The sequence below is a fragment of the Crinia signifera genome, chromosome 1, assembly GCF_055691185.1.
Source record: "Crinia signifera chromosome 1, ASM5569118v1, whole genome shotgun sequence".
In the NCBI taxonomy this organism is placed as follows: domain Eukaryota; kingdom Metazoa; phylum Chordata; class Amphibia; order Anura; family Myobatrachidae; genus Crinia; species Crinia signifera.
In genome coordinates, this window is record NC_139217.1 from 333,715,411 (window position 1) to 333,787,499 (window position 72,089).

Here is a 72,089-nt window from a genome sequence, read left to right on the forward strand (position 1 = left end):
CAAACAGTCCTGAATAACTGCCAACATTCCCAAACCATGGCCAGAACCGCCTATTTGTGTGAGACATCACCTCTTTCGGATGCTGGAATTTGTGGCTGTTGGCAGGTATCCTTTTTTGTAGCAAAAGGGCGGAAGTGATTCATCTGGCAGGCTAGCAAATAGGCTTTAGAATACTGGGGTGTGGCTTAAAATGTCCAGATTTTCATTATTAATATAAATGTGTAAGCATGAATTTATACTTTACAAACAATTAGATAAATTGGAGTGGGTGAGAAGTGCGAAATATAAGGTAACATCCCACCCTCCTTGTAGGTGTGAAACATATTCCTGGCATCATCACACTTTGGGGGTGATTCTAACTGACACAGAAAACTGCGAAGATGGCAGAAATGGTGTGGTACGGGACTCCGACAGTCGGGATCCCGACAGTCATTAGCCCGACGTCGGGATCCCGACTGCCCGGAGTCAGACAGCATGGCGAGCGCAAAAAAAGCTCCTTGCGGGCACCTATTCTATTTTCCCTCTATGGGGGTCGTGCACCCCCATGAGGGAAAATAGCGGGTGGCCGTCGGGCACCCGGCTGTCAGCGTTTTAACAGTCAGGATCCCGACATCGGGTAAACGACTGTCGGGGTCCCGCCTGTCGGGAACCCGTCCGGCACCCGGCAGCTTATGGAGTCCGCAGCAAACACCCATCCCTCCCGCCGCCGTTTCCCTTCCCAAGCATGCGAGGGCATGTGTTATGAAGACACATCCCCTGGCATGTGCCAGCAGCAGAAGAAATCCTTCAATGGTCGCTGACCATCCAATGATTTCTCCTGCCTTCGCTAAATATAAGTCGGCATTCCCATTTGGACGCCCAGCGTTTTCATTGTGACGTCCATGAAAACACTGGGTGTACCCATAGCCCAGCACCGCCACCGCCCACGTCCTTCCCTCCCCACTGCAAAAAGTCCGGCGAGGCCGTTTGCAGTCGTGGTTTGCACATGTGCAGAAATGAGCATGTGCAAACCCCGAGCATCGGGGTAGGGGTCGAACTCACAGAATCGTCCCCTTTATCTGCTGCAGGGATCAACTTGAAGATGGACTTTATATTTGTGTCTTGGCAAGTAATCCACTGTGATAGAGTGCATGCTTGTGAGCTCTACTAACAGGTAACAAAGTGAAAAGTAATGGAATGGCTGAGGTGATGAGACATTGGCCCTTATTCTGGTTCACTCGCAAAGGCAAATTCCTTCCTCAAATGGACAAAACCATGTGCACTGCAGGTGGGGCAGATGTAAATTGTGCAGAGAGAATTAGATTTGGGGGGGGGGGGGGGGTTACCTCAAAGTGAGCTCTATATTGCAGTGTAAAAATAAAGCAGTCAGTGTTTTCCCTGCACAGAAACAAAATAACTCACCCAAAACTAATTCTCTCTGCACATAATGAGGAAAATGACATAAAATATTAGATATGTTCAGGTTAGAATGTCACTATGAGAATTTGACAACATGATCAATGATTAATGTAATTTTACATGGAAACTGTACTGGGTAGCTCCTGCAGAGCAATTCCCGATGGTGGGGAAACTTTGCACAAGCATAGCGATTGCAGTGCAAAATTGCAATTGTCTCTGTCTGATTGACAGGCAGATGCACTCGTGGAGAGGGACAAGGCGGGGACAGATGGAATTTCCGGACATGGCTGGAGTAAGGTCAGACTTAAGGTGCCCACAGACGCTACAATTGTACTGTGCTATGCGTTTTTGACTGTACAATGGTTCTATACAATTTTTCTTCCAGCTTGCTATGAGATGTACACTTGGATGCATGTGATGAACCCATGTTTGTAATGTTAAATTTCAGATGTAGTCTAAAAAGTACGTGCAGCACGTACTTTTTTAGACATACAATATCGGGCTCCCGGGAACATAAACACCATCCAATAATTGTACATAAGATGCAATTTGTGCTTAAAAAGTACAAAACGCATTCGATAATTGATGCGTCTGTAGGCACCTTTACTCAGGCTGCAAGTCGCAGAGGAACAACGTGACCAATGGTTATGTTGTTCCTCTTAATCTGCGTTTTCAAATGCAGGCATGTGGTGGTATGCAACTCCTCCTGCATTTGCATTGCTTAAGGATTGCATGTTAAACTGCTGCAAGCAGCTGATCATATGCGATCATTACTGGATTAGGCCCTTAGTTGTTCCACAAGTTCTCAATGATGGCTAACTATAGATCCCACTGTATGCTATAGCTCTACTATGCACACACAGCAGGCAGCAAACCTACACTGTGTGCCTCACTCATATGGCTGCATTTATGATGTCTCCACTGGCAGCTTGCACTACATATAGGTCTATTTGGGGCACACTGGTGGTGTAGGCTTTGGTGGTATCCAGCCTTCAGCACAGATGGTTAAATCAGAATAATTGAGGAACTGATTGGGTCACCTGTCCTGGGCATGGATGTTACTGGGGCCTGGGCTGCGGGGTTCTTTGGGCACTGGGTCTGGAAATGCCTGATACAGACTATATATCACATTGCACAAGTGTGACATTTTTCCCATCATATATGGTCCTTGTATGGCTTACAGTATCTCCCAGTGTAACCTTTGTAGTGTGCCCACCATGGCTGCCTCACCCTGTACGCTTGTGGAATGGATGGAAATACAGGGGCCTGATTGTCTTAGGACTCTACTGTAAGCTTTAGGATGCTGCAACCACCTCATTTTCAGTAATCCATTCTAGGCATGACCTATTCTACCCAAGGTAATCCTACGGAGTGCACCCAATATGGCTGCCTCACCTGGTACCTTTCATGTATGGCATAACAGAATACTGAAGCTGCTCTCCCTACCTACAACTTTATGTTCCGGCCAACCTTGCCATACTCACTTCTTGTCTTTGGGCCTCCTTTCCTGCACCGCATGTCGCCTGTCTGTCTCTCCCTCCGTCTAGACCAGGTATTCCCAACCACGGTCCTCAAGGCACACCAACAGTGCAGGTTTTGTAGATATCCAGGCTTGAGCACAGGTGACTTAATAAGTATCTGAGGGATTCTGATTAAACCATCTGTGCTGAAGCCTGGATATCACTAAAACCTGCACTGTTGGTATGCCTTGAGGACCGTGGTTGGGAATGCCTGGTCTAGACTGTAAGCTCCTTAGCGCAGGGCCCTCTTCCCTCATGTTATCTCAGCCCTCTTCTTGCATTTCAATTACAGCTCTCTTACTCACCTACCATCTATACCTGCATCTCTTCTCAATTGTTTTCATTAATTTCTACCATGAAGAACCTGCGCCTGGGCAGAAGGGGTGTGGTATAGGGTTCCGACAGTTGGGATCCCGACTGCCCGGACTCAGACAGCATGGTGAGTGCAACAAAGCCCCTTGCGGGCTAACTGCGCTCGCCACGCTGCGGGCACGTTGGCTCGCTACCTGTTCTATTCTCCCTCTATGGGGGTCGTGGACCCGGCGGGCACCTGTCTGTCAGCGTTTTGACAGTCGGGATCCCGACGTCGGGTAAATGACTGTCGGGATCCCGACTGTCGGGACCGCATCCGGCACCTGGCAGAAGCAGACATCTCCTCTGCTTCCCTACATCTCACTTGTATTGTGTACTAAGATGTGCTGGCAATTGTTACCTGTGTTCTGTTTTTATTCTTCAGTTAATGTTATAATTAGTTCTGTTTATCCTATATTTTTATAAGAATGTGCCCTATGTGCAGAACTGCGTACCATTTGAGGCACTTAATAAATAAAATCTAATAATAATAATAATCCCATTTTTATAATAGAAGAATTAAGAAGAAGATATCAGTCTATTTTTATGATATGATACAGATGAAGCACCGCTCAGCCAGTGCTGGGACTCGCCAGAATGCCCCTGTTGGCAAGCCGGGTCGCCATCTGACTGAGACAACCAGTTTTCTGGAGGTGGGTGACGCGAACCCTGCCCATCTCCGCTTCAGGGAGATGGGCAGGGTTAGGGGAGCGGGGAGGTTGGATGGGTTGGTGGGGACCGGTAGCAAATTAGTGGGGACCGGCGGGGAGCTCCGTAGTAAGGGGACGTGCACCCGTGTCCCTTTCCGGCAGCTGCCGGGGGCTAGCGAATCTACCGCCAGCCCCTGCAAGAATGGCGAGCGATCCATCTGTTTGCAGTGATGTGATAATTCCTATACGTGACCACTGGGGACATGCATAACTGGCATGGTTGGCTCACAGTCCCTCCAAGGTCTGCGTCATGTAGTAGCTCTTGCCCATCCCTGCCCACCAAACCTCGGGTGCATTCCCTTTTCTATCGTTGTTGCACAGAGTAGCTTGCTTGTCCATTGTTTTCTGTCGAGATTGGAAACAGCTGTTTGCGCAGCACTGATGAGTTCCTGTATAGACTAACAAGTATCCAAAAGTATTCCTAATAAGAAAGTCTGAAGTGATTACATCAGAGATGTTTATACAGATACTATTTATAGCCATTTATGTTTGCATGTATGCCTTATAATACAATTCTGGGTACTCTACCTAGAACGGCACCCATGATTTTGATCTTAGGCATCGCAAGGTAAAAAATCGCGTCGGTCGCATCGCATGCGCCCAAAAAATCGCATGCGATGCGACCGACGCGATTACCGCGATTTTACATAGGGAACAATGTTAAATGGCCCAATTGACCCGATTTTACATAGGGAACAATGTTAAATGGCCCACAGACCACAAATAGCCACCCTGAAGTGGCTATTTGTGGTCTGTGGGCCATTTAACATTGTTTCCTATGTAAAATCGCGGTAATCGCATCTGTCGCATCGCATGCGATTTTTTGGTCGCATGCGATGCCATTAGAATGGCATGCGATGTACATGCGATGCCCGCGATGGGAGCCGTTCTAGGTAAAGAGTACCCAATTCTGTAATACCTGTACTTTACAGACATAAAATATAGCAGAATAACATGACAAGTATATTTATTTACAGTTTCTTATATAGCACAGTATATTCCGTTGCGCTTTACAATTAGAACGACAGTGATTAAACAAACTGGGTAGATACAAACCGATATGGAGGTAGGAGGGCCCTGCTCGCATGGTTACAATCTATAGTTTTCTTATACACTCTCTATGTAGAATACTAGTGCTACTACATTTATTTTACCACAACCAGGGCTATTTTTGTACAGGCTTCAGCAGGAACTGAGGCCCTTATTCTAGTTCACTCTTTCTGAAAAAATATTACTTAGATGGACAAAACCATGTGCACTGCAGGTGAGGCAGGTGTAAAACCCCACCCAAATCTAATTATCTCTGCACAAGTAACACCTGCCTCACTTGCAGTGCACATGGTTTTGTCCATCTAAGAAATATTTTGTCTGAAAGAGTGAACTAGAATAAGGGCCTCAGTTCCTGCTGGAGCCTGCACAAAAATAGCCCTGACCACAACCAAGATCAAAATAGTTACACTGCACTACACATGCATAGGACACAACACCTAACTATAATGGCCTTTTCATGGAGTTTATTTTATAAAGCGTGGCGAGCCCCACGCATAACTTCACAGGTATACGCGTCCCCTCGCCACGCTTCGGGCTCGGTGGCTCGCCACACTTTATAAAATCAACTCCACGCCGACGTGGATAGTGGGGGTATGAAAAGGTCGGAGGACGCGTACCGCTGCGCTCACCATGCTTCGGGTTCACGTCAATAGTGGGGTGGCGTTAACAATGGGGGGGGGGGGGCATTTAACATAGTTCAAAAGCAATAGGGGGCATATACAATGAGAAATTGGGCACATTGGCCCATTTCCCATTGTTCCCTATGTAAAATCGCATTGATCGCGTCGGTCATATCGGTCACATCGCATGCCATTATAATGGCATGCGATGGATGCGATCAACGCGATTTTTTTATTGCCGGTAATTAAAAGAAAATCGCGTCCATCGCATTGATCGCATACCTTAAGTTACCTTAACTTAAGGTATGCAATCAAGTACGACGGGCGCCGTGCTAGGAAACAAGTACCAAATGTTTATTTTTCTTTATTTAACAAGTGAGCACCTAAAACATCCAAAATAAGATGAAGTACATATGTGAATGATAGGACAATAGTATTATTTATTTATAGTTTTTCATATAGCGCAGCATATTCCGTTGCACTTTAAAATACATATATGACATTGGTGTCACATAGAGACAGTAATGCAAATAAAAAAACATTATCCATGTGATAATAACAAAATGCCGTTTTTAAAATTAATTTTAGTATACTTTAAACCAGTAGAGAGCATTGGATAAAACACAACTACCATGAAGCTCATATAGCATCAAAACGGGTGTGGATTACTTGATCAACCATGTCTAGATAGACCAGTGGTTCTCAACCTCGGCCCTCAGGACCCCCTAATAGTTCAAGTTTTCCAGGTCACCCCCCTGCAGGTGCACAGGTGCACTCATTATTTACTGACACATTTTAAAAGATCCACAGGTGGGGCTAATTACTTCACTTGTGATTCTGTGTGGAGACCTGGAAAACGTGAACTGTTGGGAGGTCCTGAGAACCGAGGTTGAGAACCAGGAGATAGACAGTCAATAGGTTCGACAGGGTCAGAAGGTTGACAGTTACATTTTCAACATGGATATAGGTCAACAGTGTCAAAAGGTCTACCTCCAGTGACTAACCCTAACCCTCCGACTGTTGCTCAGCCAAGACCTACCCAACTCCTGCACCACACACAGCGGTTCACAACCCCAACCATGCCATGTGCTCACGTTTCAATCAATAACATGGGGTGTTGCATTGCACTTTGCCAAGAGGCCAGTATTGAAAACCAAGTATACTGCCAAGGCAAACAAATAAAAACATGAGGTACTTGTTTCCTATCACGGCCACAATTGCGGGCATCGTGTGCCTTAACTTTAAGGCACACGATGCCCGCAATTTCCTTAGAACAAAGCAGTACTCGGGTACATCGCGTCGGTCGTGTGCCTTAAGAAGGCACACGACGCGACCGACGCGATGCCCACGATTTCCCCATAGGCTTCAGTGTTAAAATATTTTAACATTAAAGCCTATGCGCACCCGACGCGATGCCCCCGATTTCTCCATAGGCTTTAATGTTAAAATATTTAACATTGAAGCCTATGCGATGGACCCGATTTGTCCATAGGCTTCAATGTTAAATTATTTTAACATTGAAACTGAGTCCATTTAACATAGGAAAAAATGGGAAAAGGCCGAATAAGGGCCATTTCTCATTGGGTATGGCCCCGTCATGTGTGTAAAAAATAATGGTCCCCCATTGTGGCCGCCACCCCCACGATCGACGCGAACCCGAAGCGTGGCGAGGGCAGCGAGCCCGCGAGGGGCGGCGGTGCGCGTCCTCCGACCTTTTCATTCCCCTACTATCCACGTCGGCGTGGAGTTGAGAATAGATTAGTGTGGCGAGCGCAGCGAGCCACCGAGCCCGAAGCGTGGCGAGCCCCGCGAGGGGACGCTGATACCTGTGAAGCCCGCGAGGGGACGCAGGGATCTGTGAAGGTATCAGCTCGGTGGCTCGCTGCGCTCGCCACACTAATCTATTCTCAACTCCACGCCGACGTGGATAGTAGGGGAATGAAAAGGTCGGAGGACGCGCACCGCCGCCCCTCGCGGGCTCGCTGCGCTCGCCACGCTTCGGGTTCGCGTCGATCGTGGGGGTGGCGCCCACAATGGGGGGACATTATTTTTTACACACATGACGGGGCCATACCCAATGAGAAATGGCCCATATTGGCCCTTTTACCATTTTTTCCTATGTTAAATGGACTCAGCTTCAATGTTAAAATAATTTAACATTGAAGCCTATGGACACGATGGACCCGATTTCTCCATAGGCTTCAATGTTAAAATGATTTAACATTGAAGCCTATGGACACGATGGACCCGATTTCTCCATAGGCTTCAATGTTAAATTATTTTAACATTGAAGCCTATGGAGAAATCGGGTACATTGCGTCGGTCGCGTCGTGTGCGTTTTGGTATGCACCCGACACGATTTTTTCCGACACGACCACCACAATAGAAATCGTGGTGGCCGTGCTAGGAAACAAGTACCAAAAATGACAATGGATTGATGTATAAAACCTGTGAGGAATCCTGGAAAACAGCAATAGTTGTTAAGTAATGTTATTAATGCACTTTATCCCCCTTTCTGGCTCCAAAAGACTCATATTTCATCATAGGTGTAGTATTTCTCCCATTTTGGCTTCAATAAACAATGGGCACTCTCCTTTGAAAGACAGAGTGCTGTCTTTCTAAAGATGTGACTCCTTGATGATTTTTGTCTGGTTAACAGCAGACAATTACAATTTACTGTATAAAATGTTAAAACTCCCAGAGGTTGAGGGTTTCTATTTCCCAGATCCTCCCATCATGGCACCAATAAATGTAGAGCTCTTCTAATTTGTTACCTAATTCTGCCACTAATCAGTCCATTTTGTTTGCACTACTAGTCACCATCCAGGAACGCACATTACTTTCTAATGTCCACCTATCTGATACCATCTGTCCTGATCACAAGGGCACCTTTGTGCTTGCACTCTGACCCTTATTCAGATCTGATCGCAGACAAGTGCCTTGTCTCAAAATGGGCAAAACCATGTGCACTGCAGGTGGGGTAGATGTAACATGTGCAGAGAGTGTTATACTTAGATGTGTGTGAGTTATTTTGTTTCTGTGCAGGGTAAATACTGGCTGCATTATTTTTACACTGCAAATTAGATTTCAGTTCCAGAGCACCAAACCCAAATCTAACTTTCTCTGCACATGTTATATTTAGCCCACCTGCAGTGCACATGGTTTTGCCCATTTTAAGATCAGATCTGAATAAAGGCCTCTGTGTAACAAATGCCCATTACAGGTTTGTTTGTTTTCTGCGCATAAGCAGTTGGAACAAACGCTGAACTGCATAAACATTGACAATGAATACATATTATGTACAGCCTTTGATGCAGTAAGTTGTCCCTTTTCAAAGTAAAAAAGCCTTTTTGGACTACCATACTATTCCTATATACTTCCAGCGTTTCAGTCAAGCATGTTAAAACCATTTTAAAATGCAGAATTTCTGATCGTAGAACCGGAAAACCAGGGAGGGGGGGGCACCCATTTTTTCCCCCGTCTGCATCCATCATCATGTTGGGTATAAACGATCCATCTGAAGCAAGTGTCCCATCTCCCTCTGCATGCTATAAGCACTGTTGCCATCAGAAATAATGAATCCCAGGACTAACAAAATTGGCAGCGCTAGTCCTTTATCAGAGAAGGGCCTATAAGTGGGATCGGGTTCTCGCTGCCACATATCTGAGGTGGTGGATGCGGCTTTCCCTGACCATAGCCAGTCCCTCAGGAAGGGCCGTCTACAAGGGCTGTCTGCGGCGGCACATCTCTGTGGGATGCGGTCATTTGGTCTACAACATGATAGTCGACAGTCATTAGGTCGACACAATTAGGTCGACATGGGAAAAGGACTACGTGGGTCTAGATCGACATGGTTCTAGGTCGAAAAGTCATTAGTTCTACAGGTCGTTAGTTCGTCAGGTCATAGTTCGACAATGTCTAGGTCGACAGTCAAAAGGTCGACATGCGGTTTTTCACTGTTTTTTTAGCCAACATGTGCCGACAGGCAGTATTTCATGCCCTACCATCCACTAGGGCATGGTGGTAGAATAAAATAGTGTGCCCGATGCATTGCGAGCGCAGCGAGGGGATACGGTGAACTTTAAATTGTGTCCATGTCGACTGTGTTGACATTCAGGTAAAAAAACAGTGAAAACCCCAATGTCGACCTTTTGACTGTCGACCTAGACATTGTCGAACTCATGACCTGTTGAACTAACGACCTTTCGACCTAGACCCATGTCGACCTAATGACTGTCGAACATCATGCTGTAGACCAAATGATCCCAACCCCATCGCTGTCTGGGCCAGACACTCCAGTATCAGTAGTCCCCCGCTGATGGCGGCCCTGGCTACAAGCGATCACAGAAGTTGGCTTATATGCCCACAATACTCCCACAAGAATTATCCGTTCGATATGTTCTCGTGGTCTCTGCTCAGTAACTGCCCAAAAATGTCCATTTCCCAGAGAGAGTGATCCATCAATTAGCAATTTCCGTACATATGTGAATACATGGTTGGGTGCATTTGCAATTGGGTATTTCTTTCGGCGGCGCATGTGCAGTTTGCAGATACCCATAAGACCTGTCACATTTCCACTTGCATTTGATTCGGAATCAGGCACATGTATGGTTAAATTCTAGAATTGTGGGATTATGTAAGGACACAAATAACATATTTATGGCATCATGGTTAGGGATACGGTCACTAGGTCTACAAGCATTAGGGCGACAAGCATTAGGTTGACACCACTAGGTCGACATGACTAAAGGTCAACTGGGTCATTAAGTCGACAATAGCTAGGTCGATATTTTCACTTTTTTTTTAGCCGACATGGGCCGACAGGTGGTATTTCATACCCTATTATCCACTAGGGCCGGGTGGGAGAATAAAATAGTGTGCTGAGCATAGCATGGCACCGTGCCCGAAGCATGGCGAGCATGAGCGCAGCAAGCCATGCGAAGGGACGCAGTGCCACGTTTCAATGTTCATGTCGACTATGTCGACATTCGGGGGGGGGGGGAGAGAAACCCCATGGGATCTTTTGACTGTCGTCCTTCCCCATGTCGACCTTAATGCATGTTGACCTAGTTGCTGTCTATCCAATGACCCATACCCATGGTTAATAGCTGGCCTATGAAAATAAATATTAATGCCATGATACCTTGCTAAAAGAACTATAGCAAGGTACAGGAGGGAGATATTCTTAAAAAAAAAGTAGAACTCAAGGACATGCACTGAAACTGGAGGGATGTAGGTTCAGAGGAAATGTAAGATAAATGATTTTAACAGAAAGGGTAGTGGATAAGTGGAATAGCCTCCCATTAGAGGAGGTAGAGGCAGTGGAGAAATTTAAACATGCTTGGGATAGGCATATGAATATCCTTACAAATAACAAAGGATCAAATAGGGTTGATGTTACCTAAGGGATAAAAAAGGAGCAGACTAGTTGGGTCAAGTGGTTCTTATCTGCAATCAAATTGTATGTATCATGTTGTATCCCATGACAACATAAGGATTTAGCAGGGTTATTAACAGGCATAAACTAGCATGTGTCACATTAAGTGTGATATGAATGTCATATTATATATAGATATATATATATATATAGATATATATATCTACACGCACACACAGATTTGTGTTTGGAAGGTCTGGGAGTGCGTGTAACTGCTGAGACTTAGTATACATGTAATCACTTTATTGATTAGCACATATGTTAACTATTGATTTATGTATAATATGTCCCATGCTCTCCAGTTTAATCTATCCTTAACATTACAGTCACAGCAAAGTGCTCCTCTGGCTATTGTTTGAGTAAAAATCATTGCACAGAAATGAACAGCAGTGCTAGATTTGTTTCTATCACATATATATAGAATATATAAACAAAGGTGTATATTTTTAGCATCCCAAGTCTCTTTGCAGATGGGTGGTGTCTCTGTGTTTATGAACCTTATGTGCGTGTGTATAATTAAGTGCGATATGTATATCTGTCTGTGTGTAAGGTGATAGCAGTTCTTTCTTGCCTCTGTGTCTCTCCTCTCTGTTGTCATTCAGACTGTGTCCTCATTATCTGCTGATCAATAAATTGAGTCTTCACAGAGATGTGAGGAGGAAAAGAGGCACGAAATAAACCAGAACACAGAGAAATGGAGATGGGGAATACAGGTAATATACAGAATAAAAACCGATGATGAAACAGTGTAGGTGAGATATATATGCACACTAATGTACTTTTACTTGTCATGTGTATTGCAGGCCTACCTGTACTGTTGTATTGTGTATATATTTATTTGTATGTAAATGTATTGTTTCTTGACTAGCGTATTGCAGGTCCGCCTTTTAAATGATGGTGTTTGTCTGGCTAGATAAAGAATTTGATTGCTACCAATTAGTTGAAGAATAGAGGGGGTTTCACTGCACCAGGTACAATACAAGGAAAATATACATGGAATTCAAAAAGACACCACATCTAAAGTGTGACAGTATAGTATAGGCAGACAGTATAGGCAGTCTGAGACTGTAGAAAAACACAGGGGTCATTTGCAGAGACAGTATTTCAGCCTCTTACGTTACTGTACCTGTCTTTGCAGGTTTGACAATGGTTATATAACCAGGATAGTGACACAAAAGTGATATTTAAATGCACAACAAGGAGATTCGTCATGGCTAACCTGAAGGATCTCTATTAGCGCCATATATACAATTTACACCTGTTACAGTTATGCTACATCCCAATTTCAACAGATAGCTGTTGGTGCGGTCATGCAAACCCACTCAGATTTGCGCACCGATGTATACTCTGAGAAAGCAATGCAGGTACTGTATAAGCTTCAAATACAAATATCTGATTTTGGAATGAAACGCATCGCCTTCCTCTCCATACGTTCCTTAGTTTTTCTTATAAAACACGGTAATGGATCCCGAATTTGGGTGAGGGTAAAAAGAACTAATGTAGGCAGCTCTAAGACGTAACCTTTCAATTGGCAAAGAGGGAATAACACCAGCACAGACTGGCATTATGCCCATCATAGCAAAATCACTGCAATAGCATTTAGGTGCTAAATACCATATAATATAGATATTGCACTGCACCTGTATATAGCAAATGACCCCCATAGTGAGTAAACACAGAATGGGTAATGAGGGGGCATGTAGAGGACAAGAAAGGTTAGATAGGAGAATTAGCATCTGTCAGACTGGAGAAACAGGTGAGAGAAGATAAATCAGAATGATAGACAGGCAGAATGAAAGAATGAATGAATGAAGGAAAAAAGTGTCACAGGACACATGTGACCGTAGACACAGGTGAGAGACAGAGGGGAGACAGGTGAGAGACAGAGTGCTGCATATAGCTAATGGGAAAAGACTGTGTGATGGTGCCAGGTAAAAGAGCAAAGAGAGTGCAGGTGTGAGTCTCACTGAGAGAAAAGAAACCTCAAAAGAGATATATAGGTGTAAAGGGGAGGGACATTGCTGGGATACAGACAGGAAAGCTCTGAGTGTAGGAAAGCCACGAGAAGAGAGAATCAAAAGAAAAGTATAGTAAGATCAGAAGAGAGAAGTCACCAGAGTGGGGACGAGGAAAGCAGGAAAGAGCAAGCGATGAAGTGAAACATTATGAGAATGAGAGAGGGATATTACAGAGGGAAAGAAAAAAAAATCTACCCAGAGAGCGAGAGAGACAGAGCAGTGTTGACAGACAGAAATTAATCAATAGGCAGACAGGAAGAGAGACAGGAGAGAGAGAGACAGAGGGAGTGAAAGAGAGACTGTTTATAAAAGAGAGGGAAAAGGAGAGAAAGTGAGAGAGGCAGTCAGTGAGAGGAGAGAGATAGAGGAGGAGAAGGGGGAGGAAGGGGGGCATCCATTTTTGTGGCGGGGATTTGAGCTGCTTTTGTGTAACTCTCCCTGAGAGATCGCATGCTTGATGAAAGGCCCTTAGAAAATGCAAATTGCAGCACGCATGAAAAGCACAAAGAGGCATCTCGCTGTCCCTGCCATGGGTTTAATTCTTCACCAACCACGTAGCGCTGACGTCGGGAGCAGATAATCTCTTCTCTGCCCGGGAGTGTGAGTATAACACACAGACTTTCCTGCTCGGGGAACACTATTTTATCCATTTATTGTCCGGGATTTGTGACTCTGATCCCGCATAAGGGTTTGGGGAATGCAGACGGAGTACAGGTTGGGAGGATGTATTTATTTGATGTGGGGCGTAATTTTTTTGTTTGTTTTTTTTGTAAATGGTACAAGGGAGAGGAAAAAATGAATTATTGTTACAAAAAAACTTAGCAGGTGCAGAGGGTACTACAGAGGAGGGGGAAGAGAGAGATAGCGAGAGAGAGAGACAGAGAGAGAGAGAGACAGAGGAAGAGAGACACAGAGTGAGGGAGGATATAGAGACAGAAACAAGAGAAGAGAGAGAGAGAGGAAGGAGGAAAAAGGAGAGAGGGAAACGGAGAGAGGGGGCGGAGAAAGGGAGTAAGAGAGAAGGAGAGAAACAGAAAGAGGAACCGGAGAGAGAGAGAGAAAGAATATATAGAAGGATGCAGAGAGATACCGGACGGGATCAGAAAGAGAGACGGAGACAAGTGTCAACATGCAGAATCTGAGATAGCATGATTCAGAAACAGTGTTTAAATCCAGGAAAGAAACATTAACGGAACAACAGGGCAACTTTTTCCCTTTAAGTGTTTTTTTTTTTCTCTCTCTCTCTCTGCTGAGCATGGGAAGGGGGGTAGGAAGAGGGGGAATGTGAGAATAAAGGAGGGAGGGTAAGGGGAATGAGAGGGTCTTTGTACTGTGAAGCAGTGGGGGGGTGAAGAGAGTGAGGGAGGGGGAGTCACAGAATAAGGTGAAAGGGTTTTTGGTGAAAGAAAGAGAGGACAGGGTGCAAGAGGGAGGGGGGAAGGATGCAGTTTTAACCCTCTGGTTACTGAAGTAAGGAACAGACAGTTTGAGAAGTACCTTCACCCACTTCTCTGACAGAAGGGCTTGCGATAGATTTAATATCTTGTTACTGATGGAGAAAGGGTTAAGTGGGGTGCAGCAAAGGGTGGGTTCTCACCCCCGCCCCACATATACATGCCCGCCTGTCTGTCTGGGGCCTGGGCAGGGAGGGGGTAGAATGAGGCCTTGTGATTTTCTGTCTCTCGCTCTCTCTGTCTCTATTACATGGCTGAGTGAGTCTGAGTAATGAATGTGTGATGAAATTACACGGGCGCACACATACACAGAGGAATATGCACATCCACAGATACATACAGAACCACACAAAGATACAGAAAACTTATCACACACATAGGAATATGCACAGACAAGCTGATCAAATCCTGTCACCCTGCAATGCACATATGAGATTACATGCACAAACACAGTAAGCGATAGTGTTACAGGGATGTACAAAAATAATGTTACAGCTAGTCTCAAGGGGATACATGCAGGAATACAAACACACATGGAAGAAAAGTTACACACGCACAGCGACACTGAGAAACATACATGAAATACGAATGTTTCAGTATAGCCAGTAGAGTAGGAATGCACCCTGAATAAGATATATATGTATCATGTTAGACTTTTTCTGTGTGTGGTCACTATGTTTTAAAAGATAAATGCTGCAATTAGAGCTGTCGCAAACTGTTTTTCAAGGGTATTTATTAAGTGTTAAAGAAGCATCATTGTATAATTTATGTCTCAGAAAGTATAATGGTGATGGCATGCACACAGTTACATAGGTATAGAACACAGAAGCAGACATAAGCACCCAGATTACATATCCAAGTTCCCTCATGCAATCCTATAGGCATACACAGAAAGAAAACAAGTGCACACTAATGTGGGATTCCTGTAACCAGGGATGATATGAACTCATTTGGAGAGAAAAAGATGTGGGCCCCACTTTAGCAGTGTGTATTCCGTGATGATGCCTAAGGATGCGAATGCACCATACCACACAGCATCTCTCCAGAGTATCAGGGAGCTGTGATAGAGCTGAAACAGCCAGCTAGCCACCCATCCATCTGCTGCCACTGAGGAATGGAAGGTGAAAGTCTGGTGCCCACATGCTGTATCCCCATAGGGAATACATGGTGGCCACACAGCTGATTCCATTTGCAATACAAATAAGGAGCATGACAAATTAGGCCTAATAGCCTTATTTTAATAAGGGTGCTAATTATACAATATCCATGTTACTGTATTTCACTACATCATTTTTTTATTATTATTATTATAACTAATGAGCAGGTCACTGAATCAATACCTTATACAATCTTGTATTCAGTTTTATCTATACCAACATTTTAAAATCCACTTCTGAATACCACACATTGCTCAGAACGCCTCCAACATGCCACCATTTATAAACATTCTGTAGGGCATATTGTTCTTTAGAAGGGACACACTAATACAGGAATTTTTAACAGGCAGCTCAGGAGCCACTTCTGGCCCCCTGGTCCTTCTCTCACAGCCTTCAGCTCCTTCCTACTTTGTTTGTTATTATTATTATCGTCATTATTAAGTTAAGGCCCCCATACACTACAACGATTTGCATGACTTCATCTGATTTCGCTGTTTTGGGCCGATATACTGAAAACTGTGAAATCGTTTGTGTTTTCCATCTGATCCGATGCGCCTTCCCCTGAGTGTGGGATAGGAGCCCCTACATTGGTCGTACTACACGAGTGATTTAGCAGAATTGGATGAAAAGAGTAGTGCTTTTTGTGCATGCAATATATCTTATGCAATATATTGCAGGAAGTTTGACTGACGTTTCCAGTCCCTCCAGCCCCCTAATTCAGTCAGATATATCTTATGGTACAATTGTATACCATAAAATAAATATTGCGAATTATCTTATGCAAAAATGACACCAAAGTTCAAAATCGGATGGAATCACTCCCAGGAAGGTCCCGGGGGAGTTCAAGAGAAATCCGACTTCAGGGCCAGATATATCCTTGTAGTGTATGGGGCCTTTTATATTGGGCCCCATACACACTAGACTATATAGTAAAAGGGCCCTAGAAGTACTTATTATGGTGGCAGAGACCTACAAGAAGGACTAAAAACAAAATATAAATAAATATTCGAAGAGAGGAAAAAGCACATGAGGAAAGGGTTATAGTGATGTGCGGGCCGGTGGACGGGGCCGCATGAGCAGCTCACTCGCTCGGGTGTCCCCGTCAGTAAGGTGGCAGCGAGCGGGGACCGAAGGCTTCCCTGCCCGTCTCTGCTTCAGGGAGACGGGCAGGAGTGGGGGCAGAGCGAACGGGAGACGGGCGGAGGGCTGTTACATCTTCCGGAAGAATGCGTCGCACGAGCGTCTCATGCACGTGCACCTCCATTCTGTCGGAGGACGGCGGCAAGCGGGGATGGCGGATGGTGATAGTATTGCCGGGAGCTGCTCTAATGAGAGCAGCTACATCTGTACTTGTAATGCTTAAACTGTGTTATTACAGATGTTTCTATTGCATTAAATATATGTATTGATTTAGCTTATAAATGAGTGTAAATGTAATGTCCTGCCCTTTTGATGGCTAAAGGGTCATCCAGTGTGGCACATGAAGGGGTATAGACAGCCTATCACTGCGCAAATATATATCTCACATACTGGGGCAGATGTATTAATTTACCCCTAACGTTTTAAAAATAACGGGTCCCACTTCTCCTGCATAACGTGGAGAAGCGGGCATCTGTAGAGGCCTAATGTATTAACACCCCCAGCGCCGATAAGGAGAGCCGTTATGCCCAGCGTTAACGGCTCTCCTTATCAGAGCACCCGGCATCCCTGCACATGTGCGAACCTACTTTCCCCCCGGCCGACTGTGATGGGCATGTGTGAGATCTCGCTATTACCGCAAGATCTCCAGCGCAGCCCAGAGCCAGCAGCAGGGCTAGCGTTGTACCCGCAGTGGGGGCGCTAGTCCTGAGCTAGGTACTAAATACTGGGGGGGGGGGGGGTTAACGCTGGTTAATACATATGCCCCACTGTATGCTACAATAAGCATTTCCCTAATAAGAAGTCCTAACAGAAACTACAATATTGGTTTATTTTCAGTCATTGGGTGGTATTCAATCTGGAATACCGACTGTCGGAACATCCCAACAGTCATAATACTGTCAGTTTTCGCCGTCTTTCAATACTATCTCAACAGTCGGAATTTAATGTTCCGACTGTCAAGAGTTGTGAAGTCCATGGATCTGCCAAAACGGACGCGTATTCAACAATCCGCGGCAGTTTCTGACAAAACAGATACGAAACCTTCAGCCTGCAATGCTGTCAGAAACGGACGATATTTCCACCTGTTGAAAATATCGTCACAGACTGAATAGTCCCCCATTGTATTCCAAATACATACTGTAACGTAACATCTTCTGATCCCTGTCCCATGCAAACTATTCTGTTTAAGAGGGCAACAGCAATATACTTGGCCATAATCTTACCACAGGCCCGCCTGTTTGGGACTAGACATTCAAGCATGGCCTGCCACAATTTTGTAAGTAGATCTTTGCCTGCTAAAACTGTGGCAGGGCATGCTGAGATGAGTAGCATTGCCCACCCCTGTGATGCCACAATTAATTGGTTTCTGCTAAACCTCCCTGGTAATATTCAAGCCACAAAGATCACTGCTTTCTGTGTGGACTGCAAAGGTGTTAGGATACGGAGATCAATGGAATTCTATGCCGCATTGCTTCTTGTGTTGCTTTCCAAGAGAAAGCTTGCATGAATAACTACATTAGCCGCACATTCATTAATGATGTGCCAGTTTGCAGCAATATGAACAGTGGTATTGCAAAAAAACAATGATGTTTATAGTGCACAGCGTAGATAGGCAGTCAAAAGTTCTAGAGTACATATGTGCATCGGAAAGGTATTCCTACATTGTGGACCTAATTCTGGTTTGTACGCAATGCAGATGGTTTTGCAACAGAGCGATTGTCAGCATCCTGTGCATGTACCGCGATCGCTCTGCACACATTATACATGTAAAGTGATTGACAGGAAATGACAATGACTGTTTGGGGGACGATAACAAAGTAGTGCGGGCAAAAACACTGGCGTATCATAGCCGTCTTCAGGTCGTGTATCTGCCTTCAGCTGCGCTCATTTACGTAGAGAAACATGGGCACAGTGTCGCTACTGCTGCGGTCCCGCCTGCAAAAAGCCGCAAGTCAACCCTAGTAGTCAAACTTCCTTGCTACTGGTAGCAGCTTCCCAAGCAATGATTAGCAATTCCTTAAAAAAACGCACCTGCGTATTAATTTGAAATATGAATAAGGCCCTGTATACACTGCATTCAAGGACAGTTAAAAGTATGACAAATACACAGGAAGTTTCCATCAGATATTCATTGGGTCACTGTTATATTGGCACAGTCAGCCCTACATTTAGATCCATAAGCTTACTTAATCATCTGTATTGCATTAAAGTTTAGTGACACATATGTCAAGTGCAATAGCAACTGAAATACTATGGTTAACAAGTGCTTGCACTGAGGGGGTGGCATCACTTAATGTGAACCCAATGTGTTACTTGTGGTAAATGTAAGAAATTAAGGCAACAAACCACACCCCAAACAAATGAGGGGGGAATTACAATGAACTAGGCACATTTTTTCCATGCAAAAAAATTACCACATTCGCTCAAAAATTCACAGGATCCATGAAAAGCTGTATTTATGCAGCACCTATTGCAGAAAAAATAGTAACTTATCAGGGATTTAGGGCCTTATTCTGATTCACTCTCAGAGGCAAATGCCTTCTCAAATGGACAAAACTATGTGCACTGATATAACACGTGCAGAGAGAATTAGATTTGGGTGGGGTTTTCTTCAAAGTGAGATCTATATTGCAGTGTAGAAATAAAGCTGCCAGTATTTTCCCTGCACAGAAATAAAATAACTCACCCAAATCTCTCTGCACATGTTACATCTGCATGTTACATCTGCCCAACCTGCAGTGCACATGGTTTTGTCCATTTGAGAAGGAATTTGCCTCTGATACCCCTTTCACACTCGCAGAGCCGGGTCATACCCTTTCACACTGCACTCAGACCTGGGATCGATCCGGGACAGCCCCTTCACACTGATCCCGGGAAATCCCTGCAAATACATATGCATGTCATTAGAAATGGACTCCAGGGCTCTGAAAGATGACATCAGCATTTGTGAGCCCAAGAAAGCTCCAATCAGCAGCTTTTTTATAGTCCTGTGTACGGGACCATTCACACTGACCACATCCCGGGTCGATTCCGGAATCTACCCAGGTCAGGATATTCTTTCAAGACCTTTTCACACTGAGCTAAATCCCGGGATATTTTTGCAAGTGTGAAAGGGGTGTGAGAGTGAACCAGAATAAGGCCCTTAGTTTCACCTGCCTGGCAAGCAAAACAAAAAAAGGGACGGACATACAGAATGAGAACATAATTGCATAAAGTTGCCCATACATGGTGAAATGCGCACCGTGCGTTTTAAACTAGATAGCATTGCATCTAGTTCAAAACGTATTCGATGTGATAAAGCACAGTGCATTTTGAACTAGATGCTATGTAATCTAGTTCAAAAAGTATGGCCAGCACATACTTGATGTGCTTTGGGAGCCTACGTTCTATTTTGTTTCGCTTTTTAGTGATGCCTGTATATCGGTCAAATAGTATAAAGTGCATTGCCCTTGGACTCAACACATAGCTGCTCTGTGGATAGAGCTCTGTGTAGTGCACCAAAAAAGCAGCTATGTGTTATGTCCAAAGGCAATAAACAGATATATCTGTGACAAGAGAAATATAAGCCGAAACTGAAGCGCATACAAGAAATCTTGAAAGATATATATTGAAAGAGGCAGGAGGGCAAATATAAGCTAAATGAAAACACCTAACATTTACTAATATAATGAATGTGAGCTACGCTACTGCACATGTGGCCACATTACAGCCTAAATATATGTCCTGCAGTAACGTCATGCTTCCCAACCACAAAAGGTTCTGGTCAAAGAGCACCTTAAACAATGTGCATCATGTTTAGAGGTAGAAGGCACCAATGCTATAATGACCCACGAACCATGAGTGAATATAGGACACTGTTTTCTTATGGTCTGTTGTCACCTATTCTATGGCTTACATGTTTGCACATGCCCAAGTACACACTTGATGATTCGCTCTATGAGTGATATTGTCAAGTATTTCCCTTGAAACTCCCAGCGAACGATGTAATGCATACAGGACCTTACTTTAGTTGAATTCGAGAGGGTGAGCGATGTTTCCTAACTGTGCATGTACATGCGCCTGGTGCGAGCAGCCACGGCGAACAGTGTTCGCCGGGCGCTTGCACCCACCAGTGTGGGCTGGGGGTGTGGGGCGGCGGTGGGTAGTCGATCCCATGGTAATAACCCAGTGACGCGAGTGGGTAGCTGACCTCACCGGATGTTAGCTGCCCGCCATGTTCCCCTCCAGAACACATGCAAAGCTAAGTCGACCATCGAATGATGGGTGTTTAGCCCCGTAGCCTGCAAATGGATATTTATGCAAAATATCCATTCGATGCCACGCGGGCGAATTCACTCTGCGAAGGGGGTCGGTGGCCTGTGCGTGGCTTAAAAAGACACACAGTGCTGCGGGTCAACTAGAATAACATCCACAAACTGAATGATATGGTAAATAATATAGTTTAGCGACATCACTAGGTCCCTGCTCCATACATGCCGTCTTTTGATGATGTGTCAAATTGAGCTGCATGTACATATGACAACGGGCGGTATAATAGTTTGCCGCTTACACACTGAATGATATCATGAACGATATTACACAGAAGGTTTCAAATGAGAGATAGGGTCAATATATCCCCCAGTGTGTATTAACAGTTTATACAGTATTTTAATATGTTGCGTAAAATATTATGTAAATGATCAATCCAGTCTATTTAAGAATTTTATATTAAGCTTTTATATTTATTTTTTGACACAAAAGACTACCCTATTTATTAAGATAGTTTTTGTCAGCTTGCCAAAACACTGATATAATGTATAGTAAGAAAAGGTTTTGTTTTTGAATTAGACCCTTTTTTAGTTCATCTAAAAAGTTTTAGAAGCTGTTGGAAGCCACCATTACTTACTGAGAAACCTTTTCAGTTTGTGATCCTCACATAATAATATGCCTTCTCTACTGCTGCAACAACCTGGGTTATTGCCGTGTCAACCCAGGTTGCGGCTTAGTGGAAACAGCCCCCCCCCCCCAAAAAAAAACACAGGTCGAGTGGTGACCCAACAATCCTTCCCAGGTGGCTACCAGGGTTCAACACGGGAGCGACCCAGTAATGCTGCAGTGGAAACAAGGCCAACTTGAGTTTTCTGACAGGGGTACACTTAGACGGTGTCCAGGTCATCAACGTTCGGAACAAAAAAAAAGGGAAAAACTCATGTTGACCTAATGCTTGTGTGGACATTCATTGAGTCGACCCTATGACCCATACCCATGCTAGCGGATTATGCCTCATTCTTAAATACAGCCACTATGGAAACCCCTTTGCATGAATGATACATCCTCAGTTTTATCTAGAAATGGCTAGACCATCTGTTGTTGGTATAAATATAGCAATATACCAAATCATCCCTAATGACCAGAAGTGAATAGCTCAACAAGGTCAGTCCTCAGACATGTAAATAAATGCCACATTCATAGGGTTATGTGTACACAGGCATTTACTATCCATCATACATACATAACGTATGTGTACACCAAACAGAAAATAATACAGACACAGTACTGTGCGCATTAACTAACCTGTCATCGTGTCATTGTACATTTTTCATTGCATCCAGGCAGCATGCTTGTGTTTCTGAAATTTAGATACAAAGTATATTAATGTCAGAAAGATTTCCCCCCAATTATTGCAATTCTGGGTAAAAAAAAAAAAAAACCCAATCCGAAATAGACTTTAAAAAAACACAATGACATCAATGTTTCATGTGGGTGGTGACACCAGAAACCTGCAGCATGCTGAGAGATACAGAGGAACATACAGGCATAGAACATCTCTGGGAATACAAGTAGACTCATGTACATTATTTATTTATATACATTAGCTATTGTTTTCATCCATCTAATAATCTAACACAGGCAGCAAAAATCGCAATTTGGGTAAAAAATAAATATAAAAGTGGCCATATGTGTAAACTGCTTTATGTAATTTAGCTGTAAAATGCAATAACATAGAAGTTCTAGGACAAATAGTTGCTTGGAAAACCCCATACCCACTAGCTGATTTTTTAAAAAGATGACACTCATAAGAGTCCTTCAGAGCAATGTTTTTTCTAAAAGGAAAAAAAAGGCTAGTGCCTATGCTCAATGTCGTTAATCATTAACGATCACCCATAACCTCCACACACCCCCTTCGGCCTTACATGCAGGTAGATTTTGGCTATACAGCCAACGACCTACATGTTCAGCCCAGCATCATTCAGTCCCGTGGGTGAGAAAGTCAGACACCAATAACACTATGGAGCATCAATTTTGTTAATTAATGCTCTGTGTGCTGTGAAGGGGGTACAGTGACAAAGGAATCCTCTTTCACATAATTATCTGGACAGTGCTAAATCTTATGTGCACTACTGGTTCTCAAATAAAAAAGCCTGCAAGTAATCAAATAGGTAGTGTATGTGACAATGGGAAAAAGCTACATAAACATATAGGCACTGCTGGTACATTCAGCGTAATGGTCACCAACCAGTAAATAATAATGTGGTTACTGCTTGTATATAGAAAGCTGAGCTCTACTAGCATATAATGGTACGGGCATCTGCTGTTATATAATCTTATGGACACTGCTGCTAAACTATAGACACCTGCTGTCACTTGATATATTCTGGGCACATTCTTGTACCATTGCTATTTTCAATGTATACCTCGTACTGTGCTGTGTACAGTTTGTGGTGTCTCAAAAATAAAGGTTAATAATAATAATAATAAGTATTATTATGATATGGCCACGTCTGCTACAGTTTATGTACTAGCTATATATAGGTATCTAGACACTACTAGTATTCTCTGGGTAAGGTTGGCATGATTACTCTCGTATAACCAAAGTACCTCCTGGTACACAACTGCTTATGTACGCCATATAAAATGAATATAATACAATATAGGATATTTGCAATAATCTTTTAATACAGGGTGGGAATAACAAAGTTATAAATGGATTAAATATTTTCCTAGATAATATTGCCACTTTAAAATGTAGTATTAGAGTGATATGTACTAATGAACAGACAAGGACTGTCTTAGTCTAGCTCTTTAGTTCCTTTGTGGAACAATGATGACCTATGACCACTTTACTCCTACAAATGATTGTGTCAAATTGCAACACATCCTTTATAATAAAAGGTTAACCCTGTTCCTCACCTATACAGGAGAAATTCAAGTGTTTTGCACAATGGTGCCCACTAGATGGTGCCCTAGATTATGTTGTTTGGTCAGTTTGGTTGGCAGGTAACTAGTTATTTAATATACGGTATGCAGGTTACCACCTGCCACCTGTTTTTAATCCGGAAAGTTCTTTTACTTTTTTTTTGTTATTTGGCCTGATTTTTGATTGATAAGGATTTTCATAACCTTGTAGACTAAAGGTGTGTACACAGCAGGCAATATCGATGTGCAGCCCCACAGCATTGCTCCGGCAGGGACTGGGAGATTTTGACTAAGCGAAATCCCTTAGTCAAAATCGCCCAGCTGCAGCATATGTATACACCCCCTTAGTCCAACATGTACAGTGAAGGGCCATCATTTTCCTACCTGTCCTTATTGTATTATAAGGATCCTAATTTTCACCACATTCTACTAATATAAAATAAAGCACGGATGGTGTAATGGTTAGCATTACTGCCTCACATCACTGAGGTCATGGGTTCAATTCCCACCATGGCCCTAACTGCGTAGATATATTGTATATTCTCCCCGTGTTTACGTGGGTTCCCTCCGGGTACTCCAATTTCCTCCCAGAATCCAAAAATATACTGGTAGGTTAATTGGCTTCCAAAAAAAAAAAAAAATTTAACTAAAAATACTAATTAACCCTAGAATGTTTGTGTGTGCGCGTACATGTGGTAGGAAATATAGAGTGTAAGCTCCAGGGACTGATGTGAATGTTCAAATATTGTCTGTAAAGCTCTGCGGAATATGTGTGTGCTATATAAATAACTGGTAATAAATGAATAAATAGAAATCATTTTGATCTAATTCATCTTAATTAGTCATAATATTATGTAAACAAAGTTAGACTGCTGGTCAGGATTCAGGAACCATCTATTATTATATTATTATATTATTATATCCACTGCTCCATTGGAAACTTATTACGTGCCAGAAAAGTGTGGAAGAGTATCCCAATGATTACTACAAGGAAAATATCCCCATCTCATTCTAATTATATATATATATATCTCCGGGATGCAGTTACAATCCCGGCGGTCGGGATCCCGGCGTTCAGAATCCCGACCGCCGAAATGCCGACACTTTCTCCCTCCTGGGGTGTCCACGACACCCCTGGAGGGAGAATAAATTAGTGTGCCGAGCGTAGCGAGGCACTGGGCCCGCTGCGTGGCGAGCGCAGCGAGCCCGCAAGGGGGGGGGGGCGATCCACGTCCCCCCCTTGTCGGCATTTCGGCTGTCGGGATTCCGTCGTCGGGATTCTGAACGCCGGGATCCCGACCGCCGGGATTCAATACGGAATCCCTCTCTCCATGGAGGACCGGCACTCCCGTTGCTCAATATAACTTGCACTGGTGCCCTCACAGCTCAATGCTGAGCATGTAGTAGAAGAAATGGGTGGATGCGGCACTCAGCTGTCGACATGCAGAAAAAGATGACAGACACAAAGACAGTTTCCAGTCTTCTTTTTCTGCATGTCGACAGCTGAGTGCCGCACCCACCCATTTCTTTATATATATATAGGACAAGGGTGTACCGGCACTTTTCCTAAAGGTGCAGATACTTGAGGTGCCTTTCTGTTTCTCAAGGAAAAATATATATATATATATATATATATATACACACACACACACACGCACACACATATATATATATATATACACACACACACACACACATATATACATACATACATACACACACATACATATAATAAAAAAAAAAATCCTCACAGTGGTTTTAAATAATCCAGAAACCTTATGCAGCCTGGCCAATGAGTCATCTCAAGTAGGGAAGCTTAATTCACAATTTATTGACATTTATATGTTTACTTAATCACACCCCAAAAGGTCAGTGCTATGTCAGGGTAGGGACATGCACCCACATGGGATACACACCCAACCACTTTTGAAAAACCCAATTGTCATTCTATATAGTAATAGCTACATGAAGGAACAAAGATCATGTAAAATAAATGTGGCTAAGAGCTTTGTACAATCTATATAAACAAACTATTGCAACATTTTGCCCTGCTCTACTAATGTTAACACCTATATAGTGCTATATGCTTGAAAAACACATTCTCAACAGGCATTTTTACTCAACAATTAGAATTCCTGCAAACGGGTGCACTTGGTATTATCCCTAATTTACAGCGGTTCAGCGGGGCGGTGTTCAGGTTCTCACTAAACAGCGAATGACTGCCAACCTGAATTAGGCCCATAGTGGAGCCTTGCTGCTCTAGAAGGAAAGCCCTAATGGTATGTACACACTGTGCATTTCAGGCTAATGGCCAATTTTGACTAACTGCACTTAAGACTTACCCTACCTTGCTATTTGTTCCTAGCCAAAAACATTGTACAGGTGACATAGGACCTTATTCAGGTCTGTTCTGTTCCGGACAGCAGTATGTTTTGTGTCTGCGCAGACACATTCCTGCACATGTGCAGAGCTGGGTGCGTGTGTCTACAGCGAACAACACCTTGCAGCCCGGGGGGCAGGGGTAGTCGCCCATGGGAACGCCCAGTGTTTCATGGGCATTCCCATAAAAACGCTGGGCATTCCCATGGTAATCGGCTGGTGACGTGGGTGCCGGGGGCCGGCAGCTGACATCACTGGCCACCATTCGCAAGGCGGTGTTTGGTTGACTCGCAGGGATACGAATTTGCCAGAATCAACCAGAATAACCTCCATAGACAAGATAGACCTGCCTGCACAGCGGGCGTCGCATTAGGATCACATCAGGGTTGTTTGCAGCTGAATAAAGTTTGATTTTGACTAAAGGGCCCCATACACTACAAATATATATCTGACGCTGAAGTCGGATGCAATTTCCCTTCAACTCCCCCTGGACCTTCCCGGGAATGATTCCATACGATTTTGTACTTTGAGGTCTTTTTTTTTGCATAAGATAGATCTCATGTGACTGATCAAGCCAAGAGCATGAGATATATCTTATGGTATACAATTGTATGATAAGAAATAGCTGATGGGCTGGAGTAGGGGGCTAGAGGGACTGGAAACATCAATCGCATGCACAATCAACACTCCTTTTTCCATCCGATTCAGATCAATCAATGGTGCAGTACGAGCGATCTAGGGGCTCCTATCCGACACTCATGGAACGTGCATCTGATCGGATCAGATGAAAAACACATACGATTTCACACTTTACAAACTATATATCGTCTTGAAACATCGAAATTGATTGAAATCGTGCAAAATTATTGTAGCATCTTGGGGCTTTAACTTTCTATGCGATTTTAACTATATAGTCAAAATCACACCGTCTGTACACTGCTTTAGGCAGGGCTGCGCAAACCGGTCCTCTAGATCTACCAACAGTCCATGTTTTTCAAATGACCTACTGTAGCTGGTGCACAGCTGTAGTCATTACTAACTTTTACATTGTCAATCATGCTGCAATCATTCCTACTATAGCTCCACAGGGTGCCTGAAACATATGAACTGTTGGTAGATCTTGAGGACAGGTTTAGCCCACCTTAAGGTAATGTTATGCGATGTGGGAACGCTGTAAAATTGGTAGCCTGTGAATGCTGGCAATGGTACACTAAATAGTCATATAGCGCCGTGCAGGAAACTTCAAAATGTTAGGCTGCCGTATGTACGGATGATTTGCACAATGTACATTGCTCTGCAACGCATCATCTTACAGTGAATAGAATTTATTTACAGCATTTCTAGTACAAAAGAATTACCCAATAGGTCAGTTTATTGGGTAAATCCGAAATATTTTGATTAAATGTTTAAGTAACCATAATTACTTAATGGATGTGTGTGTCTATTGTACAATCATAGGGCCGGATGTAGGGGCCGATTCTGGTTCACACGCTGTGAACAGAAATCGACCCCTGCCACCATTGGTTGGGGTTTGCGTGTGCGCAAACCCAGTTGCTCACTCACCAGACAGTTCACGGGGGGGGGGGGGGGGGAGTGACAGGGGGGCAGCACTGGGCCATACGATTAGCCAGCATTTCATGGGTGTCCCCATGGGTACACGGACGGGCCAATGCCTGCTAGGGGCGGGCGACTGATGTCATCCGCTTGTCCTCTCTTCGTCCCGGTGGCTGCAAATTTAAGTCATTCTCAATTGACTTATATTTGCGGAGGCTGGGGAAATCATTCGATGGTCGCCAATGGTTCTCCTTCTGCGGGGAAATATGCAAGGGGCTGTGCCTTCCTAACGTATCCCCACACATGGATGTGAGGGGAAACGGCGGGGGCAGGGATTTGCAGGGCAGCGTCACAGGGACTCGGTAAGCTGTGAGCTTCGCAGCTTATCGAGTCAATCAGAATGACCCCATAATGCAGTGTGATTTTATTAAGGAAAGATCATTTACAAGGCATGGTTTAGACTGCCCCTTTAAAAAAACTTCTGAAAGGGTCTATCCAAGACATTCAAAGGTATGAACTCCCTAGTGCAGTGGATCTCAACCTCGGTCCTCAGGACCATGTGCAGTGCATGTTTTCCAGGTCGAATAGAATCACACATGAAATAATTAGCTCCACCTGTGATCTTTCAAATGTGTCAGTGAATAATAAGTGCACCTGTGCACCTGCTGGGAGACCTGAAAAATGTGACCTGTTGGAGGTTGAGAACCACTGTCCTAGAGTCACATGCAGCTTGCATAATTGATTGCAGTACCTTGCTCTGGGTTCCGATGTTTCACCCACTTTCAGTTAGCATCATGTGAATTTACTGTGGTGACCCGGTGTACACTTTTGAACCATTGTCTAAGGAAAAAATAACATTTGACTACATTATTTGGTATAATTTGCAGCAAAGGAACAATACTTTAGTACACTACACAGAAGGTTCATGTTCCTGTTTCTAACTTTGTGTGTTTATAAAGCAGGAAATAGATGTGTCCACAACATCTATCCTCCATGCCATACAAGTCGCGTTATACATAATGTGTGAGCTCCGGGTGACTCTGGGCATCAGTTTTACAACTTTGAGTTATAATAATATGTATTATTTGAAAACTGAGCATATAGGAAACACAAGCATATGCTGATTATTCTAATCCATGCGCTCCCCGCACAGGAGAGCGATGGTTTGCGACACATGCACATGTTATGCACATGTGTCGCCGCATGGTGAATTGATTATTTGGCGTCATGTTCGCACATAGCAGTGCAGCAGGGGGTGAGGGGCAGCACCCATTGGAACACTAAGCGTTTCATGGAAGTCAACGATAGGCGTTCCCATGTAAATGCAACGGTAGCGCGGGTGCGGGGGACGGACAGCTGACATCAGTGGATGTCAGCTGCCCGTCCGCTTCCCGTACAGGGAGCCCGCAGATAGATTTGCGAGTGCTAGTAAAATCATTCGATGGTCGGCGTGCAGGGATATTCGGCTACTCAGCTTTGCGTGTTAACCAGAATCACCCCCTAAGTTTGAAACTGTGACTGTATCTGCATATAAAAAGCAACATCACAGTGTTTTACTAGAAAAAACAGCATAACGCAGCATTTTAAATGCATGTTGTCCAGCCACAGTTACACCTGCTTGCAAGCAGGTGTACCCGTGGCTGGACAACATACCCTGTACTTTGAACGGAGGAAACCCTTCACCGTCCTTCCACCCTGGAGTTCTGATTAAAGGTTCAGGAGCCCTGAACAGAACCACAGGAGCGGTTGGTGAGACCTTCAATCCAAATTCTATCACCGCCTGGTGATTACATGCTTGTATATATTTTACATTTCTGAGAGCATTATTGAATACATTTATTCCCCTTTTTGCAAAAGGTGCTGCACTATTAATTTTTCTCTTCTAGATTCAAGGACCATTTAGGACTCATATGGACTTATATGAATATCCCCACACTTACATAACTAGTGTAAAAAAAAAAATGACATGCAATTTTATTCTTAAACGCTGACTGCACGGGTACCTTTTTGTCTGTATCTTCTGTATAAAAGTTTGGTGTATAACTTTTCCCAGTGTTAGCTGCTTAAGACATTAGCGTAACAGTACAAAAATCCTTTGTATTTTAAATGCATATGCAGCTGCAGTAACACACTGAATATAGACATGCCGCATATCAGTTTACTCAGTAGACGCTGCTTGTGTGTCATATAAGATGCTATTTAAATGGAAAAAGTTGCAAAAAAGACGTTTAGCGCTACTGAGTGGACATGGCACAACTAAAAGGGGAATTTAACACGAAAGGAGGCTAAATGTACATTGACACATCTGTATGTTAAGCATAATGAACAAAATTCATGTTTAATGATGGTTAATTTTGCAGTGGACCATTCAGAAGTCTGAATGAGGAGTGTACAATGCTATTGTTAGATTATAACGGCGAAGTTTATGTTGTACTTTTTTATGCGTTTTTTTTATGTGTGACTTCTTCAAGGGGAGAAGTCGCACACAATCCTCCTTGAGCTGCCCTGCAGCATCCCTATATACCGTATGCGGTCCTTTTAGCATACTATGTATTGTATGCAATTCCATCCAAGTCTGCCTGGCTTGTCTGCGATGAGACATATCCTAGGTGCATTTTTAGTTTGAGAATCTCCCCCTTTGATAGCAAACATCAGTTAGCTGTACTCTGCCATTATGCTGGCCACACATCACACCAACTTTCCTCCAACCATCCAACTAGTTGCTTGGATGGAATAAAAATATGGTACTGTATGGAAGCAAAGGACAATCAGAAATGTGCTCACAAACCCAGGAAAATGGATAAAAACATTCAGTCGAATTGTTTAAATCAAACAGGTTCAACTACAGTACCGTGTCTGAGTGACAGTTTTTGTCCTTTTCCAGATTTTGGGAGCAAATTTTGCTCCCATCCAGTACCATATTTTTATTCCATCCAAGGAACTAGCTGGATGGTTGGAGGCAAGTTGGTCTGATGTGTGGCCAGCCTTAGTTGATTAACAAAAAATATGATCTCAAGATTTAAAAGTATTTTTTTATGTAATGGATTACAAAGGACTCTGTACTTTGCAGGAAATAGGTGCCAAGGCATTTTGCATATGGCAACCTATTTTCAGCATTAGATGAGCCATTGGAATTCTGCAGACTACAGGATTAAGCTGTTCTCCAGGGAGTGAGGGCCTGGGCGAACACCAGAAGTAGGGAGCCTTTAAAGCTTATAAAATAGCTGCTTCTGTATTCAACAGGAGTGTAGTCAGGACTGGCGTAAAGAGTTTAAGTACCAAATTTGCAACTCTAATGTTGTGTACACAAGGTAAAATTTATTTAAGCTAATGGGCAATTTTGACTATTTGATTTTGGTTAACTGTACTTAAGATTTACACTATCTTGCTATATAGTCCTAGGCCAAATACATACTACATGCGTAGTCAAGATAGACTAACCTGCACAGTCTATTTAGCCAATCGATACCGACACCGCAGGGCTGCGAATGGGATACCATCCGGCTAAACATTGTGTGATTTTGACTAACTTGCTATGCGATTTTGACTAGGTAGTCAAAATCGATAGCCAAAATTGCACCATGTGTACACAGCTTAAAGGTACGCACACACTAGACGATCTATCGTTAATGATACATATGCATATAGTCTAGTGTGTATGCACTATATTGTAAAAGATGCACGCTCCAACGAGTTGTTAATGAAACCCCCGATCATACCCAATGATATCACTGAACAACATTGTTAATGAGATCGTTCAGTGTGTATGCCCTATATTGTTTGCCTGAGAGTTCAAGGAAAATCGCTGATGATATTTTTTGTAAACAATATCATCTAGTATAGTGTAACCAGCTTAAATGTATGATAGCACAGAGAGTAGAATGTACTAACAATGCAAAAAAATGTGAATAGCAATAAATAATGGCATAGGATAAAAGGCTATCACAGAACAGGCAATGTTAGAAGGACTAAAACATTTTATTTTTTTAAAAAGTACTATAGTATTTTTTTTTCACCCTATAGAGGCGATTATTCCATAAGCATCTCCTAGTAGTGAGATTTAAGGCCATTCTTCCAAAAAGCAAGGTACGAGTTCTGTCAGAGAGTTTACCTTTACAAGTAGAATAGGGTGGAAAGCACCCGCCAGTGGTCAGTCCTACTATGTATGCGCCAAAAAGTAGGAATTGCTGATTGGATCATATGCATGGTTTATCATGGCCAGCTTGCACATGTCATATGTTGGGAGGTATGTAATCAGAGTAATACACAGGATATGCAGATCTGTTATAACCAGGTATAATGCTGCTAATAATGTGTTCACCTTAATAAAGGCTTGCTTGTAGTAGTACTCCATTCTGCCTACAACAATAATAAAGGTTGTCAGGTAGAAGACAAAGATAGCCCAATATAGAAGGGCATTTTGTGAACATAAAAATATGTTCTGATATGTATTGAAAAGTCTAGCATTGCATTTACATACAGGACTTAATGTGTGTAAGCTGTTATATGTAGTGATAAAGCAAATACAATGACATAAGTGCTTTTATTTATTCAGTAAGTTATTTTATAGTTAAGAGTTACCCCTAAAGGATAACTACACCTTTTTATTAAAAGGTTTACAAAGTAGCCCATCTCTTGATGCTAGATGCCTTACTTGGAGGGGTCCTTTATCTGGGACACCTGTGGTTTTTGCTGTATTAGTTTAAAGAAGATGGCATACCCAAAAATGGGTTGCCTTTTTTCTCAAGGGCCACCATTGCTGGTTAACCTCATTGGTATAAAACCATCCACAGGGGAACCATTGATGTCTTCACCCATCGATGGCCTTTCTTGCTCTTTCACTCATTGGTCTGTGTGCTAATCAGAGCCTTGGGTGGGGCATTATGGGTGCATAAGGGGCAGAGCTACACTTTTTATCTTGACACTAAGTAGATTTAAAAAAATTAGGGTGTTCTGTATCATTGAAGGGGGAGATCCGTTGGTTCTCTGCCATCAATGACAAAAACATCTAACATTGATGGCATTAATGAGGCAAAGCAGGAAGTATTATAGTGGCACGCTAAGCGCCACTATAATACATCTGCCCCATTGAGTTCTAACCATTGATGGTTTGCAAACAATGGTGGATAGACAACCCTAGAGTAGGCTACAAGCAGAGATCCTGCAGCCCTGCACTTCTTCCGCCATTGCATTTTTTAGACCACTGATATTATGGGGATTTCAAAGTTACCAGCCACAGCAATGCCTGTCATATTACATCCACGAGTGCCAATACATTGGGTGCCGAATGGCCTCTTGACAGTCAGGATTCTGGCGGACATTACACCGACATTGGAATACCAACTGGTAAAACCCTGAGAGTCAGGATCCCGGCTGATAGGGCTATTCTCCCTTGTGGGGGGCCAAAACCCACATAGAGGGGGAATAGAATAGGTGGCGATCGCAGCAAGATACCAAGCGAGGGGCTTTGATGTGCTTGCCCCGCTGTCTCAGTCTCGTCAATTGGGATTCCAACATCGGACTAATGACTGTCGGAATCCCCACTGTCAGCATGCTATTATTATTATTAATATTATTATTGTGCATATAGGCCCTTATTCTGGTTGGTGCGGTAATGTCCGTGTGCGGTCGGTCCGCCGATGTTTTGTGTCTGCGCATGTGCAGAGGCGTGTGCGAGCGGGGCGTATGGCCAAATCCCGCATGAAATGTGAACACTCCGAACAGGGGGTGGAGAGGGGCGTGAAGGGCTATTTGGGCTCATTATCATATGCATACGCCCCGCGTTTCATGGGCGTTCCCATGCAAATGCTGGGCGTACGTATGGTAATGCGGCCGTGACGCACGTGTAGGGGGCGGACATATGACATCGCCGGATGTCAGCTGCCCGCCCAGATCCCTGCTTTTGCACGGAAAAATGTCTGTGTGGTCTGAGGTTGCGGGAGCTGGTGGACCACTCGGTCCTGCATTCGATGGTCTGCGACCATCGAATGATGGGGGAGGTTCCCTGAGATGGAGGAGGCGTATTCCATGAAAAATACACGTGCGGTCCGTTCGGCCAGCTTCTTACCGCGTACGTACGGAGTTGGCGATCCGTATGGAAGGCGGGGTTTCGCACGCACGGTCCTGGCCGCATATTCGGATCCGGCCGCACCGATCAGAATAAGGCCCATAGTCACAGCATCTACACAAAGTACAATTACGAGGGGTCGTGCAATGTATTGTGTGCACATTGCGAGGAATATTGATAAGAGTCTTGCGGGTCGAGAGGTCGATCCTCGGATCATATGTGCTGCACATATGATCCATCGGCATTGCTAGCGGTCATAAGCAGTTTGCATATGCTTTGAAAGCACATACAAACTGCATAAGCTGGCCATACATCATAACAACCTGCATACAATCTGATCATATACAGGTAGCTCTAATGTATGGTCAGCTTAAGTCTACAGTCATGCAGAATGGCTGCCGCAACCTAGAAATGCCAGCGATGCTCGATCCAGTACGCCCACGTTTTAAATGCCACTCCCCATAACCTCCCACAAAACAGCCATTCTCTGTCATTGAATCATCACAGACCATAACTGCAATTCTATCACCATGTGGCGCATGCACAGACTACTCATAATCGCGAAACATCGACATAGCGTACAACTCTGAATCAGGCCCACTGATATGGAAGTAGGCGTCAGCAGGGCCGGCAACAGAAATCTTGGGGCCCCATAAATTGATATTTCTGGGGCCCCCCTACCCCCTGCAGTCAGCCGCCCGGCACTCGATTGCTGTGGGCGGATGACACAACACCCCCCCAACAAGAATACTTGCGCTCCAGCATCGGGAGGGGAAGCTTCCTGGGGATGCCTGTTTAAACACGCAGCTCCCGGCTGCCGCGCGCTTACACACACTGCCATGAGCCAGTGCTGCTGCGGTGCTCATGTCAGTGTGTGTAAGCGGTGGCCGGAAGCTGCATGTTCTGACAGGAATCCCCAGGAAGCTTCCCCTCCTGAGTCTGCAGCATCACGGGCGCATATATTCTTGTTAGGGGGGGGGGGGTGGTATGTGTCAGCCACCCGCAGCAATCGGGTACCGGGCGGCTGACTGCGCGGATGTGTGGCAGGTCAGCTGTCCCCTTTGACCCCCCCGTGTCGCCGGGCATGGTCTTCAGACTACAGTAGATTTTACTTTCTGAGGATGAGCATGGAGTATTTTATTTCAATTTAGTTTTCCTAATTACTTCTGACTTTTTAGTCTATATGTTTTGGAATGTATAAACATGCTAATATTTGCAACTGGAATGCCAGTAATGAGGCAAAAAAAACAACTCTGGGGAGAAAGCATGCAGTTTACAATGACTTGTTACCCTGACAAAAAAGCTGGAATGTAATTAATTTAAGTTTCATATATTTAGTAAAAATAGGTCAAAATTTAAATATGTGCATGTATGAACCTTCCTAACGAGAAATGTGGGCTTCTAAAGGGTCCTGCACAATTTCTATCTCAGAATTGCTTTAAGCTGGGAGTGTGATGCCCGGCTCTCATAGCCTAGCACCATACTCCAAAAATATATCACTGACCAATGGGGCAGAGATTGACTAAAATAGCTAAAAATGAATAGTGGTTGTGTTCCCCATAGCAAAGATCAGATTCTAGCTACCATTTCTCTATAAAATTTGAGAAATTGATAGGAACTGGCTGGTTGCTATGGGCAACACCACAACTTTTATTTTTAGGATCCTTAGTAAATTCAACCCCATAGAAAAGCTGCTGGGAGCTTCATAGATCAGAAATCAGTGGCAGCTACACAGATCAACAGCTATCATGTTAGGTATAAGGAAAGCGATGCCATATTATTTATCAAACTGGGTTCTACTCTGCTTAAAACAACTTTTCATAGAAACAGTATGCCATCGCAGGACGGAGTTATGGGTACTTACCTGGTCTCTGGCATCCGCAATCTACAGGAAGTAATGCACATGTGCGAGCAGCTTGTCACACACATATGCAGTATGGATAACTAAAGGCCCATACACACTAGGAGATTCTCAAATCAAAAGACATTGCCAAAATCTCTGATAGATATATCTGTCACCAAAGTAGTGCATACACACTGAGCTATTTTCCCCAAAGAGCAAGAGATTTTCAGGAGGCGAAAGACTTTGCTGAAATTCTTTCATATAAAAGGCTATTTACATAATGGGCTGGGTTTGAATTCCAAGGGTGGGAACAGCAGCCATTTTATTCAGTGCATTTCTGTTCTTGAAGCCTAATTCAGAACTGATCGCTGGGCTGTGTATATTCAGAACACAGCAAACAGGTAAACGCCACCCCACTCTGCTCTGACTGGGCCAAATCACACCCATGTGCATGGCTACGATTTAATTTGCCGCCGTACATGTAGGGAGAATGTATACGTTACCGTCATAACAAAATATACATTGGGGGGCAGTGGCAGCGGTAACTTATACATTGCTGACCTGCGCCGGCAGTGTATACATTACTGACTATTATTACTATACATTGGTGCGCAGCAGTGCTTAAAGTGGCCCTGGTGAGGTGGTGGAACTCGCTTCCCCGCCTCTCTCCCCCCCTCTCCATTATGTCACAGTCAGGGTGGGTGCTAGGGTGTTCGGCACCCCCTGCATGCTTTAAATTTATGGCCTATGAAAAAACTAATGTGGGCCACATAATACCACCCCTAATTCAAATGGTGCCCCACAGTGCAAAACAACCCAACACCTAATAAAAAAAGAACAGGGAGTGCCAAAAAAATTAGGGCATGGCTTTATGGGAGAGGGGATTATGCACACAGTAATGTCAAATACACATTTTGCCACACACCGTAATGCCCATTATACAATATGCCAAACACGGTAATGCCCATTATACAATATGCCAAACACGGTACATATTACATATTATGCCACATAAGTGCTACATGCTCATTGCCAGATATTACATTCCAGGGGTAACATGCCCAGTGCCAGGGGAAGTTACTGTGTGCTCTGCACTGTGTGATAAATGAGACAGCAGGGCAGAGCCATTGGAAATCCGGATGTCTCAGAGCGGGTCCATCTATCCATGGTGCGGCTATTTCAAATGACTCGCGAGCCAATCAGTGCTCACGGTCCCGCAAGCTCCGATTGGCTCGCGAGTAGGCGCAACATTTGAAATAGCTGCGCCACGGACAGATGGACCTACTCTGAGACATCCAGGTTTCCCACCGCTCTGCCCGGCTGTCTCCTTTATATATTAACAGTTTCTTATATAGCGCAGCATATTCCATTGCGCTTTACAAAAGGAGACAGCAATATAACAACCTAAGTATTTACAGACAGTCAAAAGGTAGCAATGTAAAACCGTTTCGCCTCCAAAATGGAACTGACCCTATGCAGTTCCGCCCCACTTTAAACACTGGTACCAATAATATGTACATTGCTGGCCTGTGCCAGCAATGTATATATTACTGTCTTATACATATCATTGGTGGGCAGTGGTGCCAGCAATGTATATATTACTGGCTTATACATATCATTGGTGGGCAGCGGTGCCAGCAATGTATATATTACTGGCTTATACATATCATTGGTGCCCAGTAGTGCCAGTAATATATACATTGCTGGCAGAGGCATACCTACATATTCGGAGGCCCCATAGCAAAAGTTTGCCCCCTATTTAGCAAATGATGGTGATAAATGTATGTAAAACATATTAATTAGACGGCAAAGATGGGCCCCCTTCAGTTCTGGGCCCCGTAGCAGCTGCACCCCTTGCACCTATGGTAGTTATGCCCTTGATTGCAGGTACCACTGGGCTAATTTCACACACTCCGGTTTTGATCAGATGGCAAAAAGCCAGACAAACTTTGTCCATTTCTGTTTCCAGGCGGCAGTGCCTTTCACATGCACTGGTTTTTAGCTCGATTTAATGGTGCGGTTATAGAAAATGTATAAAACATACAAATATATAAAAATAAATACAATAAATAAAATATATCTACATCTAGATATGCCATGCTTGTCAAATTAATTATTGGGGTGGAGTTTCGATGTGATGTCAAGTTTGGGGAAGGGTTATAGCTGCGAGAGAGAGAGAGAGAGGGAATTGCATGCAATTCGCGATGCGATCGGGACCTAGTTCAAAAACTATGTGCAGCACATACTTTTTGATCTGTGCAATGGGACGTGCGCGGGAGCGCGCATCACATCGCACCCACAAATCGCAGCATGCATGGGCACCTTTACAGGCAACATTACCATCCAGCTGACAGATACTATAATGTAGCAAGCACAGAGACAGGTAGTATCAGAGATGTAATGAGGCCTACACGCATAGCGATATACAGGCATTATCTGAGCGATTTCACATAACATAACTACATCGTTCAGAAAATGTCCCTACATCGCTGTGTGTGTAGGGGCAATAGCAATGCACGGCCGTGCGCATCACTATCTCCTGGCGATTAATAACCTGCACCAGAGAAAACTGGCCCTGACAGATCGCTCAGCACACAACGCTAACACATCGCTGTGCAGTGTTGTGCGATCTAGCATCGCTCATCTACAGCATACAGAATCAGTGTTCACCAGTGGGTCCAATCTCACAGTCCACAGCATTGGCAGGTGCATCGTTGTGTGTTGCAGTACAGGCTGAGTGGTACTAGGTGGGAGACACCCTATTTCCTATTGTAGGTGTTGGCAGGGCACCTGGAATAAAGCGGATGTGCCACAGAGCAGTGCTCACGCTTGGATTCTGCTGTGAACCACTGCTGTACATGTGCCCATTCATGCCTTATAGGTGATGGGTGGAAGAGGGAAAACATCACTAATACCCCGTTCTCACTGCTAAGCAAATTCCCGTGTCGACCCGGTAATTTGCCATTCAACACAGGTTTCTTTGTTCAATGTGAATGGTTTTTCCATTGTGGACCCGGGTCAGCGGCAGTGTAAAAGGGGTTAACCCATGTCCCTTTACACGGGACTTCTACCCAGGTCCTGATCAGGGTAGAACACGGGCAGTAGCTGGGTAGAGGGCAGTGTAAACGGGTACGCCGGGTTATCGGACCCGGCTCCCACTAGCATCAATGGAGGAAGCCCAACCTCCAGACTGCAGCGCTGCTGTCTGCTGTACTCTGCAGACAGCAGCAGAGGCAGGGAGGAGGTAAATGGATGCCTGTGTGCGGTATCCATTCACTTCCAGCAGCTTACCTTGGTGCTGGGCATGCCCCCAGCGCGATGATCAGCGGTCCTGGCGGGGTGCTAGCTGGGGTGTGGTACGGGGGATGCAGTTAAGATCCCGGCGTTCAGAATCCCGACCGCCGAAATGCCGACACTTTCTCCCTCCTGGGGTGTCCACGACACCCCTGGAGGGAGAATAAAATAGCGTGCCCGCTGCGTGGCGAGCGCAGCGAGCCCGCAAGGGGGGGCGATCCACGTCCCCCCCTTGTCGGCATTTCGGCGGTCGGGATTCCGGCGTCGGGATTCTGAACGCCGGGATCCCGACCGCCGGGATTCAATACTGAATCCTGGTACGGGACTCCGACAGACGGGATCCCGACAGTCATTATCCCGACGTCGGGATCCCGACTGCCCGGAGTCGCTGCGCTCGCCACGCTGCGGGATCCCGACTGCCCGGAGTCGCTGCGCTCGCCACGCTGCGGGCACGGTGGCTCGCTACGCGAGCCACCTATTCTATTCTCCCTCTATGGGGGTCGTGGACCCCCACGAAGGAAAATAGCGGGTGGCCGTCGGGCACCCGGCTGTCGGCATTATGAAAGTCGGGATCCCGACGTCTGGTAAACGACTGTCGGGATCCCGACTGTCGGGAACCCGTCCAGCACCTGCTAGCTGGTCCCGCAGTGTAAACGGTGCAAATCCTGGATCCGGCCTGGCTTGGATCCACGTTCTAAATGCAAGATCGGATCCGTGATTTGGGTGTAAAAGGGGTATCATTCACACTGAAAACTGTGTTGAAAGGCAAATGACCAGGTAGAACTGCTTCACCTGGGAATTTGCCTAGCAGCGACTGCATTTAAATGCCAGGTAAAACCTGTGTTCTTCACACTGGCAGTGTGAACGCGGTATAATGTTACAAAACAGTCAAAAACTAAATGCCAATACTTACCGAGCTGTACTTCGATGAGCATTGAATAACAGCATCTGGCATTGTCCACATTCGCTCTGTCTGCAGCTCCGACACCCACTCATTTTCCCTGAACTAAGTGGCCTGTCAGCTACCAAATCAGTGCCCTCCAAAATCATGCACATCACTGTGGCTGGTGCCTGTAGCTGTGGTGGCTGGTGTGTGGTCACAGCTACTGTATTACTGTGGCTGGTGGTCTGTAGCCCTATGGCTGACTCTCTGGTGTGGTTCTGTTGCTGTGGTCTGTAGCTGACGGTCACTGCCTGGTGTGGTCACAGCTACTGTAGTGTAGTCATGTTAATGTAGTGTATTGCTGTGGCTGGTGCTCTGTGGCAGACAGGTGCATGGTCATCGCTACCCCTGTGGCTGGGGAACAGGAGAGAGGCAGCTCCATCCTCATCCGACTTCCTGTGGCCGCGACCCCATGGTCACCGTCTGCACACTCACAGCCCAACCCCGTCCTGTGACCACCGCGAACCAGCGCAGCCCGCGGGACACGGATGACCCCGGCATCTTTAAAAAAAAATGTAGAAATCCTCCTGGATCTGTCCTGGCACATTGAAGACGGCTGGCTGGCAGCACGATGTACGGTGTATTGACGTGAGCTTTTAGCATCAGACATTTCTTCTCATAGAATAAACCACGTATTGATCTATCTGTGTTCCCGCAACTGCAATAACAATGATGGCTGGCACATGCAGCCTCGCCAACACCCTCTCCTAAACTTCAGTGTTATTGGTATATTGTTTATGATAATGTGCTATAATGCACGGGCTGTAATAATCTGTAACAGCACAGCGGTACCTAGCCAGTGTCCCGGACTAGAGAAGAGAACTACAACTCCCATGTAGCAGCAGGGCGACTGGCAGTGTCGGCCCATAGTGTACCATAGCAGCACCCCAGCACCGCCTACAGTATAGTTTGTGTATACTGTATAACCTGGGGTTTCCTGTGGGCAATCAGGCATTGGTCATTGGGTCAACATACATTAGGTTGACAGCTATAAAATGTAAAAAATTTTTGGGCAAAAAAAAAAATCACTTTTAAAACCATGTTGACCTAAAGTCCTTGTCAACCTATAGTCCATGTTGACCTATGGTCTGCCGGTGTCGACTCAATGTATGTCAACGGAATACAGGTCAACCCAACAACCGTTTCCCAGGCAATCTAACCTACTCCTTACAGCTCTAAACCTGCCCTTCTGTATCATAGTTACTTATACTTCCCCTTCTACATGCAACCCCTATTTTTCATTGCCTGTTATATACACACCTTCCAGTAAGTTACAATCACTATTTCGGGTATGGGTAAAAACCGGACCAGGACAAGACCGCCGGACCGGTTGCTACAAGCTCCAAGCTGTATGGTCCGGACCACACGGGGAGGCTGTAATCTCCCCTCCTCCTCTCCCTGGTGACAGCTGTTACAGGCACCCCCCTGGACAAGACACCCCCTGGTCCAGACAGTACAAACTCCAGACTGCAGATTTTGATGTCCGGTCCGGGGTTTTGTCCGGGTCTGGTTTTTACATAGTCCCCACGATTTCATTTCAGTGAGACCATTACTACCTTTTCACACATTTAAGTCCGCACAAATAACCAAAATATAGTGGGTCATTTTTACTTTATTAGTTCTTATTGCTGCTATTTGCACCAATTGGAAATAAACATTTCCCCGGAATATACTAATAATCACATGCAGGGACCAAAGCCCATCTCTATGAAGTGTAAAGAGGTGAAATGATCAAAAAAAACAATAATTTCACTGACTTCTACATCAGGAGCCAAGGCCATTTTCCATGCGCAGTATATGCTGACCACAAAGGTGCAGATGCCGTTTACCTCTCCTGGTATTAAATCTGACATCGTCTATGGGGGAAATGGAGGCACTGATGTCTGCATTGGTACCTACTCCATACATTCTATTTGTGGGCATCCCCCGAAAGCACGTGTTTTCAGGGGATATTCCACAAATATTCAACGATAAATAGGCCCCGGTGTCTTGTATGCTCATGTAACTGTACAATGAGCATGCCAACTATTCTGATTTCGGTGGGGCAGTACTGGTTCCAGTGGGGTGTGTTGTGGCCTAACCCAATATCTAGGCTATTTTTCCATCTCGCTCCTGACCTGCTCTGTGCACCTGCCCTTGATGTCAGCAGAAGTACAGATGTAGCCAAATCACCACATCTGACTTCCACAGCTTTTGGTGCGATCCCGTTCGACATGCACCTAGAGAGTGTATCGACCAATAGTAGTCAGCCTGTTGTTTGTCACCCTAATGATCCACACCCATTGACCAGTGTATTACTAGTGTTCCATTATTGAACTAATTCATGCTTTGGTAATGCAAAATAAATTCAGCAAACAGTAGTACTGTACATTAGTTAAAGGATGCAAGAATAGTTTTGGTTTCTCACCAGTTTTATTCCATATTTATTTATTTTATTTGACTTTTCATAGAGTTGTTCTTAGGTCTCAATCCTAATAGTGACAGTTCACCTGGTGATACATGTAAGTGCCGCTGTATTAGTGTTCATTCTAGCACCCGCTATCTTTGAAAACCCATGCAGTTCCTGTTCCCTGCCTGGGTGTCGCTGTCTGCTGTGGTGTTTCTAGCAAAGGTCTGGTTTGCATGTCAGTGCTGATATACAGGCCACACTGTGCTAGAAGCACCACAGCAGACAGCGACACCCCAGGCAGGGAAGAGGAACTGCATGGGTTTTCAAAGCTAGCGGGTGCTAGAATGAACACTACTGTATGCTAGTACGGTACCTCAGGACTCGTTCATTTTTTGTTTGTAGCACCAAAAGGCTGTGTAGAACAATCTGCATGTCCAGGATGAAATTGGACTACAAAGGGGGAAAGTTGAGGTTCCGTCGCTGGCATTTCTATAGTGTTACAATAGCAAAATGCCCCCTGTCCTCTCCCCTTGCACCTAATAGGATTGACACTTAGGGGGAAATTTACTAGGATGGGAGTTATATATCACATGGGAATTTGCTATGTGCAACCAATCAGATACTATCTTCTAGCTAGAAGGGGCTAAATCATTAAGTAGATTCTTATTGGTTGCCCATAGCAACATCCCATATGAAATAGAACTCCCATTTTTTCCCCCTAAGTGGTACATTACTGTCTGAAAAAGAACATACTTCAATATCTTCATCACAATAGACTAGGGCATAAGCTTTAAGAATAGCAACATCAGTTCCCACTGAACTTCTGCCTAGATCAGGGTCACATTGGCTATACAAGTAACTGATTTTTACAGTAAAAATAGAAATCAGACCCAAAAGTTTTCAATTATGTTTTGTTAAACCTCTATTATTTTATTTTCTTAGGAGAATAATCAACACCCCTGGAGAGACCCTTTGAGATATCCTAGCAATGGACTCTGTTCCACCGCTTCTCACTCAAGCACTTCCTTCTTCTCAGTCACCTCCTCTTTCTGTCATGAACCCTTCGACACCTCCACAATCCATTTCTCAGCAAATCAGTATATCCCCATCACCAGTTCAACCTGTTTCCCCTCCAACCACACCATCTCCTCTTCACCTCTCACCCTCTCCCACTTCTCTTTCACCCTCTCCTACTGCTCTCATGTCTCATGTCACTATTCTGCCTCTCCCCTCTCAAACTTCACCTTCAAAATCTTCACCTTTACCACGTATTAGCCCTGCTGCAACTTCCCTGCCTCTTGCTTCTCCTCCAGTTTCCCCTTCACCTGTCTCTCTCTGTCCCCCACCTGAAAGTCTTTCTCCTCAAAGGGTAACTTTCTGCCCTCCTCCTGTGGCTCCAAGTCCACCTTCCACTGCTCTGTCTCCCCCTCCACCATCTGTATCTCCTCCTCTAATTTCTCCTTCTCCATCACCAGTTTCTCTCTGCCCTCTTGCAGACTCTTCTGCACCATCCACACCTCCAGCCTCCCCTTATATTTCAATGATTACTTTGTCCCCACAAAATCTTGACACATGTCCAGTATATTCAATAGCTCCAACTTCTCCTTCTCCATCTCCTCCTCCATCTTCACTGTCACCATCCCAGGCATCACCTTCCCCCCCTCCTTCTTCTCCTCCTACTTCATCTTCCCTGCTTGGCCTCTCTTTTGCTGATGAAGAACTGGATCTTCAACGTCATTCCAATGGTTTTTCCGATGGTTCAAGCTCCAAGTCCCGTCAATTTCCATGCACAATATGTGGGAAGCAATTCCGTTTTATCAGCATTCTGGCACTTCATGCAAGTACCCACAGGGTACGTGGGACTCTAACCCCAGGTCGTGGTGGGCTTAAGACTCCATTTGACTCAAATTCCCCTAGGCCTATGATTCTTGGACATCAACATCAAAAAGAACCCAATTCCTCTCTAATTCAAAATTCAGTAGCAGAAGACATTGAAGAACCAGTTCCTGTTTTGTCTATTCCTGCTCCACTTCCAGCACTTCGCCACCCATGTCCGTTCTGCAAAGGTAAATTTCGGAAGGCAGCTGAGTTGGAGCGTCACCTCAGAATACTTCACCGGCCTTATAAGTGTCACCTTTGTGACTTTGCAGCATCTCAGGAGGGGGAGCTGATGGGACATGTTGAGAGGAGACATACAGCCCCTCAGCGACCCAAGATTGTTCCACCTCCACCTGCCCCCACCCCAACTCCTGCCCTACCACCTGCTGAGTTCAAATGTGAGATCTGTTCCCAGAGCTTCACCCAGTCATGGTTCTTAAAGGGCCACATGCGCAAACATAAGGACTCCTTTGATCATCGGTGTTCAGTTTGTGGACGATGCTTCAAGGAGTCATGGTTTCTGAAGAACCACATGAAGGTCCACCTTGGCAAGATTAAAGGAGTAGCAGGGCAGGAGCCCCTTGTGCATCAGTCCTCTCATGCCACCACTTCAAATTCCCCTTCATCAGCCTCTTCTTCCAGGCTTCTTGGATATCAAAATTTTTATTCAGGCCTCCTATTGAGGTTGCCTCCTCCCGGGGATGCCACCTGCTCCCAGATGCTTCAAGCCACAGCAAGAGCAGTGCAAGGAGGCGATGGAGATCAAGATGGAGCCAGTGCTTCTTCAAGAGGACAGGCAATGGGTGCAGCAGTTGGAGAGGGAGCCTCTTCCAAGGTTATGCTACCCCAGGGTTCATCTGGAATTGTGCTGAAAACAGTGGGGTTTTCAGGTAAGAATGATTGTTTAATTGTGCTTTTTACTCAAATGTCATTTACATCTTTATAAAAAGTAATTGGAAATTCTGTACACCCTCATTTGCTTAAAGTCATGCCGTACTTTTGACAGGGATTGACAGCAGAGATTTGAAAAGGAAAAGGGATAGTAATTGCTGCAGAAGGTGTAATATGTGCGTCGCTCCCCCTCCCTTTTAAAAAAGCTTTACTGCAGATTCCTGTCAAAAGCAGGTATTGACGTTAATAGATAGGCATGGTATACAGCATCATTACAGATCGCTCCTTACATGCTTGCTGTAAGCATGCATCATTAAGTCCTGCACAGTGTTATTGTGCTAACGGGATTGGAAAGATTTGGAAACTGAATGATGGATGTTCATAGTGGCATTGGAAGGAACAGGTAGCAATGGCCAGGCACTGTGACTATTTTGCACACACATTTTCTGTGAGGAGAGATTTATGTGATGTTGTGTCTTATTAAACATGTCTCTAACGCTCACTCCTTTAAGCACAATAAATGTTTTCAGGATAATCTTTATATAAATCAAAGACATTTGTATTCCTCAGGCCACCTCTATTTTAGAAAAGTTGAAACCGTGCCCAATATTATGGTAGGCTATATGTCATTAATGTGTTCTAGAGGAAGGTAAACTGTATTGTTGCCTCATTAAAAAAAATTCAAAATACTGTTCAGTTTAGGCTAAATTATGTCAATAATAATAAGGGTAAAGGGACGTAAGGACTATTATAAGATGTGTTACTTGATTTTATCACTTGCTCCCCTAACACTGGGCTGTGATGCCGAGTTGCACTATGTCATGATTTTCATGCTATTGTGACTGTACCAAAGCCGCACTGTGCATGCACAGCCAATGATTAGCGATTGCAGGCCCGCAGAGGATCTATTTGCAAAGTGAGTGACAGGTAGTGAGTGTTTGGGAGGACATATTAGAGGGTGGCTAGAAGATCTCAGGTGTGTGTACCTTTTTCTGGGTGTTCCCAAGTTAGCAACTTCAAATTAGCAGAGCTGTCTGACTGCATAGGGTCGCTAAGCAGTTTGATGGTCTGAGCAATGTCTACCTGATGTTTCATCTTAAACATGTGAAATGCCACCAGTGGGTTTCTCAGTGCACAAGATGGCAGTTCATATTATTTTCACACGTAAGAACAAAATCTCATGCAACTTCTGAATCAGGACTGTGTTTTCCGGCAGAAATGCTTATGGCAGGTGCAAAATGCATTATGCAGAAGTAAAAGCCTCCTTGTGTAAAACAGGCAAAGACCCCTTGACAGCTCTAGCCCTATATGTAATTGAATTTCATTTTGTGGCACAGGATTGTTTAAATTTCTGCAAAAGTAGTTGCATGTGTGTGCCTTTTGTGTCCTTTGCAAGTAATGTCCTCATCCAGCTTCTGCCATCTGTAGGTGCCAATGTAAACACCCCCTCCTCCATATGCCACCGCTTTGGCCCACAAATAAATCGGTACACTACCCAACAAAACAACACTCTCTGTGCGGCTTTGCACTTTTGTGGTTCTGAAATGAGTTTTGCACACCTTGGTCACAACAGACATGCAACACAATTACAGAGTGGTCTAAACAAAGAAAAAAACATCATCAAATTGAAAGCAAGTAATCAAAAAGATGTATTGCAGCCAATGCTGTTTACGCAACACAATGGCTAGTTTAGCCCTAGTAAAATCATTTACCAACTAGACTGCAACTCATTTTTCTTTATTACTAATATTTACATATATACAAATGGATTTGCTATTCTTATATTATTAATTTTAATATATTGTAGTTAATTTACTAAGTATTTGTCAATGCCAACTTACAGTTGACAGTCTAAATTACATACACATAAACACTGGGGTTCCATTAAGCGTGTGTGGAGCTGTGTCAATGGGAAGATACTATCACTGCCTGATGGCACCTGAATGTGGTTTGCACGGTGCCTGGAAAACCGCTACCCTTCAGCTTGAAGATCTACCTGAGCGTCACCTGGTATGTCCTTAGGATGGACCCAGATTTTGCTTTCCTGGTACCAGCCCTATCTCTGTAATGTTGCGACATCACACTTGCAGGAGAGCAGGGCTTAGTATTGCCCTACTCTGGCATTGCTAGAATTAATTTTGTTTATTAACCTACCAGTGTGTTTTTGCAGTGTGGGAGGAAACCCAAGCAAACACAGGGATAATATTCAAACTCCACATAACATCAGTGCTGTGAGGTAGTAATACTAACCACTACACCACCATGCTGCTACTTTATATTCTTTCGACATGCACATACAAATTCTTTGTGTGATTTTTCAGTGCTCCCCTAATTTCTTCTCTAGATAAGAATGGTTGGAGCGTCAACTCCTCTCAGGTGGAGAGACCTCGTGGAGGAACTGGGAGAGACTGTCCCTTTTGCGCCAAATCCTTCCGTTCTTCCCATCACCTTAAGGTGCATCTTCGTGTGCACACAGGTATGAGAGTGCTGTTTTCTGAGATTTTAGCATATTTTCATATGTATTGTTTAATTTGCTTTCTATTATTCTCTACCTTGTTGTTTACTTAAGTGTTGTATTAGTCAGTTTACTTAAGTGTTGTTTACTTAAGTGTTGTTTACTTAAGTGTTGTTTACTTAAGTGTTGTATTAGTAAGAGGCATATTTATTACAGCTCACCTTTTTTATGCAGTTGAGATATGAAAATATTGCCTATAACACGATTTAGTAATGTATATGACCTCTTGCAATGATGATACTTCGCATGCCAGAAAAGACTTTGCCAGGAAAACCTGTCTTGATGATGGATTTTGTGCAAAATGGTAGCTACCACTACATGTTGCACCTGCATCAGTGGGGAGTAGGGATGCCAATCCCGGGGCATTTTTTCAATCCCGGGATTCGGGATTGAAAAATGCTCAATCCCGGGATTCCCGGGATCCCGGGATTGGCCTCCCTAATAAAACAAAAACAGCCCCTCCCCCAGATGACAATATAAATTTCTCCTAAAGCTGCCCCCGCACTGTCACTTACGGCGGCGGGGGTTGTGGTGACAGGGCAGCAGCAGGACGGCTATCTCCGGCGGGTGGGCGGAAGGCTGGGGTTGGCACATCGGGCGTCTGTCCGGCTTTGGGACAGTGTGCTGTGCTGACAGGCAGAGCAGCGGCCGGGCTGCACAGCGTGACGTGATGTCAGGGTTCACGCTGCGCAGCCTGGGCGCCGCCATGCTTGTCAGCACAGCACTCAGTCCCTCCCAACTCCCGACAGCTGCACCGGGGGTAAGAAACAGTCAGCCGGGCAGCGTCTGAGCCATATTCTGGTGCACAGTGCTGCCCGGCTTTAAACAAAAACTAATGGGGTTACTAATCCCGGAATCCCGGGATTGGAAGCCTCAATCCCGGGATTCAAATCCCGGCAATTTTAGGCCAAAATCCCGGGATCCCGCGGATCCCGATCCCGGTATTGGCCTCCCTAGTGGGGAGGGATTTAAAGAATCTTTCTCCACAAAATATGCAGTGGATTAGCCTATCGGCTAAAAAGGGCTAACTTCATCTGACGATGGCATTAGCTGTTGGGCCAAGTTCGGGAATGCTTTACATTCTGGAGCTTGGTAAATCTTGCAATTTAGCAGGCTCCATAGAAACCTATAGGGACTGTTTTGCTATCATAATCTTCAATATCTACTGCAGCCCCGCACCCCACCCCCAAGATACATTCTGGGGATGCATGAAATTTGCATATATCCTGCTAATTTGAACATGTTTATGTGCATTTTATTTATTCTAAAACAAATCTGTTTTCAAATAAATTATCATCAGACATTATCATTGTCTATAGTTTAATCCATTATTTTTCAAACTTTTTGCTGGTCCTACACTATTTACCTTTTTTCTTGCTCCCACACAGGAGAGCGACCTTATAAATGCCCTCATTGCTCTTATGCTGGCACTCAGTCTGGTTCTCTAAAATACCATCTCCAGAGGCATCACCGCGACTCCAAACTTTCTGCTGGCGTCCCCTTAAGGGGTAAGAGCATTCAGCAAGGTGCAACCCAACAAGAGCGACTTCTTCCTGCTGTATCTTCTGCTTGGGGAAGTTCCTGCCCTGATTTGCCATCTTCCTGTGAAGATGGACCCGCCCTGCCTCTCCGCCTTCACTTGAATGAGGGTCAGGGTCCAAGTGTATTCCCTCGCATGACTAGCAGAGGTGGGCAAAGGAGAAGGAGCCCTTCCCATCAACCAACTAATGGAAGACCAGAGCATGAGCCCTTGGATTTGTCTCAAGGAAATCCTTTCCACCGCTGCATGTACTGTCCGTTCGTAACCTCCGTGGGAGAGCTGATGAGTCTCCATTTACAAGTTCATCATGGGAGGAGATCACGTAGAAAGGGGGGCTACATAAGAGGAAGACCCCGGCCTGTGCTTAGCCCACAGTCCCAAGGCCCTAGCCTGAGAGACAGCCCAGAACCATGTGATAGCACTGAGTGAACTAATAACTAAAGGGCAGATGGTATGAGGAGTGCCCTGTGACTGCCCAAAATCCACAATCCACATACAATGAGAGATGAGAGGTTTAGTAGTGAGAGAATATCATGGGACGGCTTGTGTTGGATAACAAGGGGAGACAGATAGACAGAGTGAGTGTGGGTGTAACAGCCAGGAATGGATAGAATGTGGCAGATACAGGTAGAAAAGGGTGCCGAATGTGATAGTTAGGGAAAAAGACAGTGAGAAAGCAAGCTGGGTTTAAGAGATAAATTATGGCTTTGAAATAGAGACAGTCAGTGACACCCTTTCCTGGGAGAGACAGTCAATGACAGCAGTGGCAGACAGGACAAAAGAAATGACAGTCAAGAGACAGCTGTTGATGTAATTGACTGTTTTTCAAGGTTAATGAGAGTTAGCAATAAATGGGATATTGAAAGAAAAGAATGGAAACTGCGTACAGATAGACCATTGTATGCACTGAAGTGAAAGGGTCAGGAAGTGCACTTTTCACAAACGTGACTGAAAGCTTGCAGCATATCTGTTATAAGACAAGAGAACCAGCTAGACATAGAATCACAGAAAGCTAGTGATAGAATGAGAGACACTAGAAATAGGGTTCAAAAGGATAAAATAGACATGTTAGTAATAATGATTATTTTGCCCTCAGAAATTTCCCCTCTGGTTTTTGCTGAGACTTTATTTTTGATAATATCATTTGGATCGTTCAGACCCAGCCACAGGTAGACAACCCAAAAACATGTCACCCTTCTTCCGCATTCCCTGATTATTTAGGTTTATGCTCAAAAAATACATTTCCACGTTTAGAGATTTCTATATTTTTTTTTATTCTTTTCTTGTAGAAAAATAAATAAATATGAAAAAAAGAAATAAAATCTGTTTTAAAATAATATTTTGGCTTGAACAGTGGCAAAGCCCACATACTGAATGCACAGTTCCAGAGAGGTAGTTATTAACGGTAACAGCTGATGCAGTCTAATTGCTATATGTGATAAAGAAAAAACATTTCCCCGAAAACAGGCAGCATCCAATGGATGTTTCCAAAAAACATGTATTACTTACATACAATAAAGTGCAGGCATAGTGTGAACCAACATTTCATCAAGGTGCTATGGGATCAGAGGTGTGTTTACAGGACCATATCTAAACATTACAAGTCAAACGAAAAGTCTAAACCAACCACATCATTCTGGGTGCTGTGTAAGCAAGAAACTCAGTCAAAATGTTTTTGTACTCTTATACATTCCTGCACAGTTTACATGTAGACCATATATCATTACAGGGAAACCATTACTTTATGTTATAATAATATAAGAGCTTTCATTAGATGTAATAACCATTCATACACTAGACCAGGGGTTCCCAATCTTTTTTGAATCACAGCACCCTAGAGTATCAGAAGTTTTCCACAGCCTAGGCCCAAAAAGAAAATGCAGAAAAATAAATATAAAATTAAGTAGATTGTGTTTTTATGTGATTCTTAGGTTCAGTTATATGTTTAAGAGTATGATTTGCTTCTGTTTTTACACGTTTATGATTGGCAGCCACCAGCACTGGTTTTGCCCATAAATAATTGATCATAAAAAAATTGAATTGGTCCTGGGCCACCATCCTGAGGCACCCCAGGGAGCCACGGCACACAGTTTGGGAACCACTGCACTAGACATTCATTTATATTCTAAATGCTAAAGGCAAGTGCTGGCGAAGGGGATTTGTACAGCGAGTATGGCTTTTTTTTGTGAGGAAAAGTTGGCCGCTCGCCATATGGAATGTTCCGGGGAAACGTCGATAACTCCCCCGAATTGTGAGGTTTGGCGCAAATGCAGCGAGCCCGCTTCATATAGCTGTGAGCCTCTCCTTTTTGGCGGCCGCACTCATCGTTTCCAACCTTGCTTTTTAGAAACAGCGAGGTGGAAACGGCAAGTGCAGGGGAGCACTGAATACTTAAGGCGGGTTATGACGGCGAGCAATAGGCACTGCTCATTGTCATAGCTCACCTAAACGGCATTGAATATACCCCTTAGTGTGAGTTACAGCCTTCATAGCCTCCTCAACATTCACAGATTAAAGCCAGGAATAGGGGAGGGCAACAGTTTTTGGCACACCTGCTGCATTGTGGGAGCTCCAGCTTATATGTTATCTGACTGACAGTCAATAGGTCGACATGCATATGGTTGACATGGTCAAATGTCCGCCATGACAATGGCCAACGCATGAAAAGGACATGTGATGTGTTTTACTTGTTTCTCTTTTTTAACTCTTTAACACTTTACCACCCATGTGGACTCCAATTGGTTTTGGTAAAGTTGCCCACAGCTAAGCGCTAAACTAATTTGGGGTCCATGTGCCAAAATCTACAAAATCTATTCTTCACAGGAAGAGGAGCAGCAGAACACGAGGACATGCACTGAAACTAGAGGGAGGAAGATTCAGGGGAAATGTGAGGAAGAATTACTTCACAGAAAGAGTAGTAGATACGTGGAATAGCCTACCGTCAGAGGTGGTAGAGGCAAATACAGTAGTACAATTTAAACATGCTTGGGATAGGCAAATTGATATCCTTACAAAAAAATAAGGATCAAATATGGTTTGAGGTAACATGTTTAAAAAAAGGGGCAGACTAGATGGGCCAAGTGGTTCTTATCTGCCGTCAAATTCTATGTTTCTATGTTTACAAATTGACACCAAAAAACATTTAAAAAAATCATATCAACCTTTTCTTGTGTCAACATTTTGCTTGTTCACTGGGTCGACACATATAGGTGCATAGGTTGAGGTGCATTGGGTCGACTAATAAAGGTCGACATGGCTTAGGTCGACATGGCTAAGGTTGATAGGGTTGGAAGGTCGATACAAGCATTAGGGTGACAATGACTAGGTCGACAGTCAAAAGATCGACATATGTTTTTCACTTTTATTTTTGGCAACATGTTCCGACAGACAGTATTCATTCCCTACCATCCAAACGGGCATGGAGAGAGAATAGGATAGTGTGCCCGAAGCATGGCATGGGGACATGGGACACTTTGAGGGTGTCTATGTCGACATTTGGGACAAAAAAAACCTGAAAAACACATGTTTTTAACTGTTTTTTTCTTCGAACTAGTGCTTGTGTAGACCTTTCAACTAGGTCGACCTTAGCCATTTTGACCTATATCATGTGTCGACCTAAGCCATGTCGACCTTCTGTGGTCGATCCAATGCGTATCGACCTAATATGTGTTGACCCATTTTGCTTGTGTCGACCTTTTGGTGATGTTGACCTTGTCCATGTTGTTCATTTGGGATCAACCTAGACAGTCAACCCATTATACCATAACCAGTTATAGTGATCACTGTATTAAAGTTTCTGCTTATCAAATGAGCAGATATATTTTTAGCACATTCCAACCACCAGATGGCGGGAGATAGATAAAGATCACAACCACTAGATGGCGCTGTGTAGCTGAGCATACAAGTGTTTACATGATTTACGTTTGTTGGTACTACATCTGCCACAAACCACTAAGGCCTTTATTGTAACTCTGATAACATTATATACTGTATAGATGCTGTATCATAGTAACTGAGCTCAGCAACTACTACTAGGGATGACTTTTGTAACTCACCGTGTAATCCACATAAAGCTTGGCCCTATATCACAAAAACGGATTACTGTATATCCTGTATGACCTACATATTTGTTCTCATTTTGGTGCCTGCGGGTAATACAATGGGACAATGGGAATCCACAGGTCTGTGAAAGTAACAATTAGATATAGAGGAATCAATAATACTCAGTGAGGAACCAGGCCACTTACAGGGTATTGAAGGAAAGAAAGCAGCCTGTACGTGGTAACTGTCTTCAGTTGTCCATAGTCTTATGCTCGGCATACACTGAGATAAACTGTCCTTCAGACTGACAGACATTCTAGGGCAGATGTACTAAGCCTTGGAGAGTGATAAAGTGGAGAGCGATTAAGTGCTAACCAACTGCCATGTTACAGACCCTGTTGCATGGCCAACAGAAGACATCGCCACAAGCATCATGCTGCCCGCCCCCAACTGCCCCGGCATCGGCAAGCGTGGGTGCACACATAGGGGGTTATTCACATCCATTTGCATCCCCCATGCAAATGGTTTATCGTCTGTGCAGACGCAGGGTGCGTGCACCCACTGCAAACAATCTGTTCGCCAGGTGCACGCACCCAGGGCAGCCGAGAGGATTGCCGGGCCCCGGTAAAATTTTGGGGGTGTTGCCTAAGTGTGTGTGGTGTGGGCACCTCCCACACTTAGGCCACACCCCCAAAATGTTTAGAGGTGGGTAAAAGAAAACTTTAAAAACTGTAATCTCAGACGCAGCACACACCTACAGCATGTGCTGTGCTGACAGCAGACTCAGCATGACCTCTCACGCTGTCAGTGAGACACTCATGCTGAGCCTGCTGTCAGCACAGCACATGCTGTAGAAGTGTGTGCTATTGGTGATACCCGGGAGGGACGGAGGGGGAAGGGAGGGGTCGACCCAGGGCCCCTGCGGGGCCCCTTCAGCAAGCCTGGGCCCGGGTAATTAGTACCTGCTCCCCCCCTCTCTCGGCTCCCCTGCACGCACCCAGGGCGGGGGGTGAAGAGTGGCGTCGGGCCCCTGGGCAGCCCCATTAGCATATGAGAACACCCGGCATTTCATGGGCGTTCACATGAGAACGCTGGGCGTTCTCATGCTAATGAGGCCGTGACGCGGGGGCGGGCAGCTGACATCACCGGATGTCAGGTGCCCGCCCATTTCCTTCCCTGTGTGCACGCATATGTAAGTGACTTGGAAGTCACTTTTATATGCGTGCACCTTCCACATCTTTCGATGGTAGGCGAATAATTGACAAGTGTATTGCTGGTACATCAATTGTTTCCTCCACAGTGGAGGAATGCAGATATCATGGTTTTTATCGTGGACCTTTCTATCAATGTATTGCCATAAAATCGCATCGGTGTGGGGCTGTGATAGAAAATCTATGGTATCTGGTCGATTATGATTAGGTTGACAGTCAATAGATTGACCACTGTTGGTTGACAGATGAAAAAGGTGGACATGCGTTTTTCGTGATTTTTTTACAGAATTGTTCTTACTTCACATTCCAAGTGTGCATGGTGTTAGATTAGAATAGTATGTCAAGCATGGTGAGCACAGCGAGCCATTCAAGGGGACGCAGTACACTTACACCAGGTCCATGATAGCAGATTTCAACATAGACAACAATAACTCATATCAACCTTTCCCTGTGTCGACCATTTCTATGTCAACCTTTTGTCATTGTCGATCTAGACCAGGGATGGGGAACCTACGGCCCTCCAGCTGTTGTTGAACTACACATCCCAGGATGCCCTGCTACAGTTTTGCTATTTAGCCTTGGTAAAACTGTTGTAAGGCATGCTGAGATATGTAGTTCAACAACAGCTGGAGGGCAGAAGGTTCCCCATCCCAGATCTAGACCATGTTTCACATGTAGACATGTTGCATGTCGACCAATAGAGTTCGATTTAATGTCTGTCTTCCTTATGACTGCCAACCTAATAATCCAAACCCCTGATCTATGACTGTCTGGCAGACATTGTAGGCCCGGTATTAAAGCCCATTGAGTAAATTGCTGTATACTAGGGGCTAATTACTGTGATTCTGGTTGTTAGGTTAAGTTTGACCACTATTGGCCGACGGACACAAGGTCGACATTGGCAAAAGGTAAACACAAACAAAAGGTTGACACATTAAAAGGTTGACATGAGTTTTTCATGATTTTTTTTCATTCAGGTAACTTGTTCATACTTTACTATCCACATGGACTACAATTGGGAATGGTATAGTTTGCCGAGCGAAGTGGAGTGAGGCACCATGCCTGTAACATGGTGAGCCATGCGAGGGCATGCATTACACTAATTGGGGGCCCATGTCAACAGATGTTGACATAGAAAAAAAGTGTGAAAGACTCATGTCAACCTTTCACGTGTTGACCATTTCCACATCCACATTTTGCATATTGGCATTTTGTCCATGTCAGCCTTTTCCTCTGTTGACTATTTCACTGTCAACCAATAGTGGTCGACCTATTGACTGTCGCCCTAATGATCCACACCAATTCTTGGAGAGACAGATAGTGGGGAAGTTGCATTACAGTAAATCAGCTTCTAACTGTCATTTTTCTAGCACAAAAAAAACTAGTTTAAAAATGTCAGAAGCTGATTGGTTTTTATGGACCACTTCCATACCTCCCAAATGTCTTTCCGCTGGAACGTCCCATTTTTTGGGGATGTTCCCTGCATCCCGTCTGGGGTTGGCAGTGTCCCGCGGTGGGGGGGGGGCAGTTGGGAGTCCCCCCTGTCACCCGTGAATAGCAAGCGCACAGCTTCTATTCATGCCCCCACAGCAGCGCAACCAGGGGCGTGGCCTCACAGGAACATTGCAAGTATAGGCCATGCCCCTTCTTACTAGGCTACACCCCCAAAATTCAGCACAAGCGTCCTGCCTGCTCCCTCCTCAAAGTTGGGAGGTATGCACTCTATCTCTGGAAGGTTTGATACATCCTGTCCTCCTGACAATACAGAGACAGATTGTTGGTGTTGTTGGCTATCATAGTGCGAGTGCAGTGCAGCATCATGACTTTACCCTGCGCCTTACAAGCAGTAGCTAATGGTAGGTAGGTCCTCTGCACACCCAGACCACCCTGCAGTGTTCCAGCGGGACACTTCAAGCTGTGGGAAAGCGTATCACTTGCCATATTTTTTGAGGCTGTAAAATATTGATGAATGCTGTCTGTGACTTGTGACATGAGCTCCAGCTATCAGTGCCCAGACAGTTCTACACCTGACCTTGCTTCCTCTGCTGCCACAGTCTAGTACAATAAATCTGCTTCCCCCCGATTGTAGCAAGTGGAGGGAAATAGCGTTGTAATCCGGCAATTTAGCAAATCAGTCCTATTTAGAAATAGATATGTGCATACTTTGCAGCATTTATGTAAACAAAAACATACACTTTATTTAGAGTACAGGTAGTAAGGGACATTTCCGTCCAGGGGCAAAATGTATTAGGGTGTGATTTTTAGACATGTGCAAAATCGCATGTTTTCTAAATAACGCACATGTAATAGGGTGTGAATTGCGATTTAATTTGCACATTTTGCAGGTCCTGGCTGGTGAGTTTGGCAGAACCATGCACAGATCAGTGAGATCTGTGCATGTTTCCATCTAAAAAAGTGTACAAGAAAAATAAAAAAACGCATAGGGCCCCCCTCCCGAGCATAACCAGCCCCGGACTCAATGTCCTGGTTCCCCAAATGTGTGGGGGGAGGGGGAATCGTAAAAAAACAGCACCGGGCTCTTGTTGGACCGGTCCTGATTCCAAAAATACTGGGGACACAAAAAAGTGGGGGTCCTCCGTATTTTGAAACCAGCACCAGGCTCGCACCCTATTATATTTTGCCCGAGATGCCTGTGCGATGTTGTCAGACTGCGTGCTGGTGTGTGGCCGTTACCTTGTACTCGTTTCCTCTCTTGTTACTTCTTGTCCATCAGTGGTTCTCCTGCTTCACTTGCCTGAACTCTGAGGGCAAAGGGACAAGGAACCCCAAAGAGCAACAGCCCCACACACAAACCCACACACAATAACGCGCTCACCACACGTGAGGACGGTGAACTAATGTTTTATTAAACAGCACTGGGTCACGGGTCACCGCTGTAAGTAATTATGCAAGAGCAATTGCAATAAATGGCAACAATAATGGTACTGGTCGATCACAAGAATACTGTGCGCGATGTGACCCTGTCACCACGTGCCGCAATTCGCACAGTATACTATACAGTAGACTATACAGCAAGAATAATTAAGCAATTAATAAGCAATTCAATCAATTAAAATCACAGGGGCAGGAATACACAATGAATGATACAAAGAAATACAATAATTTAAGAATACTGTGCGCGATGGGCCCCACTGTGAGTATTGGGCTGCAATTCGCACAATATGCTGCACAAACAGTCTTGTTGAACATAAACCGTATGAGCATATAAATATGGCAATTCCTGGTTTAAAAATGTAACAATTTACCCTGAGTAACAACGAACCTACAATAGGGTGTACTAATTCCCTTAAACTGCGCAGTTTACCCCTAAAGTTAGGTACCTTACTTTGGCCTAGGTGCACTGTGGTTTAAAGTCAGTGATGGCTGAGGTTATGGGGGAAATTTACTAAGGGGAATTTGTAAAAAAAAAAAGGTGGATTTGTATCCAGAAATACACTTATTTTTGACATTTACTATGCCAAATATACAGCAATTAGTATTCGTATTGACGAGCTATCAATACGAATACGAATTGCCGTATTTTGGGATAGTAAATGTCAAAAATAAGTGAATTTCTGGATACAAATACACCTATTCTGCTTATTCCGCCCACACTCTGCTTACTCCTTACTCTTGCGCCCTGTCCTCTCCCCTCCTGGGCCACTTGATACAGGTAAATCTGCCCAGTAACAGGCAGTGCCACCCCTCCACTTTGGTGCCCTGCTGAGCCACCAAAGAAAATGGGTCTTTGGCTGCAGGGAGTCCAGGTAGGCTCTTGGTCCCTCAGCCAGTCGTGTCAGAAGTCCAGCTGTGGGGCGGTTGCCTAGCAACCCCCGAGACCTTCCCTTCAGGCCACCTTGATATTGATAGGCAGTCCAGACAGGACAAGGGGGGGCAAATGGTGTACCCTCAGTCCTGGGGTACCACACCTGTTGTGCAGCAAGAGAACATGGTTTCTTTTCCGTGATCATATCACACACAGGATTATGGGGCAGACGATTATTGGAGGATTACGCATGCGCACGTTTCGCTGTGCACATGTGCAAGCACTCTGTGCGGCCACAGCCATCTATGGTGAGTGATTGCAAATGTATTTCCCTCTCCGCACTGCTGTGAAGCCACTGACCATGAGCAGGTTTTCACTCTGGCTGGGAGGGGGGCACATACCCCTTTCACACCAGCCAAAATTCCCGGGTTGGTCCCTGGAACAACCCTAGACTAGTGCTGGTGTGAAAGGGTCCAGGGCCAAAATCCAGGCACTGATGCCCCAGGATTTCAACCCTGCTAGCTACCATGGTTGGTCCAGGGACCTTCCAGGGTTACTGGTTGGTATGAAAGGTGCAGGGACATGTCCCTCCTTCCCGTGTTGCCTCTGCTGATGCTGATTGGCTATGCAGGGCAACTTCCTGTTGTGGATTTCCAGAGATGCTAAAGAGGCATCACACGGCGTGCAGGAAGACACTGTGTAAGCTCTGTGGCACAACAGACCCCAGCAGTGCTGTTTAACCCCTGTAAGCCTGCAATGTCTGCAAATGCCCACCCTCCCTTTCTCCCTCTACCCCTCTCCCCTCCCTCTCTCTAATTACCTCATCTTTATGGTCCTAAAAAAGTACTAATGACATTGACAAAGAAATGAAATGTCATCCCAAGTTCAGTATTAAAGGTGCCAACCCGGGATGTCCCTGCTTCAAAGCATGTGTAAGCTGGGCCCAACCCTGGAATGTCCCTGCTTAAAAAGCAAGTGTACTGTCAAAGTTCAGTATGAAAGGTGCCAACCCGGGAATGTCCTTGCATGTCCCTGGTATTTAATTCCCAGGTTGGTCTCTGCATTTTTGGTGTGAAAGAGGTATAACTGATAGCAGGCAACAAAAAGTTGCAGCCCTGCGATCAAGTCTGGGTGCATACCTCCCAACTTCGTCAGTTAAGCAGGCGGGATGCTGCTGCTGTGCGCAGGAGGCGCGTTGAAATTTTCAGGGGCGTGGCCTATACTCGCGGCTCCCCGCGAGGCCACGCCCCCATTTTGCCGCTATGGGGGCATGACCCAGAGGCTCTGTGAGCCTCTAGCCATGCCCCCAGCCCAGCCCATGCGCACAGCGTTTATTCCCCGCTGCTTAGCAGCTGACAGGGGGGACTCCCAACAGCCCCCCCACACCGCAGGACACTGCCGCCCGCGGGTGGGACAGCGGGACAGGCCCTGACAATCGGGACTGTCCCGATAAAATCGGGACTGTTGGGAGGTATGTGGGTGCAGGATACATACCTGCCGACCACAGCATCCTGATATAGAGAATCCCGACAGGGGCTCCGTTTGTACCCTAACCCTCCCTGCTAGTACCCAACCCTAACTTCCTTTTCCCAAAGCCTAACCCTAACACACACACACCCCCTTCCCCCCCTGCAGTCTAACCCTAAGTCCCTCACTGATGCCTAAACCTAACTCACCTGGTATAATTATGTGTGGGGTGCTGGTATTCTGTCGTCTGTCCCGATACTGGCGTCGGTATACTGAATGCCGTCATCCTGCCTGCCGTGATGCTGACCACATCCCGTTGCAGTGCATATCACTGTGAGTGGCAGCAATCCATGGGCCTTATTCAGATCTGATCGCAGTACAAATTTGTTTGGAAAATGGGCAAAACCATGTGCAATGCAGGTGGGGCAGGTGTAACATGTGCAAAGAGAGTTACATTTGTGTGAGTTATTTTGTTTCTGTGTAGGGTAAATACTGGCTGCATTATTTTTAAACTGCAATTTAGATTTCAGTTTCAGCACACGCCACCCAAATTTAACTCTCTTTGCACAGGTTACATCTGCTCCACCTGCAGTGCACATGGTTTAGCCCATTTTCCAAACAAATTTGTACTGAGCTCAGATCTGAATAAGGCCCCATGTGTGCTTCATACATATTGTATGGAATTCAAAAGTAAATAATTGTCTGTGACTGGAACCTCTTTTGCTATTTTCCTTCACCACATTTTACAATTGTTGTAAATGAAATGATGGATACAGCAGTATGGTGGCTGTAGCAGACCCTTACTTGCCTACATTCTGGCTGCCCTTTCCGGGCGAGGGCAGCCAGCTCAGGGGGGACGGGGCTGCGGGGAGTGAAAAGGGGTGGGGAGGGGCGGAGCCACACGGGTGGCTACTTGGTTGTGGGCGTGACCAGAACGATCAAGCCGTTTTAGCCACACCCCCGATGTGTAATGCCATTTTTAAGGCATTGCACTCGGTGGGCGGGGCTAAAATGGCGCTGTTTGCGTAATTTGACCTGCGGAACAGACACCCCCCCCCCCCCCGCCATGGGGGGGGGGTCGCGGATGGCGGCGGGGTGGGGGGCCCTTTGTGGCTTTGCGGGAGGGTTGCCCTTCTTTCCGGGGGGCCCGGAGGGGGACCCGATTTCCGGGACCCTCCCGGCCATTCCAGGAGGGTAGGCAGCCCTGAGCAGACCATATACCTCATTCTGCAGTGGGAATCCTGTTAGCCACTTTTAATTTTCCCTTGTGTGTGTTATTTTCATGTAGGGCTAATTGCACATTGTAATCTATGTAACGCACCCAAGATGGCTGCCTCTGCTGGGTACTCTCCTGAGCAGTGACCCAAAATGGCTGTTGCACCCTTATTTATATTGTTTCTGTATTTAATGCAAAACTAATCCCTGTATTATGTTCAAATTATCTGAAAAGCACATTCAGTCCTATTATAGAAATGTGCCATATAACTATAATTATTCTTCCTCTTGTACTTCTTATTAATCAGGAGTTTATCATTTGTATCTGATACAATGAATCTCTTACTTACAAATATAATATCTCCGTACAAACTCTTGATTATAGATTACCATACCTTCCAACTGTCCAGCGGTGGAGGGTGGAGATGGTAGAGCACAAACCGCTGCTTCATTTAGCAGAACAGTGGGCAGGGCCGGTGCTAGGGTTTTCGGTGCCCCCCTGCAAACTAAAAATTTGCGCCCTTAGCACTTGCCGAAGGCGCACTATGAAAAAAACACATAATGGGCTTTGTAGCAGCAATGCCATATCTAGACATTTTGGTGCCCTGTGCCAGAACAGGAAATGGTGCCCCTGTCACCCACATCCCCTTGCCCCCCCCCCCCCAGCACCACACACATACATATCAAAACCAGTGATTGTGCGTGCTGTAGGCGCGTGACAAAATTTACACTGTAAAGCCTATTATGCCACACACCGTAGTGCCCATAACATAATTTAATAGGTGAAATCTAATAGGATGAGAGATTCAGAAAGTGAGAGATTTGGTAAGAAATCTCCAGTTTTTTAAAGCGGCAATTAATTTACACTTCAAAATCACACTGGAGATTTCTTAACAATTCTCTCACTTTCTGAATCTCTCATCCTATTAGATTTCACCCATGGTCACTATAATTCCTATAACATGTTCACCGTAACGCCCATAACACATTGTCACACACCATAGTTCCTATTGCATGTTATAACCCACTGTAATGCCTATTACACATTATGCCACAACTGTAATGCCTATTACATTTGATACCACACGCCATAATGCCTATTACATATTATGCCACATAAGTGGCACTTACCTATATGCTCTTTGCCAGGAGTTACATGCTCATTGCCATAGGTTTCTTGCTTGTTGTCATGGAGTTCCATTAAATGCTTATATGGTAAAGTTAAAATGATGTCCTACATTTAGTTTGTGTGGTTTTAGATAAGCATATTAAAATTATTTTAAAATAAGCAGTTTATCTATTATAACTCTGCTTTCCCTGGTGGTCTAGGGTGAAAGCACTCAGCAAGTGTTTATTGCCACACAACCTACCCCTCCCCCCTTTCCCAGCAGTTTTGGGAACGGTGGCAGCCAGCCCAGTACACCTACCCCAGGCAGTGAAGAGAAATCAGGGCTGGTCCATGCTGCAGCTCCAGGCAAGTGCTGCCCATGTCACACAGGCAGCACAAAGCACAGCAACAATGCAGCTGCCCCAGCGGTGTCCCAGCTATTGCTGACAATCCTGGAACCGATTAAGCGATAGCCGATGCGGTAGAGTCAGCTCAGCGTTGTTGCTGTGCTTGCGGCACTGATGTCTGTGTGGCAGGCGCAGTATAGGAGGCACCCGGCAGAAGCAGAGTGGTAGTGCAGGGAGAGGCAGATCGCCTCTTCAGCCAGGAGCCTCCCTGCACCGCAGGAGCTGCTGAGTGGTTAGCGCCAGCCCTGGCAGTGGGTGAATGGATACATGTGCATAGCACCTATTCGCAGTATCAGAAGACCCCAGCATCTTAGAGAGTGCTGGCCACAACCCAACAATCACAATAACGGTGGTGCCATGAATCTCTGCGCTCCCCCCACTTCAGCACAGTGTTCTGCTCCCTGAACCATCAATGCTGGGAGATATGTATATACATACTCAGAGGCATTGAACCATTCTCAGAATTACTCTATAAGCTCAGTTTACTTGTTTTCATGTGCAGGGCCGCTGAGTGGTATGCCGGGCCCCGGTATAATTTTTGGGCGTGGCCTAATTGTGGGGGGCGTGGTCACCTCTCGCAATTAGGCTACGCCCGAAAAATGTAAGCGTTGACAAAACACTCTAAAGTCGAGGAGGGAGTGTTATTGTCCCCCCCCCTCCCCTCAGCAGCAGCAGTGGCAGCAGCACACACCTACAGCTTATGCTGTAGGTGTGTGCTGCTGCCCAGGAGGGATGGAAGGGGGGGGGGGTCGGACAAGGACCCCTGTGGGGCCCCTCCAGCAAGCCCGGGACTGGGTAATTATTAGCCCCTCCCCCCCCCCCCCCCCCCCTCAGCGGCCCTGTACATGTGACACAGGTATCAAGACTACTTTCAAAAGTCCTATTGCCTGATTTGTACATAATGCTGATATTCACACAGCTGAGAATTTATTGGTAGAGTGTTCCCGTGCCAAGATACTCTATTGATGACACCTGCAATAACCACCAAAATATAGTACTGTGGATTGTTTGGAGAGGGAGCCATTCCGGTATCTTGCCTAGGGATCCATGTGGTCTAAATCGATCTCTGCCTACTTCTCTGCAGTATTAGCTTCAGCTTTCCAAATGCACATCATTACCAGATTGTGGTCTCAGCTACTGTACAGTCACCAATTGCACATTGTTACCAGCCTGAATTACTAGCTACAGTCTACAAGTGTACTCTCCAATGTGCTCTATTGAACCTGTACTCAGTGCTATTCCATTACAGCAGTGTTCTCTACACACCCCCTGCTCCAGTCCGACTTCATCCGTCTGCTTGATGATCAATAGGGGTCAGCCAGAAAAGTCAGTAAGTATGACTCCAAACCGAGTATACAATCAGTACTGCCCCCAGTAAGTAGCACTTAATGAGCAGAAGCGACATCCTTTACCTACCTTCAATCCAGATCTAACCTACCCAGTGGCCCTGTCCCATAGACAAAAACAAACCCCGAACCTGAAATTTGGTCGCACAATAATTTTCTGCTCACAAGTGAATTGAATTTGACAGTTTTACAGTAAAAGCAGTAGGATGTGAGATCAGAGCCTCAATTAGTTGGCAACTTAGCCAGAAATTGGAAATATTGGCAATATTGTTCCCTGTTTTTGCGAGTGAAATTTAAATGACTGTGAGCAGAGCCGGCCTTATCCAATTTGATGCCCTAGGCAAGATTTTTGTTGGTGCCTCCTAGCAGATGATACCACCACCAAACTTGTGTTTAGACACCAAAAACAACAAGCTGGTTGATGACATTTTTTTTTTGCTAAAGAAACCGTTGCTAAATGCACTATATATATAAACCAGGGGTGGGCAATTATTTCAGTTGGGGAGCCACTTAACCCTTCCAGCAAATATTTGTGGGCTGCACTCCAGAAATAGGGGGTGTGGTCACTCAAAAGGGTGTGTGTCTTTGAATGTAATGTAGCACACCATGTACCCCTTTTACACATCATGCAACACAACAGTAGGCCCCTTATACTCGCCCTAACACATTATCCCTCGCAGATTGAGCGAAAAGTCACATTATGCCATATGGAATGAGTCAAAATTCATGTTATTCCAAACAGAATGAGCCAAATTTCACATGAAATAAGTCAAAATTCACAATATGCCACACTGAAGATGCCAAAATTCACATTATACCACATAGAATAAGCCAAAATTAACATGGAATTCTTGTTAATGCCACACAAAATGATCCAAAATTCACATTATGGCACCCAGATTGAGCCAAAATTTACATTATGCCACACCGAATGATTCTGTGGTGAAAAGAGGTCTCTTCAAGCGTAAAGGCCCCCCTTCACTAGTGCAATTTGGAATTCACCAGGTAGAAGATGCTGCTATCTGATTCCTGGGGAGAGGGGATATAGAATGGAGGTAGAATCTACCTCCATTTTACATTCCCTTGAAGCTGGCTTTCCCAGCATGCATACTGTGGCACTAAGAGCTGGCTTTCCCTGTCCCCTAGCATGCAGATTGTGCCACTGGGAGCTGGCTTTCCCTGTCCCCTACCCCAGCATGCAGATTATGGCACTGGGAGCTGGCTTTCCCGGTCCCTCAAAATTAACATAGCTGCCCTCAACCCCCAATGCCCAAGAGGCAAGCAAATTACCTTTTATATGTGTGACAGTGCAGTAGTGCACCACTTTTTATAATCTGATCCCCAAGGTCTGCCACTGAGGAGAAATTTGCCGGGTTCAGCGGGCAGTCGTTTAAGTGTGCTGTGCGGTGTCCATCAAAGAAGCAGCACACCAGTTTTGACTGGTGCATTAGCTCCGCTCAGCCCCGCCCCAGCAAGAAGCCCAGCATCTCTCCTCACTCCTCAGTACCACATCTCTGCCCGCCCAACGCCCGACAGATTCAGCATCTCACAGCTGCAGTGCTGCCCCAGCCTCTGTCAGCAGCACTGCTGAGCACCCGCTATGGTGTTATAGTGGGCAGGCAGGCGCCAGGCAGGCAGTGTTAATTTGGCACTAGGACAATAGGCTGCTGCCCCTAGGCATAGGCTGATGCCCTAGGCAATTGCCTAGTATGCCTATGCCTAGGGCCGGCTCTGACTATGAGCCTTGTTCCTAATGTCAGTTTTTCTTCCATTCTAAACTCGTAATGGAAATCTTGCTGGCAGCATCTGTGTGGCTGTATACTCTGTATACTCTGCTCAGGGCTTCAGATGAAAGCACCACGCTAAAAGGGCCTCATTCTCAGTAGTACAATTTAAACATGCTTGGGATAGGCATATTGATATCCTTACAAAAAATTAAGGATCAAATAATGGTTTGAGGTAACATGTTTAAAAAAGGGGCAGACTAGATGGGCCAAGTGAAACAAAAAATGTGGAAACGTCCCAAGGTGCTATCTGTCCTTGCAGCCTCAATCCCAAAAGGAGGACCACTTGGTAATCCTCACTTGCAAATATTCCCGAACCAAAAGAGGAATTGAAGGCGTTTGACTTGTGGGTTCAATGGTGGTATATTTTCTCAGAATGATGCAAAACTCACATGGAGGTGGTATGGTCAAAGTGTGTAAAGGTATCTTTTAAGGGTTCACCAATGTGATAAATAACAGATCAGTCCCAGAAGGGGTGAAAAGGTGATCAAGGGTGCGTACCATACTCACTGATAAATCAGGAGATTCAAAGCATACAAAGGTATCTTTAAACTGTTAGGTCCAAATCATGCAAGCCAGGGATCCTTGAAAAAGGCGTCTGGGACCGCCGAAACATGTTGGAAGCTAAGTGAGTCTTTTACCTTTTGATTTTATTCTGTATTTGTGGCTTACGGCCATTTGGCCACACTACAATTTTTTTAAATAAATGCTTTTGTACTGAGACCGGTCCCCCTATTTGTTTTTCGGCATAACTCCTGCAAAACTTGGGGCGACCAGTGGGAGTGGACTGTGAGGGGATCCTCTCCATAAAGATACCATTATATGTGTATCACACCTGCTTTCGCAGTGAGTATGGTACGCAGTTAAACTGACTATTGTAATCCATCATTGGCTTGCATGATTTGGACCTAACAGTTTAAAGATACCTTTGTATGCTTTGAATCTCCTGATTTACTTTTCACCCCTTTCTGGTACTGATCTGTTATTTATAACATTGGTGAACCCTTAAATGATACCTTTACACTTTGACCATACCACCTCCATGTGAGTTTTGCATCATTCTGAGAAAATATACCACCATTGAACACACAAGTCAAGCGCCTTCAATTCCTCTTTTGGTTCGGGAATAGATTGGCCAAGTGGTTCTTATCTGCCGTCAAATTCTATGTTTCTATGTTTCTCACCTGATTGCTAATCTGCAAAGTTGCAGATAAATGCGAGTAGAGAGCCGCTGCCCAGACAGACAGAAAACCCGACCTGTGCAAATCTGCGAGTAAATTGCAAAAATATCACTATCCAGTATCCAGTCACACATCTATACGCAATTCGCAAACCATTAAATGATTTTTCCAGTCTGTGCAAATGTCAGTAAGTCTGGCCCTTCCTCAACTCTGCGACATGGACTGGCTGATCGAGTCCGGCTCTGACGTCACTGACCCTTCCTGAAAATGCATATCCAGCTCGTCATTTGTCCTATCCAGCTTGTCATACCTCCTATCCAGCTTGTCATACATCATATTTAGCCTCAATTTTGACTTTAACATCCCCTCATAGAAATATCAATTCATAAATGAAGGTGAAATTGTGTTTTGCTGATTAGTCTAAAAAATCATAAGAGCTGAAATTGGTCTTTTTTATTCTACATTAAGCTTCATCTTCTGGGAGGCTTCTTCTCCCAAACCTAACAGGATCAATGACATTCAGAGTCCTCAGGGGCAGATTTATTAAGCTTTGTGAAGTGATAAAGTGTCTGATTTTTATCACCGGCCAATCAACTCCTAACTGTGAAGTTACAGGCTTGGTTTGAAAAATGATAGGTAGGAGCTGCTTGGCCAGTGATAAAAAACAGACACTTTATCACTTCACCGAGCTTAATAAATCTACCCAACAGTGTCCTCCAAACACTCTTTGGCAACTTCTTCTTTTTCCTGTTATAGGCAAACTCATATATACCAGCCCGCATCTATTAAGAGTTTTGGGTACAGGTGACGTTGGGTCCTTAGGGGAGCCAAATTCAGAGAAATTATGATTGTGTATTTATCTGTTTTAAATGACCATGAAATCTAAAATACATATTGGATTTGATAACATAGTTACTAATAACATTAAGAAATGGTAATGTACGTGATTCTATTGCTTATCAATATAGATTATTGAGATAAAAATCTGATTGTGGTGGTTTATACTGTCCACCATAGCACAGACTTCCTGTCAGTTATTCCATTGACAGGAAACTGTAGTCAGACTCTCAGCTGGAAATGGCTGATAACAGAGAACAACACAATATATTACACTCAATTGAATAACAAGTACACAGTGGGGAATATCTCAATTTTATTAAATGGTAAGGGAAAATGTACAAATATACCTTTGAATAGTATTAGCTCTTTTATATAGGGAATCTTGTGTATAAGGTTTTGTGGTTCATCGTGGATTTCCATGGAGACAGATGTGATGGTTTCTGACTTAATGTGGCATTTACAGTGAACTTTAGGAGTTGCTGGCTTTTTTGCTGCTCTGTGGGAAAGGGCAGTCAGCTCACTGAAGTGGGGGGCGGGACCATTGCCAGGAGGGAAAGGGGACGGTTCAGGGGTGGAGCTACGGATGGGCTGCCCTATTGGGGGCATGTCTAGAGTGATCACATCATTTCAGCCCCACCCCACAGTGCAATGCCTGTGGGGGGCAGGGCTAAAATGTCTTGATCGTGCCATTTTACCACCGGGGGGGGGGGGGGGGGGTTAAGGGTTGCCCACGATTTCCAGAACCCTCCCGGAATGGCCGGAAACCCTGGGATAAATCTTACCCAAAACATTATGTTGCTGTAGTGAAAGATAGTGATATATTGTAGATTGGGAGATTGAAGATGTGGGAAAGAAGATTGTGTTAAGCCCCATACATACAGCGATCCACGCTGCCACTGATATTGGCGGCAGCAGTGACCCAACCCCCCAACCCCCCCCCCGGGCTGCTTGGGGATTTTTCCCCGGCCGGATTGTGTTGCCAATCCGCCCCTGCTAGTCAGAATAAGGAAAGTTGGGCACCATAGCTGTGATGTTGAAGTCAAAAGGCTAAAGGGGTATTCACGGGCACAAGTGATTTGGCTTAGTCAAAATCAAGACGTAGCCACCGGAAATAGCTAACTGCTGTCCCCAGCCACCGCCCATGTTTACAGCCAGACACACTGCAGCATTTAGTTAAAGTTGACTTGCCTGCAGTTAATTTAGCTGGGCGATAGCGATGCAGTGGGGCAGTGTACATAGGGGTGATTCTGGCTAACCTTCTAGGTGATTTTGATTATCTAGTCAAAATTGCTTGGCCAAATCACCTTGTGTATACTTTATTTTCATAAGGGGAATGCAGACTTATGTGGAGTTGAAGATGAAGGCTGAGCTTGGTAAATTAGTGATACTCATCAGGGGCAAACGCAGGATTTTCAGAAGGGGGTTTCCAGAGGGGCGGAGCAAAGCACGGAGATGGACACTTAGATGACCCAGTATATGCCATGTCAGTTAAAGTATTATAGATAGACCAAATGTATATAAATAATAATAATAATAATAATATACACACACACACACACACACACACACACATATATATATATATATATATATACACACACACACACACATATATATATATATATATATATATACACACACACATATATATATATATATATACATACATAACAACAGTGTAGACCCCTGGGCATAGCAATGTATTGGGGCCCTACCGATCCTCCAGCGGTAGGGGTGGGGGAAGCTTTGATGTCCCGCGGGTGGTAGGGGGTATTATATCACCTGCTTAGCATGTAGGGCCTGGATCAGTAATTTCCACTAATTACCCCTTTACTGCACAGATGGTGGGAGATGGGGTGGGGGAAGGGGGCATTGGGCTGAATGAAGGGGCCCTGATACATAACTTCCAGGGGGGTAGAGGATGTTTAATATGAAGAGGAGGGGTGTATAGTGGAGTGGGCTTATTATTCATAATTTTCTGGTGGAAGGACAGCTTGCTTGACTGCACATATCTCCAGTTCCCGGAAATAGATTTCTTAGATTTTAATGGAATTAGAAACTAGAGAATCCCACCTACCAAATGGTATTGGGGTCTAGGGGATCAGAGTTCAGGAGGCAGAGCAATCTGCCAACCAGTATGTAAAACTACATACCAGGTGTGTGGAGCTGGAGCAGTAAACAGCTGCTGGAAGGCCGATATCTCTGGTTCTGGGAAGAGTAGAGACAAGCTACTAGTGTCCATCAAAGGGGGAGAGTCACAGCTTTTGGAATATACCCTCAGAAAAACTCTAAGTCAGACAAAACCTGAAATATCTGACTGGGAAGAGCTATTAATAGGCTTGGATGGGGACCACTGCTTTGAAGTCAGATATCTCCGGTTCCCAAGGGCCGATTTTTTTAATTCTTGTATCCATGGAAACAGGGGGCCCTCAGCTTTCAGCCTAGGACCCTTAGACTCCTGGGGGGGGGGGTTCTGGGTACTCAGAAACCCCCCCCCCTGCGTGCGCTACTGCTCATGACATTTAAACTATGGCCCACATAGTAAGTTGGATGTTGGATGTTCATACATAATTCCTGACCCTCTCCATGAAACACCTTTCTTATCTATTAACTAGCTCCCCACAGGTAATCATACATTACCAGGGAAGTCCAGGAACGGAGCATTTCTCCCTCATAGAGAGGGTCAGGTAGGCAAGTATGTCACAAGGTGCCCATACACGTTCCGATGCGGCTGGTGTGATGTGTACTTTGAGATGCGCGCTCCCGCGGTATCTCATCGCACAGTACAAAAAATATGTGCTGCACATACTTTGTGTGCTTGCTTTTCATCGCATCGCATTGCATGCACAAGGCATGCAATGTGTTGCGATGCATGCTATTTAAGCTCAAAACGCACACCCGCATCGGGACGTGTATGGGCACCAACACATTGATTTCTAAATAGGAACTGGTAAAAGAAAATAGTTTGGATGCAGCACATGAGTGAATCATCAATGATACACCAAGGAAGTTACAGCCAGGTTGCCTCAATCAAGTCATCCCCATCTTCAAACATCTATAATGTCTGTATTGAATTTGTACTTGCTAGCCAGGCTAAAAAAAGGAACTGAGAGGTTTACATTTTATTGGATGAATATTATGAACGGTACTTGTGTATTATCACTGCACCCGTTACGTAGGTAGCGTAGTGTCCCTGTCAGAATCAGCATAGTGTTCCCGCGGCCAGTGTAGTCAGTGTAGTTTCACAGTGGCAGTTACGTAGTTAGCCTAGAGTCCCTGTCAGAATCAGCGTAGTGTTCCCGCGGCCAGCGTAGTCAGCGTCCCTGTCAGTATCAGCATCGTGTTCCTGTAGCCAGCATAGTTAGCGTAGTCAGCATCCTTGTCAGTATCAGCGTCGTGTTTCCGCAGCCAGCGTAGTCAGCACGTTCGCGGCTAGCCGGAGCTTACATACAGTAGTTAGCGTAGTCTGTCAGTGTTACGCAGTTAGCGTAGTTAGTCAGCGCTTATTACATTGTGGGGGAACCATTGACCATTTTTAACCTGCCTGACATGACAGGTGTGAATGTGTTCCTGAAACACCCCCACTATCCATGTCAGCCCGAAGCGTGGCGAGCGGACGCAGTAAGCGTCCCCTGGACCTGTTCATACCCCCACTATCCACGTAGGCATGGAGTTGATTTTATAAAGTGTGGTGAGCGCAGTGAGCCTCCAAGCCCGAAGCGTGGCGAGGGGACGTGGATTACTTGACGTGTAATACGCGGGCGCTTGCCACGCTTCGGGCTCGGTGGCTCGCTGCGCTCCCCACACTTTATAAAATCAGCTCCATGCCAACGTGGATAGTGGGGGTATAAACAGGTCGGGAGGACGCATACCGCGTCCACTCGCCACTCTAACGTGGATAGTGTCGGTTTGAAATGGAGCCAGTATGTAATATGGAACACTGGCAAATGGTTCCTTTATGAATTACTGAGATGCACAAGCCTATGAGATGCTCCTTCGACTCAGGCAGATGGAGCGCCTCTCCGTCGGCGCCCGCATGATCGCCTCTCCAGCGTTTGCCAGTGCAGGGGATCTGGTGGTTACCAGCGCTGTGTGAGAGGCGCTCTCTAGGCTTGCCAGGGATGCCAGGGACAGAGCTGCAGCTCGCAGGGACACTACAGTGACTACGCTGCCTGACGGGGACACTACGCTGACTACGCAGGGCTGCCGCTGGGACACTATGCTAACTACTCTAGGCTGCCATTGGGCTACGCCCTAGAGCATCAAAGTACTTTCAAGGCCCCCCTGGCCTTGAATATTGACCTTAAATAATATGAATTGATCCTGGTCCACCAACCCAAGGCACCCCTGCAAGTGTCCTGAGGTACCCCAGGGTGCCTAGGCACACAGGTTGGGAACC

At 45.0% G+C, this 72,089-nt stretch overlaps 1 protein-coding gene across 6 annotated transcripts; it reads left to right on the forward strand.

Moving 5' to 3' along the window:
- The first annotated feature begins 11,731 nt into the window (after window positions 1-11,731).
- ZNF219 (zinc finger protein 219) lies at window positions 11,732-51,129 on the forward strand. Of its 6 annotated transcripts, none has more exons than XM_083145285.1 (4): window positions 11,732-11,799; window positions 43,443-45,268; window positions 47,614-47,745; window positions 49,173-51,129. In XM_083145285.1, the coding sequence occupies exons 2-4, from the start codon at window positions 43,489-43,491 to the stop codon at window positions 49,751-49,753; spliced, it is 2,493 nt and encodes an 830-aa protein (XP_083001411.1). In that variant the 5' UTR covers window positions 11,732-11,799; window positions 43,443-43,488; the 3' UTR covers window positions 49,754-51,129. The 6 variants fall into 6 exon arrangements, with proteins under 6 accessions (XP_083001411.1, XP_083001408.1, XP_083001412.1 ...); XM_083145282.1 differs by lacking the exon at window positions 11,732-11,799 and adding an exon at window positions 13,126-13,704 and having other exon boundaries at window positions 49,173-51,128; XM_083145286.1 differs by lacking the exon at window positions 11,732-11,799 and adding an exon at window positions 13,746-13,818.
- Window positions 51,130-72,089: the final 20,960 nt, after the last annotated feature.

Excerpts from the sequence above, each read along its gene's own strand:
- ZNF219 (XM_083145285.1), top strand. The coding sequence starts at position 43,489 with ATGGACTCTGTTCCACCGCTTCTCACTCAAGCACTTCCTTCTTCTCAG. Across the intron at positions 45,269-47,613 it reads GAAAACAGTGGGGTTTTCAG|ATAAGAATGGTTGGAGCGTC; the intron begins GTAAGAATGATT and ends TTTCTTCTCTAG. Across the intron at positions 47,746-49,172 it reads GCATCTTCGTGTGCACACAG|GAGAGCGACCTTATAAATGC; the intron begins GTATGAGAGTGC and ends GCTCCCACACAG.